This window comes from Lactuca saligna, chromosome 7 (genome assembly GCF_052625555.1).
Source record: "Lactuca saligna cultivar CGN05327 chromosome 7, ASM5262555v1, whole genome shotgun sequence".
Classification (NCBI taxonomy): Eukaryota; Viridiplantae; Streptophyta; class Magnoliopsida; order Asterales; family Asteraceae; genus Lactuca; species Lactuca saligna.
This window is the reverse complement of record NC_136423.1, coordinates 41,425,030-41,493,095: the sequence shown is the minus strand read 5'-3', so window position 1 is coordinate 41,493,095 and position 68,066 is coordinate 41,425,030. Positions and strand designations below refer to the sequence as shown.

At 38.6% G+C, this 68,066-nt stretch overlaps 2 protein-coding genes, 1 long non-coding RNA gene and 1 pseudogene across 4 annotated transcripts; 1 reads left to right on the top strand and 3 right to left on the bottom strand.

The window, feature by feature from the left end:
• Positions 1 to 18,040: 18,040 nt before the first annotated feature.
• On the bottom strand, positions 18,041 to 18,320 carry LOC145004321 (uncharacterized). Its single transcript, XR_013662349.1, has 3 exons — positions 18,289 to 18,320; positions 18,147 to 18,212; positions 18,041 to 18,066 (listed from the first exon to the last, which is right to left on the bottom strand). It is a non-coding gene; the product is annotated as an uncharacterized LOC145004321 (long non-coding RNA).
• Positions 18,321 to 47,507: 29,187 nt separating this feature from the next.
• Positions 47,508 to 48,681, top strand: LOC145006314 (large ribosomal subunit protein eL31). Its single transcript, XM_078965410.1, has 3 exons — positions 47,508 to 47,626; positions 47,786 to 47,896; positions 48,223 to 48,681. Exons 2-3 carry the CDS (start codon positions 47,814 to 47,816, stop codon positions 48,500 to 48,502), a joined length of 363 nt encoding a protein of 120 aa, XP_078821536.1. The 5' UTR covers positions 47,508 to 47,626; positions 47,786 to 47,813; the 3' UTR covers positions 48,503 to 48,681.
• A 1,599-nt stretch (positions 48,682 to 50,280) lies between these two features.
• Positions 50,281 to 52,771, bottom strand: LOC145003756 (histone-lysine N-methyltransferase). 2 transcript variants are annotated; one of them, XM_078962665.1, is made up of 7 exons: positions 52,597 to 52,771; positions 52,409 to 52,470; positions 51,968 to 52,051; positions 51,815 to 51,869; positions 51,584 to 51,719; positions 50,707 to 50,757; positions 50,281 to 50,568 (listed from the first exon to the last, which is right to left on the bottom strand). In XM_078962665.1, the coding sequence occupies exons 1-7, from the start codon at positions 52,706 to 52,708 to the stop codon at positions 50,469 to 50,471; spliced, it is 600 nt and encodes a 199-aa protein (XP_078818791.1). In that variant the 5' UTR covers positions 52,709 to 52,771; the 3' UTR covers positions 50,281 to 50,468. The 2 variants fall into 2 exon arrangements, with proteins under 2 accessions (XP_078818791.1, XP_078818792.1); XM_078962666.1 differs by having other exon boundaries at positions 52,409 to 52,465; positions 52,597 to 52,727.
• A 12,299-nt stretch (positions 52,772 to 65,070) lies between these two features.
• On the bottom strand, positions 65,071 to 66,807 carry LOC145006861 (F-box/LRR-repeat protein At4g29420 pseudogene; annotated as a pseudogene).
• Positions 66,808 to 68,066: the final 1,259 nt, after the last annotated feature.

Here is a 68,066-nt window from a genome sequence, read left to right as displayed (position 1 = left end):
GAAATTTTCAACCCATTTAGGTTAAATGGGTCAACCCGTTTAACCTATTTAATTAAATAGGTTGGGTTGGGTAAAAGTTATCAACCCGTTTTCAACCCACTAACCTATTTAACTTTAATATATATTTAACTTAATAATTATTTGAATATTACCATGTATTAATCTAAGTATTCATTTATTACTTACAATGTTCTATTGTTATTTATTTTTTTTAAAATGCAATCATATTCTTATTTTTTTTCTTTGCATCAACAACCCCAGTCAATCTTCAAAATTATTTCGGAATTACATATATTTAATGTTATTTGAACATTTTTTTTTTGTATTTGTGAATTAAGATTGTGCTTTTATTATACTTTCAAATTTTATTTAAGTTAGGAACTATTTTAAGTTGTGTAAGCTGTAGTTAATTTATTTACGTTTTTATTTTAAATGGATTAATCCAGGTTTAACCCATTGATTTAATAGGTTGGGTTAAGAATTACATAAAAGGTCTATCCGGTGACAACTCAAAGGTTGGGTTGGGTTCGAAATATTCACCAATTTAAATAAAAAAGGTTGGGTTTGGTTGAAATATTCAACACAATTAATAAATGGGTTGAACCCGAATCCAACCCAAGTCGGCCTATTGTCATCTCTAATCTTACGACACCACATTCGCCTCAGCAAAACAGAGTTGTTGAACGGAGAAATTGAACCTTTATTGACATTGCAAAGAGTCTTCTTAAAAGAAGAAATGTAACATAGGAGTTTTGTGGAGAAGTCGACATCCGATTTATCTTCTCAACCAATTACCAACGAAATCACTTCTGAAGATCAAACCATATAAAGCCTGGTTTGGGACAAAACTAAATCGTAAACATTTAAAGGTTTTTTGGTGTGTTGATTTTGTCAAAATTGTTGGTAGTTATTTGAAGAAACTTGAAGACTAAAGCAAAAAAAAATGGTGTATTTTAGTGTAAAAGATGTAACTAAAGGGAACCAAGTATTTGATCCAAAAAGCTAAAAATATGGGTTGATTACGATGTTGTTTTTGATGAAATAGAAGGATAAAATTGGAACAAAACAAAGAAGAAGAGACCGTGACTCCTAAAATGTAACGCCCGACAAATTAACACAAAACACACGTAATTTTTTTCACTTTTTATATTACAAACAATTGTTGTGCTTTCATATTAACTTGACAAAGTACAAGTAGTTATCATTACATACAATAAAAATACACCAAAGGATCAATCCGAATATTACAAAGTTTCTACAATCAAAATGCAAAATTTTATAGTCTCTCTCTCTCTCTCTCTCTCTCTCTCTCTCTCTCTCTCTCTCTCTCTCTCTCTCTCTCTCTCTCTCTCTCTCTCTCTCTCTCTCTCTCTCTCTCTCTCTCTCTCTCTCTCTCTGTGTGTGTGTTACAACTTTATGACGACATAACGCCCACTAAGGGGTCACTAACTACCTAAAATGCATATAAAAAAATAGCATATAAGATACAATAGCTTAGTGAGTAACCTTAACTTTAATGAAAATAAAAACATTGCAGCAATCACAATAATAAGGTATGAACAACAATAATTCACATTATAACTTTCAGGTAATACATACACCCACCTTTCTAAGTCACAGGTATTATAACCTATAAGGCTACCATTGACTTATAAATCCCTAGTGGTGGTATTACGGCCATAAAGGCCACCACCGTACCCGAATCATGTTTCCCTGTAATATTAAATCCATAAAGACTACCCTCGGAAACTAACATCACCTAAACCACAGCATCACGGCCACGAAGTCTACTAGGTTTCATTATCCCAATTTGTTGTTGCTCTCCCCATAGTTCATTTATATCCAGATAATAATATAGTTAACTACCAACTATCAAAATGGAAATAATATATAGTTACTTACCATGTAATAGTTTATATATAACAATCTCCAACTCTTATATCCTCGTTCTCATCCCTGGTTCCACAACTTCATAAAATATCAATTAATCATATACTTCTTAACTATTATAACTCGAGATAGAAATTACTTATACACAACTTAATCCAACATTTATATCAAGTTCATAACACTTAATTATATACCAACCAATTACATTCCATGAATTTGTTGTTCTTATGTCATAATTCATTAAGACATAAGCTAAATTTTATCTAAGTCACTATTTCATCTGCATGAGTATTGTAACTTAAGTTTAATATTTCCACCATATTCAAAAAAATAAACTCCATGGAAAAAACCAATTATACTCCATGAATATTTCATCTACATATCTTAATTCATCAAGACACATGGTCAATTTCACTTTACAAGCAGTTTCCAAAATTAGGGTTCATGTTCATCTTTCTCTCGTTTAAAAGATTGTCCATTATTTTGATATATAACCATAACATCATGAATTATCATTGAGCTTATTAAAACATATCATTAAATTTTCCTTCCATAAAAGCACAAAAAATTACCCTTTTTAAGTTTACCATTAAAACTCATCTAAGGTTTAAAAAAAAAGGAAGAGAATAATACATTTGATCCTAATGATAGATTAGGATTCTTGATTCTCTTGAGATTTAGTTGAATCAAGCTTCCTATCTTGGATTCAGCTCAAAATCACATATGAAGCTTTGGAAGGAGTTTTGTGTGAAAGTGAAGATAAAGTAGTAAATCCCTCATTTTTACTCGTTTTGTGACGTATGTCATTACGCGTCGTGTTACCAGGCCTTTATATGCCAGATTCTCACTAGGTTCCATCATGTAATTTAATTTTTATGCATTGCCTTCTACCTCTTTTCCATTTTGGCATCATACTTTCAAAGGCGTCGCGTAAGCTTTCTTATTTTAGCATCGTACTTCTACACAACTTGTCACATAACCTTACTTTCATCTGTCACATTATTTACATTATCCAATTTAATAATTTACTTCACCGTTTATGCGTCGCATAAATTCACCATGGTGTGTCACGTTTTATTGCTTGCATTTATCATACTTAACCAGATTTCTTGCTTTACCCTTGTAACCAATTAATACACCATTGAGTGATCTCGACTTAAGTCTCAAAGATCGAAATAACATGTACCAACATAATTACAAGATATAGTGTTAATATTTCATATTATTCCTAAATAGTAACCAAAATGCCCTTATGTTCAAAATAACTATGAAGCATGGTAAATTGAGCTTACAACCAATTTAAATTACAATAGTACTACACCTTCTCATTTATTATTAGCTACAGGTCAGGTGTTACATAAAACTTTTACAATAATCGAACTGGACAGCCCTGGAGGCAACCCGGAGCAATGGGAGCAACTATACAACCATGAAACTAATGTTGCTAAATCCATACAATATGCATCTATGTTTATTGTTTATTGATCATGTCATATGCAGGGGTAACCGATGACTATATTATATTTCATGTTTTACAAGTGAGTTTGATGTAACATGTATAATACAATTGCATCTCAAGAACTACCTCTCGTATATAAATCGGACAAGATCATTTGTGTCCTCTATTAAGATATTAAATGACATGATTAAGAGATTAAACAATATTTGATAGTTGAAAAATAGTATGGCCTAGCTGGTTAATGAAACCATGTTTCTAGCTTATTTGAACAAATAAAAATATTTTGAAATATTACACTAGTTATTTATAAGAAACCAATATAATTTTTAAGCGAATCATATGGTTGATGTTTGCAATATACATTCGAGTCATATTAAACAAAACACAAAATCTTACGGAAAACAATTACTATAAATCCTATATAACAAAACCATAAAAAATTATAATTTATGAAAATGTAAATTGTTTCATATAAAAAACATAAGAAAATACTAATCAACAGCAATATTATTAGGATAGCTACCATAGATATTCTTACCTAATGTTGTGACACGAATTAAAAACAAGTTTATCTAACTTCTTGGGTGTTATGGAGATGTACCTTTCCACATGTACGGATTTTACATGAAAATAAACATAATTTTTGTTATCTAACAAAAAATATGGATTTGTCATTTATGTTGATACAAAATGCAAAAATAATTGATAAGTACTTACTTTCCAACTAAGTTCATCCTAAATCAACCATTCATTTAATGAGATGATAGTTACACTACCAACCATCTTTTTGTTGGTTGCATTAAATTTAATTGCACATATATTAATTAAATAAAAACATGAGTCTAGACATTGCATCATACGATGAGAGATCATTAGAACACGATTCATCGGTCTGTTGCGGTAATTGAAGTAAATAACTTATCTTAAGTTAAGTCTGTTTACGATGGAGTGGGAGTCTCCAATAAGGATCGATTTTGTAACTTGAAAGTTACAATTGAAAGTGCAACATAGTATGAAGAGCGGTTGCAAGATTGAGCACCGCCAGCAGTCAAGGAGTCCAAGAGGACATAAGAGTAACGGTTATTACCTAGGATGAAAAGATAATGTATGGAGTCATTATACAACCCTTGTTTCATTGATGATTCTGGGACGTAATCATCCTAAGTGGAGATAATTGTAACGTCCGCAGATTCGGGCTAATCAATTTAGGGATAATAAGCGTTAAAAATAAATTTTTGATAGAATATTATTTATAATATTAACCAAAGTTATTGTATATGTCACAAAGATTCCGTACATATAAAGAACACTGAAATCCAACTTAAAACGAAGAAGTTATGACCCATCGAATTTTTGCGACAAAACCGGCACGGCGTCGTATATCGTAAAAAGCGAAATTTTGATAAACTACTTTTTAGCATTATTGATATAAAAAAAAAGTTGTAGTATACGCTAAACCGAGAACATACATAAAAAAGAATGTCCATATCTGACTTCATTAGAGGAAGTTATGATTCCTCTAAGATTTTGCATAATAGTATATAGCCCAGAAATCGAATTTGAGATCGATCGATTATTAGCCGACACAACCTAAAATAGAATTGAAGATTTCGTTAATAGGAGCTCAACAATATAAAGACAAACGAAAACGGACGTCGAATGACAAAGCTATGAATTTTTAACAAACTTTAACTTTCTAAGACTGTTAAAAATAACTTTAAAAATAAAGTCAAAATTAGCTAACGGAGTCTAAACAAAAGTTGTAGATCACGTCGCTACCAACGCATGGATATAAATAACGTCAATGATGAATCTAGACTAATAACTTAAAATGGTCCTATCTCCCAACTGTCCTACATGGATGATCCTTACTTAATAGATCATGAAAGTAGGCTTTGGGTTAATGATGCATCTAGACTAATAATTAGTCGCATTAAATATTATACTAAACTTAGCCATAATAATTCTAGGTTACGTCAAAGGAAAAGACAGTTGCTAGAAGCGAAATGTTGCCCGAATTTTGAGTCGTCACTTTAACAAGTGAGTGCATAGTCTCTTTCATGAACATGATTTTAATACAAGTATTAATTAAAGTATTAAAAATATGTTTACGAGTAAAATATTTGATATTGCCTGAAATACGTGTTAAGAGCATATCTGATAATATTTGATGATTTAGGGTACGGAGTAAGCCTAAATTAATAAAGATGAATATTGGGTAGTATCTTCTTATGAGTTTGGATACGATATACATGGAGGGTAGAACTTTAAAATATGTCATTAATCCGAGAGCATGGATTAGACATAGTCATCCGTCCCTAGTCCGAGAGTATGGATTGGGCATAGTCATTTGTCATTGATCCGAGAGCATGGATTAGACGTAGTCATTCATTTCTGATCCGGGAGTATGGATTAGGTAAAGTCATTCATTTCTGATCCAGGAGTATGGATTAGGTAAAGCGGTTAATTTTAGATCCGAGAGTATGGATCGTGTCGTTGTGAGGATCGACAGGGTGGGGTAAAATTGCTTATATGAGGTGAATTTGTATATTGCGAGTTCTACGATATATATGATATAACATTGTGGGATTGAAATCCCTATGTACTCACCAGGTTTCCCAACCTGGCCCACTCAGTTTATGTAACATTCGGATTTTTCAGGTATAGTGTAAGTTTAATTATGTTATTTTGTAAGAGGGACTCGGCGAGTCGGGGCTCAGACTCGCCGAGTAGAGACGCGGGATTGAGCGAAGGTGCGCGCTTGGACTCGGCGAGTCCAGGGTATGGACTCGGCGAGTCTGCGCTGTGTTATGAAACCCTAAATCCCCGGGTTTGTGGCCTATTTAAGGGGCCTTATGGCCGTCATTTGCGCTCATCCAACCCCCAGAGTGTGTCCCTAGAGTTCTTGAGCGTTTGGTGAAGGATTGAGAGCAAATCTTGACCTTGTGAGTGTTGTTTAGCAAGAAGAAGGAGGCTCTAGGCAAGAGGAAGCAAAGGAGGTTGCTATTTCGTGGATTTGGAGCTTGGATCATCACTCTAGAGGTATTATTTTCGGACCATTTCCTGTTTGATGAATCTTGATGCAAGTTAGGGCTTAATATGATCATTTTTGGGGTGATTTGGTGCCCTTTTCGTTCCCTCTTTGAGTTGAGACCATGGATCTGGATCCATAGAGGTCCAGAGGGCCTCACTCATCAAGCTTTATGGGTGAAAATGGAGTCCTTGGCCTTGTGTTGAAGTAATAGAGTCAAAATCATCATTTGTGATCATGAAGAGGATATTTATGCATCAAGATTGTGACTTTACGTGCTAAATAAGCATGGGGGGACTGGATCTATGGATTAGTGGACTGGATCTGGCCTTTTGAGCAAGATTGAGTCAGTGCATGGCACGGACTCGCCGAGTCCGAAGAACAGACTCGGCGAGTAGCTTGAATGTTGCACGACCACTCAGCGAGTGGCCTCGCCGAGTTGGGATGAGTGAACTCAGTGGGTCAAGGGGGAGTCAGGATGGACAGGTGGACCGAGTCAAACCGGACTCGCCGAGTCGTTCTTGAGACTCGGCGAGTTGAGTCGTGGTGGCCCCACAAATCGTGCCAGGTGGAGCTCGTCGAGTTGGGAAGGGATGCTCGACGTGTCAAGAGAGGGTTTCAGGGAAATTGGTGATTGCGCTCAGACTCGCCGAGTCGCTATAGTGCACTCGCCGAGTCCGGTCAAGTTGACCGTTGACCAGCGTTGACCTAGATTGTCCTGTTATGGTATGGTCAACCCTAGTTGAGAAAGTGTTAATTAGAGATATATTGTGCTATAGGGGGACTTCAGCTCGGCGGATCGAGTGTTTAGTGATTTCAGGGTTACGGTTTACCGAGACACACGAGGTGAGTCTTCTCACTATACTTTACCTTGAGTAGGTAACTAGAGTTATGTGTTAGAGTATTTGTATGCCATGTATATTATGTGTTGTACTGCATTACTTTTATGTGTTTGATGCTGTGCATGTTTACAGAGCTAGAACCGGAAGGTTCACAGAGTTAGAACCTGAGGGTTCACAGAGTTTGGGTGCACGGACCCACAGAGTTATAGCCTCGAGTGGCTAATATGTGTTATATGTAGTATTTTGGGAACTCACTAAGCCTTGTGCTTACAGTGTTGATGTTATTTGTTTCAGGTACTAGTGACGACCGTGGGAAGGCGCCGGCTTGATCCGTACACACACGTTTGGAGCTTGACATTTTGATCTTGGGATTTTGTAATATAATGTTGAACAATTAAAAAGGGGTTGTTTCTATGAATATTGATGGAATTATGCTTTTATAAAAAAAATCGAAAATTTTGTTTGAAAAATTCAGTGTTACAGTTTATTTGTATCACGGGTATCGATGCGAAGATACATTACACTAAGACATTAAAGGAGATTAATTCATTAGTGTAGATGAATGTAAGTTATGTTTATGCTTATGTTTCTGTATTGACGATGGCATCCCAATGTTTTAACATAAATAAAATGCATTTCTTTGGAAATACTTTGATAATATATTTATCATATATTTTGGAACAAATTCCGCAGTATTATTTTTCAAAAAGAATACTCTGGTTTTAAAATAAGCATAAATAATTTTTTTAAAATGATCGTGAACTTGGGGATGTCACATGTTCATTCAACTCCTTTTTAGTAATCATGATTTCTATCTTTTAGAATCTCAACGATCCTACGGTAATCCCACATAACATCAATCATTATCGCAAAAGGCTAAAAATCTAACTAAGTCTACAACAATTGCAGAGTAGGGGATAAAGGAACAACATGCTCACAACATTTCATAAGATCAATTAGAATGCAGGAGCGTAGAGCCTTTAAGGTGTAGTGGTGTGGGATCATAATACTTAATACTAAGGATTCCCCATAGGTTTTCATGGATATTTCAACTTATTAAGGGATCTCATTCTTATGATCATAGCTTGGGGCTCATTCATAACCGAGGCTAATGACTTTGAAATTGGATCAATTATGTTGTCGTTGGTTGGGGCTTCACATATCTTCATGCAGCCTCACTTCGTGATCTCACTTATGAGAAGATATTATGAGTATGTGTTTGTAAATCTAATGTGACATTGTTTATTTCACTTAAGCAATTGACATTATGATAATATTGTTGATCATATTCGTTATTTTGTTAACCTCCCTGAGATCCAAACTGAGTTTTATGATCTAAACACTTCTTTTATTTGCGTCACATGTTGCTAAATGATGTGTTTTATAGTGCAAATAATCAATTGCGATGTGCTTCAATTTCTTCCAATTAAGAACATCTTTGGTTAAATAAAACACAAAGCTTGACTCAGAAATGCAGTAACCTTTATTCCCTTGGTAACTCGTATCAATGTAACTTTTTATGTTGGGTCTTCATCAACAACTCCATATAGAATATACCTATCTTTAGTTCTTAGGTATTTAAGTATGTTCTTCATTATCATCCACTAACCCTCACAAATCATGCTTAAGGGCCTAAAGAGATTTTAGGTCTAGTATACTACATGGTATACATGATAATCTAATAGTCAAGATATGTGGGATTTTACTTATATTTTCACATGAAAATTTTTAACTAAGATGTATCCTATTCAATTTTAAGTCATGCGACATTAGAATGAATCTATGTTTGGAGTCATTCATTTCTAACATATTTAAAACTGTCTATATACGAACATTGACTTGCCAAATGAGTCATTTTGCTCTATCTTAACAGATCTTGACTCCAGGGATATAATTGGCATCTCTATAGTCTTTCTCATAGAAACACTTTCCAAGCTAATATTTAACACTCTCAAAGTTTCAAATGTCTGATCAGATTGTAGTATGTTATCTACATACAAATTGGAAGATAATTGCACTCTTGCTAAATTCTTGTAAACAAAAACTTAGTCTTTATCTTTTAGATAACCAAACTCTTTGGCATTTTCATCGAAATGAATATTATGACTCCAAGATCATTATTTTAATTCATATATAGATTTCTTAAGCATGCATACTTTCTAGGAATTTTCAAATCCTCAAAACCATCATATTAGGTCATATATATACATCATTTTCCAAGTTCATGTAAAGCAATGCAATTTTCACATTTTTTTCATATAAAATAATCATAATATGCAATTACAAATATTAAAGTGTTTCTCGAATCCAAGTTCATGTTAAAGAATGCCATTGTTGAAGAAACAAAGAGCCATTATACTTAAAGTAACTTCTAAATGGCCTTGGTTTGTCCAATATTTGCTACTGGTGAGTCGTATTAGGAAGAGCTCAATTCATGTGGTTAAAAATTTAAATTTCAGTTTATGGACAAAACACATTCATGTTTGAGAATATTTTTCGTGTGGATATCTACAAAGATGAGATGACTACATTATATAAGATTCACGTGGATGATAACACAAACATATGTGTTTACCAAGGCTCTCGTTGTAGAGAACTTCAAGCAAACAAAACATCATTTGTTTTCTCAACTATTAATGTCATCTCAACATTTTAAAGGAAATATCATTGTTAAATAATCTATTATAGTCTTACTATTCATATGGTATGATACATTCATTGACTTTGGTCATTTTAGGGATTTGGAAAAGTGATGGTAGTGATGGCCATGTTGAAGCTCATGTAACATTTTGTCATATCTTATATTGTTTAGGGATTTTTTTTCTACAAGTTGGTTGTAGTGACTTATCAAGGTGAGATTTTTATTTACCCTGGTACTTAACATTTTCCTACATAGTCATTTAAACAATGGAAGACAAAACATGGTCCATAGGAGGTCACCCCTGACATGAAACGCAACTTGCATGTCATAACTAATTGGTGAAACTAGAAGAATTTAGTGACTTCCTCAGTGAATTGAGGCATAGTTTGAAGGTGCATGGGTTGGGGAAGTTCCATTTCACAATGTCTTCAAGACTTTCTCTCCTTTTTACGTTTTGGAGTTTGTGATTAAATCATTTATGGAGGCTTTGGTTCCTAACTTGAAGTCATGTACAAGTCGTGATATACTTCTATTGACCGGAATTTGACGAATTAATGTAATCTTATGACTTATTTATTCCTACTATTCTCCATTGGTGTTTTGTGATTATTTTCGACTTTTGACCTTTGATTGTACACTTGCCACCGAAGATCCAAAATGTCAATGGAAATGCATGTGCCCATTTAGAGACAACGTGTTCTCTAAGCTTGCTTGCTTTTTTATTTCCTTAAAGAAAATATAAATCTTATGATTTTTTACCATGGATTTTTTAATTAAGGTACCATGAAGGTTATAGTTGTTGAATCAATGACATCAATCCATGTTAGATTTAAAACCACCTAGGAGTTCGAATGGTCCTCAAGAAGCTTTATGCCACATGTTCATATCAACCAAAATGATGCCCATTGTTTCTATTTCTTCTTCACTTGTTCTTCATTGTCCTTGAGGAGCTATTTGATATTAGCCAATTTGAGGAGGCTAGTCTGCCATAGAAGTTAACAGTAAGAACTAGAATTTGGGGCAATTTTTTATATATATTAAACAAAAATGCAATTACAATTTATAGAAATCATGGAACTAAGCTAACGCTAAAAACAGGGATCATGCATGCAATTACTAAACGTGCTTCCTAAAAACTGGTAATTAACTCTCTATTGATGAAATGCAATTAGACCAAGTCTTCTCCTGGTATCATGTAAAACACATGACACCTTGACTGCTTTAATTCTTGTAACGGGCTGGAATCCTACCTGGCTCGGGGATCGATTTTGTAGAATATGGTGGCACCATGTAATTCATCAAGGAGTTCATCCACCATGGGGATAAGGAAGCGATCTTTAATGGTGATTGAGTTGAGATCCTGATAGCCTACACAAAAGTGCCATGTATCGTATATTTTTAAGGTCACACCTTATGATCTGATGAGTCAAACACTCTATACGCTAATTGTCAGCGCCAACGCCAACATTAGCACTAGCGCTAGCGTATCAAAGCCTTATCAGCGTCAACATTTAGCTTGTAATCTAATGTAATTTTTGTATATTAGGTAATTATATGGATATGTATAAAATAGATAGAAAATCCGATATCTTAGTGATAAGGATCGATTCTTAGTATAAATTAGATACAATCCCTTGATTGAAGGGATATACTAGTACAATTTAGTATATATTCAATATTAGGGTGAAACCCTAATGTAGTCATCTTGGTGACCATTTTTGTGATAACCCGTTTTCTTGGTGAAAAAAACTCCTTTTTTGGTGAAATACAACTTTGTGATTACTTCGTTTTCTTATCTTTTTATGTTCTTTGTGCTGCTTAGTTAATTTGTTATTGTTTATTATACTTGAAGTGTATCCGATTGATACAAACCTTCAATTGGTATCAGATCGGGTTTTTTGATACACTCAAGTTATCGTGTTGACTTCCTACAATCCTAATTCCTTTGGTCTCATAAGGATTCCTCCTTTCAATGAGCAGAACTTCGACATGTGGAAAACTAAGGCCATGGTTGCTCTTGAAAACGATGGACTATAAGATGCTTAAAATTGTTGAAAAAGGTCCTCACATTCCTATGTATCAACCTATGGTCAACAATGCCATCATTGGTCCTTTGAAGCAAAAACCAAATACTAGTTGTGACGGTAATGAAAAGAAACTGATTAGTCTTGATGTGAAAGCTAGAGCAGCAATAGGAAACTCTCTTCCCTATCACATGTAGCATCTTGTATAGAATTATGGAAGTTCAATCCACTACCATCAACAACATCAATCAGAGATATAATCATTTATTCACTCAACAAGGTGACTAGGTCAGTCACTAACCCAAACTTTTAACAGGTTTAATTGTTTGGTAAATGATATGCATAGGTTGGGAACTGTTATACATTATTCTCAGTTAGTACTGAAGTTCTTGGAATCTCTTGGGAAAAGCTAGGAACATCACGCTGATAGAGTTAAAACTAACCTTCTAAAATTATCTAATCCCTACAACATGTAACCTAACATATTCGCTTAATAGTTAGTTGATATTATTGGAGGTCTTTAAAAACATAAAGCAAGCAGCATTTAAGCATCGAGTAATCTAAGACAATGCCTCACTTAATCAGGCCATTATATCTAATCAATCGGAAATCATTACTAGCATGCAGTTCCATAAGGTCAATCAGTAGACATATAAAGGCATCTCTCCTAGCATTCTATCATGCAAATCTTGACAAATCCTTAACCCTAGTCTAGCATTCAATCCTTATATTCTTATATCAAAACAATAAGCATAACATATGTATGTGTATTTTGGGAAATACTTACTTGAGCTCGGCTGATTTCATGCATCGTACCCCTTTCTATTAGAAAAACTCATTCTCTTTTAAAACATTTTATCAACTCCTCTATTTGATTTCAGACACACCCGATAATGTGTCCGAATCCCTCAAACCAAGGCTCTGATACCAACTTGTAACGTCCCTAAACTACCAAGTAAAATTTTCATTTTTAAATAATTCAAAACCATTCATTCATTATCTTAAATACGATCAAAATAAAAGTATTCAAAACATTGGAGTAATTCGCAAACATTTAGTGTATAATAAATCTTTAGGCGATGTAGTGCGATCAAGTCGGGCCCTTCATTTTGAAACCAGAGGTACCTAAAAACATTTTAAACATAAAAAGTACGCAAAAAGCTTAGTAAGTTCCCAAATACCACATACCATACAAGCAAAGGGCCCCGTCCAATGAGTATAACAGACCTCGCTCTAACTTACATAACGAGCCCTGCCCAATGAGTATAACGGGCCTCGCCCTAACTCGCATGACAAGCCTTGTCCAATGACTATAACGGGACTCACATAACGAGCCCTTCCCAATGAGTATAATTGGCCTCACATAACGAGCCCTTCCCAATGAGTATAACGGGCCTCGCATAACGAGCCCTTCCTAATGAGTTAACGGACTTCGCCCTAACTCGCATAATGGGTCCTGCCCAATGAGTATAACGGGCCTTACGCTAACTTGCATGATGTGTCCTGCCCAATGAGTATAACGGGCCTCGCCTTAACTCGCATAACAGGCCTCACCTAACATACAAAACATACAAGTATCACACAGACAATTAGAATCCTACAAACATAATCTAGTGGGTCGACATTGGTGTCTTCGACCCACGAGTACAGTGAAGAGACTCACCTCAATCCAAAGATAATTGAATCTCATAATCGCCACTATTATAAGAGCTCATCACACTAAACACATCCAAAACATCCCAAATTAATGATTAAGGTGATAACCTATGATCAAAAGTCTATTCCATACACTCTTAATAGGGTAAAAGACCATTCTACCATTTCCAAGATAACCCCAACCAATCATGGACAAAAGCCCAAAAATGGCCCAAGTACACCTCTCGGAGTACGCCATGCATACTCTCTTTTACGCTTTTCGTACCAAGCTCTCACATAAAGGAAACGGGCATTTCCCATTACGCGTAATGTACGGTTACGCTACGCCCCGCGTAATCTCGCTAATACCAAAACGACTTTTTAAGTTCTTAATATTTTAAGACATTCCACTCAAAGCTCAGGTCTAGTTCCTTATAGATATGTAATGGATAAAGTTTCTGAATTTATCCATTAAGATGGTCCAAACAACCAAGATCTAGTCTTTAAGTCTCAAAAGGACCAAAAATGCATTTTTCTTAACTTAATCCATTATGTCCAAGTCTCCAACCTTCAGAACCGAATCAATATGATGTTTAAATGGATCAAGTTTCCAACTTTATCCATAACAAGGTCATAAAACTTTTAAGATCTAAACTTTATGCACTAAAATGACCAAAAAGTGGCAAATATGACAAATGACTAGATCTATGAAACCAATGAGCAAGTTAGAAGCTTTTTACTCACAATGGTCCATGAACGATGTAATCTTGTTGGAGTTATATTTAAACTCTTCTCATATATACTTTTCCACCACCTTTCTCTTCAAGATTATACCTTCTAATGGAGAAATAAGCTCATAAATTGTGGAGTAAATTACTGAAATCGTCCCTGTGGTTTGGTTAAAATTGCATATTTGGTCCCTAACTTTTATTTTGCACTCGGATCGTCCCTGTGGTTTGATTTTGTTGCATTTTTCGTCCCTATGGTTTGGTCAAAATTACATGTTTGGTCCCTAACTTTATGTATGTAAGGAACGAAAAATGCAACAAAATCAAACCACAGGGACGAAAAATGCAACAAAATCAAACCACAGGGACGATCTGAATACAAAAGAAAAGTTTGGGACCAAACGTGCAATTTTAACCAAACCATAAGGACGATTTCAATAATTTACTCTAAATTGTGACAATACGAAATTTCTATCTTGTAAAGTCAGTTAGTTCAATCTAATGTCAGACTTGTTTTTGCTATCTTTCCAGCTTTGTTAAGGGTCTGTTTGAGTGCTCTATGTCTAGTACATTCAAGGATTGGGTGTTAGGAAGTATCTGCTAGAGTTCACTGTGCAACATTCAAGCTGGAAAACTCCATCATGTGGAGTTTACGGCCGTAAACTAGGGTTGACGGCCGTAAACTAGGGTTTACGGCCGTAAACCCTTGGCTGGCCGTGAAATCCTCCCTTATTCATGACATTCTTTCACTTTTCTTCATTTCTCACCCTTGCAACTCAATAACACTCACTTCTCTCTCAAGTATCATCAAGAACACTTCCATTTCTCGTCAAATTTTTAAGTGATTTTTCCCTTTATTAGTTGTTATCCTTCTTGATCTAGTAACACCCTTTGATTTCATCATTGAAATTCATCTTTTTGGGTTAGATCTTCAAGATCATCATCTTTCACCAAGAACACCCACTTGTTCTTGGTGGCCGTCAACCCCCTTCAAGCTTCCAAATTGTAAGTATCCTTTCCATATACTTGGTATTCATTAGAAGCTCTTGATTAACATCCTAGAAACAACCATTTTAGCAAGAACATTAATAGTTTACGGTCGTAAAACCTTGCATGGCCGTAAACCCTTGTGAGGTCGTGAACATCTTCAAGTCTTGGCCATAAACTCCTTGTTGTTTCTTGTGTTGGTCTTAAACTCATTGGCTGTAAATACCCTTGGCTGAAAACTCATTGGCCGTAAACACCCTTGTGTGGTCGTAAACCCCCTTAATACAATCACATGTGATTGTAACACTCCAATCCAAGTGTTTCTTAGTCCCTAAGGTGGTCCCCTATAATGATTAGTTGTTATATAGACTAATTATATACATATATGTGTCGTTATATGCTTAATAGGATCCGTTTGTGCTCGAGGCTTCCCTTAACACTTAGCATCCTATATTGATCTTACATTCGAATCACTCACTACAGGTGAGTTCATACCCCTAACTTACCTTTTAAATTATTTTAAATACTTTTATGAGGGGGGATACAAGTAGAAACATTATAGTTATTATATCAATCACATGTGATTAATAACTATCAAACAAATGGATTTCTTATACTTCAAACGGTGTTATCAAACAAACTACTTCAAAACATTTTATCAAACTCTTATATATGCTTAACTCTTAACAAACGCTTTTAAACTTATATTTTGTCAAAATCATGTCTATACAGATATAGTTATATAAATAAGTTTGAAAGGGCTTAGGACTGATAACTTGCTTTATTTCCTGTTCCTTGTTTGGTTGTGGACTTAGGGTATCGGTTGTTTGTCCGAATGTCGTTTGGATCTTATATATATATATATATATATATATATATATATATATATATATATATATATATATATATATATATATACACGCACACACACACACACACACATATATATATATATATATATATATATATATAAGTTCTTACATTAGTTCAATGCCTTTGGGTAACAAAGGTGTACAAACATACTCAGTCATTCAAAAAACATTACTAGTAAACAATAATCACTACTAGAAAAAAGGCCTTTTACGACGCTCATTGCGTGTCGTAAAACGCTCAGACGACGCGCAAATGCGTGTCGAAAAATCTCCTTTTCACTATAGTTGGAAAGTATATAATAAACAAAGACTTACTGCTACAATGACAATACAAAAATAGAAATCGGTTGTTGTTGCTATCATGCACCTGTGAGCATTTACAACTATGTATGAGCATTTACTATTACACTTTTTTACATAAATTAAATAAAAGGGAAATTTTAAATGGTAACTTGATAATACATTGGCATTGAATGTAGATCCATCAACGATAAGCACATAAATAAAAGTTCCCAGCATCAAGTAGCCTAGTGCAGAAATGATTATTTTTGCAATTAAAACAAAATGTCCCCTTTTGTATCCCATGGCATCCCTATATAAGCCAAATATATAATAAAATTACAAGCATTTTAGCAAACATTTTTACTTGATTTTAGTTTTTGTTATCGTTATTGGACATGTCCCTCAAAAGATATAATGGATCCTTTGATGATTCTTCTGGTGACAACTTAAAGAACTGCAGAGCCACGTATCATTTGTAATAGGGCTGTAGAGGGAATGAAAATTTACTTAAAACATGTTACACTTGTAATTAATAGTAATAATAATAATAATAAAGTTTAATTACCTTCTTGTAAAAAGTACAACAGGTATCAATACAACTGCCTTGATCCAGCATGATTCCTTGTAGACTATCCAAGCCTAAGATTGCAAGTATATACACAACCACATATAACTCCATTTGATTCAACAAGCTTGTAACACCATGGTCAAGATCAGTTCCAAAATCTCCAGTAAACACGCCACCTGAATAGATCTGGAAACCCATGCCACTGGCATCAATGGCAACTGATATGGGTTGATTAGCGACTGTCTGTAACAATGCGGATTCAGTGTTGGCTGGCACTTTTTCATACCCAGTAATGGTGGCAGCATGGACAACTTCTTCCTTGGTGTTGCAGGTTCCATCTGTTGCCTGATATGGGTAAGCCACCTCAGTGTTGATGCCTTTGTTTTTAACGATAAACTCAAAGCCATCTTCCATCTCGCCACCATCACATCCTCCGTTTTGTTTTTGGGGGGTTTTGATTGGTGTTTGTTCCTTTAGGGTTCCGTTTTCAGAATGGATTCCTGTAATCAAAGATTTTGATATTAGTATGGAATTGAGTTCCAAATATTCAAATTGCAGTAAAAGAAATGATCTTACTGTTACCGTTTTCCGTAGAGCGACCATTTAAAGGAGGGGAAGAAGCAAACCCAGTGTAATCACCTGAATTTAAATAAAAAAAAATGAGATAAAAAATGATTATTTTTATTTTTAAGGTAGCAGCAGAAAATTAGTTTACCGTTTGTTTGTGCTGGAGAAGATGCGTTTTTTAATTTTTCAGCAGATGATTTGCCAGGCCATTGTTTAAGAGGGCGAATAACCAGAGCTCTTGGATTCTCCCTTGGAATAAAAAGAGCATCTGCTTTTGGTGTGCTGGTAGTCTCTTCATCATCACTAAAAAACGAAACCTGTAATTGTAAAAAAAATAAATCAGATCCATAAAAAGCAATAAGGGCAAAATAGTCAATATAACAACAGATATTACCTTTGGCCCATCGTTTTTCGGGTGATACTTTCTAGCACCCCACGAATTTTTTACCAACCAGTACTTCATGCCAAAGCTGTGTATATGATGTATTCACCATCACCACAGACAACAACATACCTCCTATTTGGGTTGTGCTTCAAGCTCTGTGGAAAAATAGAAAAGTCAAAGTCCATATGGTTGACTATTTTTAGTTTAAAGGAAGGTAGGAACAAGCATAACTCACTTGTGGATAAAGATCACATGTTCCCAGTTCTTTAACTGCTAAAGGCAGCCTCTCTCCATCAGAAACCTGAATAAAAAATAGATTTTTTTCCCATTTCATTGTTAACATAACATAACATGTATATGGGCTTTAAAGTCCAAACCTCATGATCAGCTCCCACACTCTTGATGTTAATAGTTTGAATTTCATTATGTTTAGCCCATATAATTTTTCCACTATTGTCCATGCTGGCTACAGGTTCTTCACGTCCAATTTTCACCATTATGGTTCCTTCATCATAGCCAATAACAATCCTGTAAAAACAGTAATTAAAATTAATCCAGATGAATGAAGAAGCATCAAGATTCAAGACCCACAAAACAAAAAACAAAAAGTGCTATACAAACTTACCGACGTGAACCTTTCATGTATCCAACAGCCCAAACCCTTTCAAGTCCATAGTTCAAGGTGTTCTCAAGTCTGAATAAAAAAAAAGAGTGGCATAAAGTCAAAAAGTTTACATTTTTAACATATGTATAACGAGGGTATTTTGGTCTTTTGATAGGAAATGAAGAAAGAAATTGAATTCCTTCCATCTATCAAACATGGAATTTGAAGGAATCCAACAAAAATTGAATTCCATCCATTTGGAAACCAAACACACCATGGAATGGAATCTAGCATTCCGATTCTTTTAGAATCTACAAAACAAACACACCCTTAAAGGTAAAAAAACAAGAGCTCACTTGTAAGTGGTTGAATGCCATATACGGACAGTACCATCTTCTGAACCTGTCATTATTATTGGAACCTCGGGATGGAAACATACATTAGAAACATTGTGTGTGTGACCTTCAAGAGTTTGGACACAGGTTTTAGTTAGCAACTCTACAGTAACAGATCACAGTTGTGACCGTATTGCTGGATTCTCATATTGAGATAGTAAAGGGAATCAAATCAGTTTAGAAATTGTAAGTAAATGAGATTCAATTCCTATTACATAAATTAAATTCCAAATCCTAAACACTAAATTGATTTTTTTATCATTATCAAAACACAATTGGCTGATTACTACTCATGTATATGTATAATAATAGTAAATTGAATCTAATAGGAATACATAAATTTTTATTTACCTGTGAGGTTGTCCTGTGGCAGGTTGCTTTGAACCTTGTTCATTAATCTTTGGACAATCCCCTTTTGGTTCAAACATTTAGTCAAACACCTAGTGTGCATAAAAAAATCAGGTACTTATATCATAAAATATTAACAATTCCATGAAAATATATAAGAGAGGGTAAAAAGGCACAAAAGATCGTCCAAAAAGAAGGACCAGTAGGACATGAAACAGGTAACTATGGTTGAAAAAGGAAGAATTACCTTTGAAATAGGCCTACTACACAGATGAAATAGGCAACAGTGGTGGTATAGTGGTGGTTCTGGGCTGTTGCGAAGGCAGTGTGGTGGTGGCTCAGGGCTGGTGTTGTGGTGCGATGTTGTAACGGTGGAGTCTAAAAGCAAACACAAATTGTGATGGAAGCTATTGTTGTTGGTGATGTCCGATTCATCAAAAGAAAATCATTCTTCGATCAATCTTCTATTTTATGAAAGAAGATATTACTATTTCAAATGTGTTATGTTTGATTAGGGTTTGCACATAGAAGGAAGTGAAAGTCGATCGGAGAGGAAGGGGTTTGCAGAGAGAAAGAAGGGAGAGAATGAAGTCGATTTTGGCGGGTGTAGAGAGTAGAGAGGAAGAGGAAGCGGGTGTTCAAAATTTTGGGGGATGTAGTTTCCCCCCTTACCTATCAAGGAGTCCCAGAAACGCGCGTTTATTAAAATTATAAAGCGACGTTTGTAGAGGACGCCCGTTTTATTATAGGTGCCCTCTGTGTTTTTAATATTTTTACATGAGACACTAATTTAAGGGCACTCAGTAATGCGCGACCTAAATCCTTAAAATTTTTGAAGAGATGACACTTTTTTAATGTTGCTCTCTAATGCGTAACATAAATCAAAGAGCATCGTGTTTTGCGCGTCGTAAAAGGCCTTTTTTCTAGTAGTGAATATGTATAGTTTAGGGGACTACTACTCACTATTTCTAGTACAATGAAACATACAAGAGTCAGTTCATACTTACTATAACGAGAAACATAATTAACATACTATAACGAGAAACAGAAAGAACATCCTATAAGGAGAAACAGGGAGGAACATACTATACAAAGAGAACATACAATACACTAGAACAGATAGAGCATACTATAAAAATACAAGAATACTGTAACATTAATCCGAGCCACTACTTCATGGCATGGCAATATACTATTGTGTCACATTTTGTAACCAGAGTCTCCTGGAGGGATAGCATGAATTTTGTGTATAGATCTATACTGGATTGACCATCCTACACCTTGTTGATAGCTACAGTGGGACCTGCAGGTCTACGGGCGACGAAAGTTATACCATTTCGACGTCTTTGAGCGTCGTGTTTTACTTTTCGATCAAGCATGGTTACAACCATATCACATTTTAACTTAATTAACAATTGGTTTAAGGTAGTTAGTACAATAGTAGTTACTATATAAAATACTACGATACATCATTATTTTTCCCATTGCATTCACATTGTGATCTTCTCACATAAACGATAATGTAAACTACATTTCGGTAATGATAGTCATACTTGGGAAAAACACTCACTTTTACAAACAAACAACATTCAGAACATTTGGGTCTTGGTAGAAGGCTACATTTCAAGTAGAAAATATAGGATTTTCTAGGAGATACAAATATTTACAACAAACATTTACTACAAACGCTTACAAACATTTACAACAAACATTTACAAACACTTTCATCAAACTTATACAAACTTTTGACACTGAATACTTATGAACTCACCAACTTAAATATTGATCCTCTCTTTCAAAACAACTTGTATTCTCAGGTCACCAGTAGACAGGTTTTGAGAAGACGGAGCACTTTCAAGCTCGTCTTTTATTTTTTATATATATATTTTGGTGGATTGCAAATACATTCAGAACACACATGTATAAATTATACTATTAATGAAATGGATGATGTTGTTGCTTGTTTTACTATTATTCATTGTTATGATGTTGTACATGATGTCCTCCACCCCGAATGTTTCCGCCAATTCAGTTTGGGGGTGTGGCATAAATGATGCCAATGCTCAAAGTAAAGAGAGATGAGGTTAGGGTTTCTCAAGAAATGATCTTAGGTGATAGAGGTTGGTAATGAGAGGGTTTCCAATAAGTTAGACCCCTTAAATAGGGTCAAAACCGAAGATTTAGGGTATTGATCTACCCAGATTACATCATTCATAACTCGTTAAACCCCGTTATGCCCTATGTAATCCAAAATCCCCAATTTCCACTTCAACTTCAAACATCTATAACTTTTTCATTTCAACTCCATTTTCAGTGTTCTTTATATGCACAAAAAGGTATTGAAGAGCCCCATAATCTTGTCTAATTACTTTTGACTTAAAACATATCGAGTTAAAATCCTTAATTCATGAAAGAAGTCTAAAAAATTTCCTATTTTACCCTTTGACTTAAAAACACAAGCCAAGAGCTTGGATCACATAACCAATACTATCCACATCCAATATGGTCCAAACCCTATTCCCTTAAAGCCTAAGGCCTTTACTTGATTCATCTTTTATCCATAATCCCAAAATAAGAAACTTCTTGAAACAGGATGTTACACACACCTAATGTATTCATCAAATAATTTATTAGCATCAACATAAATCCTAAAGTATTTCACTATCCAGATATAACAAACATACAAGGCATCTCTCCTAAATAGGTATTTTAACATGCAACCCTAAGCATATCCTAATCCTAACACTAATATGCAGCTTATATCATATCATGAGAAAACATAACATTCATGTATGGGTATTCTGGGAATTACTTACTTGAGCCCAACTGATTGCATGCAACGCACCCCCTTTTCTATAAGAAACCCTTTTTAGAAAACATTTTATTGTAAAAAGATTTTAATATTTCCTCATTTTGAGTCCAGACGCACCCCGTGCTAGCCTGAATCCCTCAAACAAAAGCTTTGATACCAAATTGTAACATTCCGAAAATACTAGGGAAAAATTTTCATTTTTAAAATAAATAAAACCATTATCCAAAACATGATTATATTGTTTTTATAAAAATATCATAGTAATCCCAAAATCTCATAGCGTGTAAGTCATCAGGGGATGCAATGTAATTAAGCTGACTCCTTTCCCTTGCTACTAGAAGTACCTAAAACATTTAAACGTAAATCGTTAGCACAAAGCTTAGTGAATAACCCAAAATATCATATACCATACATTATAGTGGGCCCCACCATAAAGGTATATTTCAACCCAAGTGCTTGTTATGATTCCACCATTGTCTTACAATCATTTCCATTGCTACAACCTCGTTGAAGTCTTTTTCGCCATGGTCACACTATGGTCTTCCATGCAAGTGTTATGATCCAACCACCGTCTTGCATACAAGTGTTGTGATACCACCAAAATCGTTCATGCAAAAGTCACACAGACAATCTAGCATACGTGGCACCTAATGTCCTATATAGTATAGTGAGAAAACTTATATGATTAAAAGAGTTGTAATCGTTTACTCGAAAATCCCATTGAATCAGCTACATGAACCTCCTAACCAATCACAAACCAAACCTCAAGCTACCATTCGAAACCTCTTCAAGTTTGACTAAAAGTCAATCTAGTCAAAAGTCATCGGTCAAGGTCAAAGTCAACTCAACAGTTTACCACGTTGTGGTTGTTCTACGACAAAAGAGTCACGAAAAGTCTCTCCACTACATTGTGGTATGCATGCCACCACGTCCTATGATCCGTTCAGCACAACTTAATTGATTAAGCCCTTAATCCATTAAGCTACATACTCATATATTCCAAAAAGCTTCCTTAGACTCATATGCATAAAAAAATCCTTATTTTGTGGACATGCACATCGAATGCATGTCATGCACTCAAGTTAGGTCAAAATGAGAAGTGTAACACCCACTTATTTATTAAATAAATAAATAAATAAATGAGGGACTCATAGCCCTAAAATAAACAATTATGTATAAAAGGATGGTCTCGAGGAGCTAATTGTAAATATGTTAGAAGATGGAGGTTGTTAGGTAAAAGATGGGACTTAATTTGAAAGGGATTTTCGAGGTCAGGGTTTAAATGGTAACTATGGGGGTTTATTTTGAAAGAAAAGGGAAAAAAGGGACTAAAGATGGTATTATGGAAAGTAGTTAAGGGGACTGGGTATATAAACCCGTCACCCATTCTTGAAACCTAACCCTAGCGGCCTTTATCAGCCGCCATCCTCTCTTTGACCATCTCCAGCCGCCACTGCATAGTTAAGTTCCATCACCACCTAGTACTTCGCAGCTAGAGCGCCACCACCACTGTTGTACCTCCCTCTACCGACGACAACGAGAACCATGTTTCTGAGACCGTTCCACAGCAACCGAACCGCCGAGACCAGCTGCCGTCCTTGTTTCTACAACAAGTGAAGAAGAAGGCTGTCAATGGAAGCTGTGACAGCAAGCTACCGGAAGAAACAAGCTAAGGGTTGTCGTGGTCGCTGCTCTCGGTGGCATATTGAGTCATTTTTCCCTCTTCGTTCTTCTTCTGTTGCGATGGTCACAGGTCCTCTGTCGCCGCATGTGCAATATGTTGTTGCTCCAGTCATCGTTTGCCACCTAAGAGGCGGTCGAGTTCATGTCTCACGTGGGTTCAAGGGCGTTGTTGTTTTAGATTCACGGGGTGTGTTGCTGCTTGACGAGAAATTGAGAGAAACCACCGACACCACCATGAGGTGGTGGCTGTCATCACCAAACCTCTGTTGTCAGCCGCTATACGCCACCAAGAAGGTGGTTGGGTCCTTTTGCAACCAGAGCATGTGTATGTGGTTGTGTTTTTCCACTGTTGGCGTGTGTGTGTAGTTGAAGTTCTCGGAAATGGCATCACCACCACCATAGGGTGGTGGCTGCCGCCGCCATGAACCACCATTGTGTGTGTTTAATGTAGTTAGTGTATGTTTATGTTTGGTTAAGGCATTGTAAAGTGTAATTAGCTTGGTATAATAAAAGAAATCGAAAACCACCACCTTAGCGTGGTGGCTGCCGCCACCAGCCGCCGTGTCGCGTGGCGGTGTGCTTAGTTGTGTTGGGATTGCCAGTTTAGGGATGTTTGGTCAAGGGGCTAAAACCCTAATGGGCCTTGAAACCCTAAAGGGCCCAATGAGGCTTAATGGACATAAAAGCCCAAACATGTGGCTAATGGGCTTAATGGACCCTAATGGATCCAAGGACTTAGCTAATGGGCCTATTGGGCTAAGATGGATTGGAAACCCTAATTAGGGTTTGGAAAACCCTAATTCCATGAAACCTAATCAGGGATTTATCGGGATCGCATCGGGATTAATTAATGAACTTAGAATATTAATTAATAATCATTTGCAATCAAACTAAGTCAACATTGGACTTAATGGATTAAGTCCTTAAGGGGTTAAGTAGGAACACTAAACCCTATTTGTCATTTTATGTGAAACCCTAATTTCACTTGGGTTTATTATTGGGCCTTTCAATTGGCCCTGATGATTGGGTTATTAAATGGGCCATCCAAAATCAATCAAATGGACTAGAATAATTAATGGGTTTTGGGGTAAGGACCATGTAAGGGGTTTGGGCCCAATTTGGAAAATTAGGCCATAGTTTGGACCTTAATGATTATATGATGTTGGGCCTTAGAGTAAGACCATGTATATGTTTGGGCCCAATTTGGAAAATTGGGCCATATGTTGGGCTTTGATTCTCAGTTGACTTTGGGCCTATGGATTGGGCCTTGGGCTTAAATAAGCCAAGCTTGGGGGTAATGTAGTTGTAGCGACCCAAAATTTAAGACCAAAAATTTCTTTTAATAAATCATTACTTAAAGTAAAGTCATCATTCCAAAACATAATACGAGTATAAGTTTTCAAAACACATGTTCATTATCAGAGTAAACATTCCCAGGCTGTCTAATCTATGGTGTGTGTCATGCGATCACCCCGAGCTCTTCCCTCCGCTACCGGAAGTACCTGAAACCAAAACTGAAAACCGTAAGCACAAAGCTTAGTGAGTTCCCCACCCTACCACATACCATACATAACCACATATCGCACATACTGGGCCACGCCTGCTATCTTGGGCCTCGCCCCCTACCTCGGGCCTCTCCCGCTACAACGACCCCGCCGCTCCAGGCCCCGCCTGGCTTCGAGCCCCGCTCGGATACAAATCTGTTTTACTTAGGCCTCGCCTGTCACAGAGCCTCGCCCGCCAACAAATAATAACACATAAACATTTCACAACACATAACTAACACATGCAACTGGTTCTGTCCTAAGGCCTCACCTATCCTGGGCCTCGCCCGTGTCCTGCTACTGATGAGTCATGGGACCCCGTCCATGCTCCTAATGGTAGTGAGGTACGGGCCTAGCCCACTCTCACTCTTGTTCTAGTTTGGGCCTCGCCCCTATTCTGCTACTAATGAGATATGGAACCCCATCCACACTCTGCTATTGGTGAGATACGGGACCTCGCCCACACTCACCTCCCTACCAGGCACATACATGTATCACACAGACAACAAGTATTAACTATCATATAAACAATTCTTTGGGCACCCGCCTGCTATTACTGGACCTCGTCCTGAAAATCATACTAGCATATTGTGCCTAGGGCTAACCCCCGGGTCTTCTACTCATAACTACATGGGCCGACATTGTGGCCTTAGACCCATTCACACAAAGGGAAACTCACCTGCACTGGCTGAATTTGCTGATGATCTCACTAGTTGCTGCCCGACAACTCCCGGAACTCCTGCTTCCCCTTGCTCCTCGAACTATCAATATCAATGCAACACTGAGTTTAACTGTCCCCCGAAAGACAACCAAGTCAACCCTGGTCCAAGTCAAAGTCCTGGTCAAGGTCAACCTTCCAGGTCAACCCTACTCGCCGAGTCACCCTACTGACTCGCCGAGTTCATAATGTTCAGATTCCTTCCATACGCGACTCGACTCACCGAGTCAGTCCATGACTCGCCGAGTCTACCGATTTCTGAGTCCAGACCTGTCCAACTCACTGAGTCTCCACCCGACTCACTGATTCGAGTCTCAACTCGAAAGGTTTGGGGTTTCACGACCTGACTCGCCGAGTCCAAGAACAGACTCGTCGAGTACAAGGCAATCTTCATCCGACTCGACGAGTTGTTCATCCCACTCGTCGAGTTTCTCCACAACTTCATGCTACTCGCCGAGTCCACTCAAAGGACTCGCCGAGTCCCTTCATATCTCCTTACATGCAGAGGACATTTGAGTCATGCATGAACTCCAAACTGTAGATCCACCCTTCCCAATCCTTTTCCCCACGTAAAGTTGCAAACTTTACGTGTAGAGAAGGAGATCTAGGCAAAATATGCTATAAACTAGGGCTTAAGGCATAAAGGCTCCATGATCCACTTAAGGGCTGATACTTTACGGAATTCCAGACCAAAATAAGCATGGATCTGAGGTAGCAACCTCAGATCTGAACCTCTAGCTCAAAGGTTACACTTAAGCCAAGAATGCCCAAAACACACACAAAGATCTAGGTGCAAATGAGGGGAGATAGCAGCTTGTTACCTCCAAGATGAACACCACTGAAGTAGATCTCGGATCTACACCTCCTCCTTGAAGCAACCTACTTGCCCTTCAAGTTCCTTTCCCCAAAGTTCCTTCCTCCAAGCTTTAACTCTCAAAATGATGGAAGCTCTCACGAAATCAAGGGTGCACTGGCTCTCTAGGGTGATATGGGGGCTAAGGGAGGGACATAACACCCTTTAAATAGGATACAACTCCCGGGATTAGGGTTTTCCTCGTTCACACCAGACTCACCGAGTCACCTTGGCCGACTCGCCGAGTCGGTCGCTTACTCCTCGACTCGGACCCCGCTCGGACTCGTCGAGTCCCTCCTTCGACTCGCCGAGTCTACCCTTAAATTAGGGTTTTTCCTTCCTTTCTTGGCCTTCAAAACTTTGGTTGTTACAGTAGTAATTATCCAAAGTAGGTACTTATGGTTATGTAGTGGAGCCCAATTGTTAATTGGGTATTGTTTGATGTTGACAGTTCGGGAATCTGTCATCCAATAGTTGGGGTTGAGTCTGCGGGACTTCAGTAGTGTGAGATTGGGTCTGCAGGACTTCAGCAGTTCTAGGTGAGTCTTCTCACCATACCCATGGATCTAAGGCACCAAGGTCGGCCCATTATGTGATTATGATATATGTGTTAGTCATTATGTGTTTTGATATGATATGTGATTATGTTTTTTGCATAATGATCCCGGGGGGATCCCGTGGCATTGGATGTAAGACCATGTGGGGTAACCCATGGCAATCCTAGGTAAAGATCATGTGGGGTGGCCCATGACATTGGATGTAAGACCATGTGGGGTAGCCCATGGCAGTCCTAGGTAAAGACCATGTGGGGTAGCCCATGGCATTATTACAGGTTTTATGTATGCATGGCTTATGTGATATGTGTGTAGCTTTTATAGGTAGCAGGTTATGTGATATGTGTGTAGCTTTTATAGCTAACATGTTATGTGATATGTGTGTAACTTTTATAGCTAACAGGATATGTGATATGTGTGTAGCTTTTATAGCTAACAAGATATGTGATATGTGTGTAGCTTTTACAGCTAATAGGATATATGATATGTGTGTAGCTTTTATAGGTAATAGGATATGTGATATGTGGATTGTGTGTGTGGTATGCTCTGGGAAACTCACTAAGCTTCGTGCTTACAGGCTTTGTTTACGATTTCAGGTACATTATTTTCAAAGGAAAGGAGTCGGCTCGATCGCAGCTTATCACACTATGTTTTCCGCACATAAGATATTTGGGATTACACTCTGATATCATTTTATGATGACATGCTTGATTATTCACACTGGTTTGACATGAGATATTATTATGACTTTTATACTCATGGTTTTATGAAATGACAACTTAAATAAAACAAAATTTTTGGTCTTGAATTTTGGGTCGTTACAAGAATAATAGGGTTAAATCCCATGCACCAAACCATAACTTCATAAAACCTTAGATCTGGAGTATATGACCTCATTAGGACCTGAAGGATCAATAAAGTTGCCAAATTTATTGGATCATTCTATTCAAATTAACCTAAACATAAAGAAGTATGGGTTGATGTATGGTCTTTGGGGAGTGAGGGAGATTGAGGGTAGAGAAACCTCGTCGTCACATCCTTTAAATAGGGTCCAAGGCCCAAAATCTAGGGTTTTGAGCCCTAGTCATCACCACGTCATGGCCACTTACAAAGAATTCAACTCATTAGACGTTGTCACACTTTAGTAATCCTCCTCCACCATGTTGTGGCCACCAATAATTCACAAAATAAAGCATAAAACTCATACCTAAAAACAGGGTGTTACATTTAAAAAAATTAAGAGACAAGAATCATAAAATGATTCATATTTATAAAAATGATACAAGTCCAAATCATTATGAAACACATAACAAAAGGATGTTATTACATGTATCCTTTCACTAGCATAAATTGTAACGCCCTGGTTCTCAGGTATTGTTCAAATTATAGTTTCTTGTTTTTGGCCCTATTCGATGAGTCGGTTACCTTACTCGTCGAGTAGCAGCGGGATTGGATCGCAACTTAAGTGACTGACTCGGCGAGTCCACTAGTGGGACTCGATGAGTAGGATCTAGCTAATGAAACCCTAATTCCCGGGGTTTGTGTCCCTATTTAAAGGAGCCTTAGCCTCCCTTGGGTCTCTTTACAGTCTTAGAGAGTCCCTGATTCGAGTGTGTGTGCTTATTGATTGTGTGAAGCTTAATTTGAAGAATTTGAAGGAGAAGGCTTGAAGGAAGAGGGGGTTGAAGCAAGTTAGGTGGGGATATTACCACTATTTTCAGTTGTCATCTTCCAGAGGTATCCTAAATTACCATCTCTTCTGTGAATTTTACTTTTATTGAAGTTCTAGGGTTTTCTATGGACCTTAAAGGTTGATAAGTTGAACACTGAGTTGGATCTGAAGTTGTAACATCAGATCTGAATCCTCTCTAAGCTCTAGAAACATAAAGTCTCATAATTGATCATGTATGACGTCCCTCTTGGGCATGAAGCCCCATTAAGAGCTTAGACTTGGCATTTAGAGCCTTAAATGCAATGCATGTACGTAAAGTTTGTGACTTTACGTAATAAGTATACCATAGAAGCCTAGATCTATGAATTGGAGCCACGGCATGGCTTAGACTAAGTTTGTATGGAAAAAGACCAAACGGACTCGTCGAGTCACAAGTATGACTTGGCGAGTCTGATGAAGGAAGCCGTGAAACTCGACGAGTTGGATGAATAACTCGGCGAGTCCGATGAAGAAAGCTGTGAACTCGATGAGTTGGATGAACAACTCGGCGAGTCCAATGAAGATCGTCATGAAACTCGGTGAGTTGATGAACAACTCGGCAAGTCAGATGAACTTCCCCAAGGATATGCCCACGTATGCACCCGTCGAGTTTCTCTTAGGAAACCCGACGAGTAGCCGAAGGAACTCGGTGAATCAGGTCAACATGGACTGTTAACTTTGACTGTTGACTTTGACCATTGACCTAAGTTGATATGTCGACTTTTGAGGAAAGTTCTAGAAGGATCAAAATCTTATGCATGCAATTCGTGATAAATATAGGTGGTGGGATTCATGACAGTAACCCGAAGGTTGGAACTAATTTCCGTGAGTCGACGTTTCGAGGTGAGTTATCCTCACTGTACTAAGGGGTCTAAGGCACCAAGGCCGACCCAATGGATTTGATATCCTAGTAGTCATTGATATGTTGAGTTGAGTTAGTAATGTATGCCAGCTGATATGCTAGTCGGGTAGATCTGTAGGACTGCCTCTGATACTGATTGATTACCTGTATGTGCATTTATCTATTACATCTCGACATGTTAGGTGGGGTGGGTTGAGGTTGTACTGCTCCGTGCGGTAGCCAGCAAACCCGGGAGTATTCCAGATATGAGCTGAGGGCCCGGTAGGCATTCCAGACTTATATTGAGGACTTGAAAGCATTCCAGATACGAGCTGAGGGCCCGGTAGGCATTCCAGACTCGTACTGAGGGCTCGATGGCATTCCAGATACGTGTTGAGGGCCCGGTAGGCATTCTAGACTCGTATTAAGGGCCTGGGGGTAGTCCAGCTTGTAAAGTTGGGGACCCAGTGTATGCTATTATGTTTTGATTGATATGATATGCTAATGTTAATATTGCTATGTGGAATTTATGTGTATCGGTATTTTGGGGTGACTCACTAAGCTTTCAGGCTTACATTTTCAGTTTATGGTTTCAGGTACCTCAGGGGATCGCGGCAAGGCCAAGGCGTGATCGTACAGCTCCTCCTACTATGTTATGTTTCTGGGAAAAGACTCTGATAATCAATGTTTTGAAAACTAAATTTGTAATGTTTTGATGAACATGACATGTTTTTAAAAGTTTAAATTTGCTTGAAATTTTGGATGTGACAAGTTGGTATTAGAGCCTTGGTTTGAGTGAATTGGAGGAACATTCGTGTGAATCCAGTCTCAAATCAAGGAAAGATTTTCAAAATAATTTTTAAATGGTTTTCAAAATAAGTAAAGGAGGATGCAGGGTGTACGATTAGCCGGAGCCAGTAAGTAGACCCCAAAATACCATATAGTTATTTGATATTTTGATATGTTAGAACAACATGCTAGTACTAGGCTAGGGAACTTGGGGAATTGCATGATAAAATTTCCTGATTACGTGGTGCCTGCTAGCCTAGGGTTTCCTTTACATGAAATTGACATCATTACTGTAGTGATTTAGTGTATGCATCACAGTTGTACATAATTAAGACCTTATAGCCCGAGAATGTCTGATTTAGCCTTATGTTCTGTTCTTGTTTGATTGGGAGCTTAGGGTAGAATTGAATATTCAAAAGTCTATCGGGTCCAGCGTTATGTGTGGCTAGCATGCACTAGTGTTGCAGGGTTGGTGGAAGTTTTATGAGTGGGAAGGTTGTTGGGATAAGTCCGCCGATTTCGAGTCGTCTAGCATCCTTCTAGGAACCAGACTTGCGTGCTCGATGTGATTATATGTATTGTTACGGCGTTGTGGTGATACTTGGAACAAATATGGGTAGGTGTGGAAGGTAGTATGGGCCCGTACTACTGAAAGCACAGGACCCATACGCTTGACAAGGAAGTCACAACTCCCAGGGTTTTGTTGGGGGTTGGTCCCTAGTTGTTGTGTATGAAGTTAACTAATACGTTGTGTTGTGTTTCATAATGGTGATGACTAGGTGCTTTGTGACTAGATCAGGGTCGGGATCAGGAGAGGGCGGACAGGGGGAGCTGCCAGCACCCGAGACGATCGGCCAAATAAGGCCGGATGAGATGGACGACAGGATTCGAGCAATCCTGCATGACGAGGTTGTTGCGTTGTTCTGGGCCGAATTGCCAGAAATGTTCGGGTCAATTATGACCGCCATGGTGGAGTATTTCGATGAGCATTATGCAGCCCTCATAGAGACAGCAGCTGCATCAGCTGTAACTATGGCAGGAGGAGGAGTTGGTAGGGGTTTTCAGTACCAAGACTTCGACAACACGAAGCCCCTTACTTTTGATGGGACATAGGATCCCATCAAGGCTATGAGATGGATTTCAGATGTGGATGGGTGTTTCTTCACCTGCTCGTGTCCTACCAACCAAAAGGTCAGGTGTGCTCTTAACCTGCTTATGTCCGGAGCCAAGGATTGGTGGAGACTTATGACTGGGGCTTATATTGATGATCAGAGAGTTGCTATTACTTGGGAGCAGTTCATGGATATGTTATGCGCTCGTTACATCCTGAGGGTTGAGCGGGAACATTTGGCACAGGAGTTTCTGAGTCTGAAACAGGATGGAGAGTCGGTGACGGAGATCACCCGTATGTTCACTGAGAGGGCAATGTTCTGCCCAGAGTTTGCTTCCGAGCAGTCTCAGATGACCTGATATTTGAGTATGCTCAAGACTGATATCCTACAGTTCGTATCCACCCAGCAATGTGATACTCTTCTAGAGTTACAGGAGGCCGCCAGGCGGTGGGAGTTGGAGATTGAGCTGCAGATGAGGGAGCAGCGGCCGACCCTGGTACTGTCATAGCTGGCGCCTAAGCGGCCTAAGACTGCCGATGCTAGGACCGAGGGTCAGCAGGGCCGCACTTGTGGGAAGTGGGGCAAGGGTCATTCTAGGGTATGTCGGGCTGGTAGTGGGTGCCACAAATGTGGCAAGGAGGGGCAGTACGCGAAGGATTGTCGCCAGGATGCCACAATTTAGGGTTTGAGGTTATGTTATCACTGAAACCAGGTTGGCCACATGAGGGCCAACTGTCCACTACTTACCGCCAGGCCGGTGCAGGCTACAACACCGGTTACCTTGAGGATCACAAATGGGAGATCAGACAGGACAGAGCCTCCGAAGGCTCAAGGTCGTGCTTTTCAGCTTACAACGGAGGAGGCCAGAGCAGCACCAGATGTGGTTGTTGGTATGTTTCTATCCTCACCTTGTTTTATTTATCTGTTATATGCTTATCTGTTGTACCTGTAATTAGGTACGTTTTGGTAAATTCTTTGCCTTCTTTGGTCTTATTTGACTCGGGGGTGAGTCGGTCTTTCGTGGCTCAGTCTTTTAGTGGGGAGTTCAGTAAGCCTATGGGCAAGTTAGAGTGTCCGTTGCGATTGTCCATCGCTAACGAAAAAGGGGTTTTTGCTTCTTCAGTTTATCGAGGATGTGACTTGGAGATTTTCGAGGTGTATTTCCAATAGACTTGATTTCGATTCCCATGGGGGAGGTGTACATGCGTGATTGTGGGCATGGATTGGCTCAGTAGGTTCAGTGCTATGATCTATTGCAAGGGTTAGCAAGTGGTGGTTCGATCCCCAAGTGGGGGAGAACTGGTGATATATGGTGAGGGCTCCAGAGTAGGTCCAGGTTTTTGCTCAGCTACCAGGGCTCGGCAGTACATTCAGCATGGGTGTATGGGTTACCTAGCGTACGTGGTAGATACGCGAGTCAGGGACCAGATTTCGGTCTCCGATGTACCAGTGGTCAGGGAGTTTGCAGATGTGTTTTTGGAGGAGTTTCCAGGGATACCTCCGGAGAGGCAGGTCGAGTTCAAGATCGACCCGGTGCCAGGTGTGGCCCCTATCGCTAAGGCACCATACCGATTGGCGCTGCCTGAGATGCAAGAACTGTTGGGCAAGCAGTTCATTCGACCTAGCAGCTCTCCATGGGGAGCGCCGATTCTTTTCATCTGGAAGAAGGACAGCTCACACTGAATGTGCATTGATTACCGGGAATTAAACAAGCTAACGGTGAAGAACCGTTATCCACTCCCAAGGATAGACGACCTCTTTGATCAGCTGCAGGGCACATCTTGGTTTTCCAAGATCGATTTGAGGTCCGGATACCACCAGGTTAGGGTCAGGGAGGAGGACGTGGAGAAGACCGCATTCTGAACTCGTTATCGACATTACAAGTTCGTGGTGATGCCGTTTGGGCTCACCAACGCGCCAGCAGTATTTATGGACCTGATAAATCGGGTCTACAGACCAATGCTCGACCGCTCTGTCATAGTGTTTATAAATGATATCTTGGTGTATTCCAAGACCCGAGAGCAGCATGAGGAGCATCCGCGAGAGATGTTGGGGGTCATAAGGCGGGAATGGATGTACGCCAAGTTCTTAAAGTGTGAGTTTTGGTTGCGAGAGGTCCAGTTCCTCGGACATCTCGTTAACCAAGAGGGGATTTTGTTCGATCCGGCCAAGATCGAGGCGGTTATGCAGTGGGAGGTCCCGAAATCCCCCTCGGATATTAGGAGCTTTTTGGGACTGGCAGGATACTACCAGAGATTTATATGGGATTTCTCTAAGATTGCAGTACCCCTCACTCGCCTCACGAGGAAAGGGGTGAATTTTCGGTGGGGTCCCGAACAGCAGGGAGCGTTTGAGACCCTCCGCCAACGTTTGTGTAAGGCGCCAGTCCTGACACTCCCAGAGGGAGTTGAGGATTTTGTGGTGTTTTGTGATGCCTCCATCACAGGGTTAGGGGCGGTTCTCATGCAGAGGGGACATGTGATAGCCTACGCATCGCAGCAGCTGAAACCGCATGAGACCCAATACCTACGCACGATTTGGACCTGGGGGCGGTGGTGTTCGCCCTCAAGATAGGGAGACATTACCTTCATGGGGTCCGTTGTACCATTTACATGGATCATAAGAGCTTGAGACACATCATGGATCAGGTGAACCTAAACATGAGGCAGCACAGGTGGCTCGATATAGTCAAAGACTACGATTGCGAGATCCTTTACCACCTTGGTAAGGCGAATGTGGTTGCGGATGCTTTGAGCCGCAAGTCGGCGGGGTCTTCCACTCCCGCAATATGTATTAAAATAGATGTGGACTCCCCGCTTGTGAGCTTGATTAGGGATGCACATATAGAGGGCATGCGACCGGAAAATTTGAAGAGGGAAAGGATCAAGGGTGAAAACACCATGTTTGTGCAGGATAGTCGGGGATTACTGACCAGGTATAGTCAGGTTTGGGTTCCGATGTCTGGTGGGATCAGGCAGATGGTTATGGAAGAGGCTCATAAGTCTCACTTCTCCATCCACCCAGGGGCCACCAAGATGTACTGGGATTTGAATTTAAGCTATTGGTGGTCGGGCATGAAGCGCGAGATCGCTTGGTATGTCGAGAGATGCTTGACCTGCAGGATGGTCAAGGTGGTACATCAGAGGCCGCATGGCAAGATGCAGCTCCTGGAGATTCCCATGTGGAAGTGGGAGCAGATCACGATGGACTTTATCACCAAGCCGCCAAAGACGGTGAAGGGGTTCGATGCCATTTGTGTAACGTCCCAAAATTCAATGCCGATTTTTATTTTGTTATTTAAGTATTGCATAAAACCGATCAATATAAAAACTTTCATAATAATATCTCATGTCAAAACCAAAGTGTCAATAATCAAAACATAGTATCATAAAACAATATCAGAGTGAAATCCCAAAGATCCCGTGTGCGGAAAACATAGTGTGACGCATTGCGACCAAGCCGACTCCCCTCCTTGCAACAAAGTACCTGAAACACATAACACATAACACGATAAGCACGCATGATTAGTGTGTTCCCACAAAATACCACACACATATAATTAGCCACTCGAGGCTAAAACTTAACGAGACCTTCCGGCCAATGTGTCTCAGTGGGACCTTCCGGTCCCACAACTCCGGTAGACCTTTCGGTCCTATTCTGTTAACCTTCAGGTCCATACTCTGATGACCTTCCGGTCCAAACCCTGCAAGCTCATAGCATCTACATATCACATAGATAAGAACATATATCACATAAACAAAATGCATAATATCACATAGACAAAATGCATAATATATCATAAACAAATTGCATAATATTACATAACTCATGTAACCACATAAGACCCTCTGGTCCTTACTCTGTAGACCTTCCGGTCCTACTCTGTTGACCTTCTGACCGAACTCTGTTGACCTTCCGGTCCAAACCCTATCGACCTTCCGGTCTGAACCAGGCAAACTTAACATAAAACATATATCACATATCACGTATAAGCATACCAAGATAATTATCACCAATAGAATTATCTACCAATTACTCATGTCGGTGGGCCGACATTGTGGCCTTAGACCCACCCTTACTGGAAGGTAACTCACCTCACATTGTTGAAGTCCCGTAGACACAACCCCAGCTGTTGGATGACAGATTCCTGAACTGTTAACACCAAATAAGACCCAATTAATAATGGGGTTCCACTACATAACCATAAGTACATACATTGGGTAATTACTACATTACCCCCTTGCTTGGCTTTATTCAAGCCCAAGACCGAAACCATAGGCCCAAAGTCAAACTAGGAATCAAGGCCCAACATATGGCCCAATTTTCCAAATTGGGCCCATAACCCCATATGGTCTTATTCTAAGGCCCAACCAAAAAGCCCAGGCCAACCGTTGTTATTCTAATGGCCCACTACCACATAATCATAAAGGCCCAAACTATGGCCCATTTATGCCCCAATTTTCCAAATTGGGCCCAACTCCTCATATGGGCCTTACATCAAAGCCTATTAAATTACTCTAGACCATTTGCTTGATCTTGGATAGCCTATTTAATAACCCAATCATCAAGGCCCAATAGAAAGGCCCAACAATAAACCCAAGTGAAATTAGGGTTTCACATAAAATGATGATTAGGGTTAAGTTTCATACTTAACCCATTAATGACTTAATCCATTAAGGACTTAATCCATAAAGTCCAATATTGCTTAAATTAATCTTTGTCAATGATTATTATTTGATATCTAAAGTTATTAAATAATTCTCGTGTGTCTGACCCGATTTATTTTTAAAGTTAGGTTTTCATTGGCATTAGGGTGTTCAAATCCAAATATTAGCCCATTTATCAATTTGTTGGCCTTTTATGACAATTAGGGCTTTATTGGGCCTAATAAGCCCACTAAAATCTTATTAAGCCCATATAGGTTTTATTGGGTCCATTAGAGTCCATTAAGCTTCATTGGGCCCATTAGAGCTCCTTTAAGCCCGTTAGGATTTCTAGCACCTCAAACGAATCTATCACAAGAGGCAAAGCGCACTGCCACCCGACACGGTGGCCGGTGGCGGCAGGAGGCGGCAGCCACCACCCTAAGGTGGTGGTTTTCAAGTTCTTTTCATTATTCCCCTTTTTTTTTTACAATTACAATGTGAAATACCGAATTTATCCACACACACATACACTAAAATACACACACTAAAAACATAAACACACACAATGGTGGTTCATGGCGGCAGCCACCATGGCTGGCGGCCATGGTGGTTCTCTTCTCCATTCTCCAACTACACAACCCATAAAACATGAATACTCGTCCCTTGCTTGAAAAACGAATCCAAATCACCCACCTATGGTGACTAGCGATGGCAACAGCACCCAAAACGGCGGTGGTTGCGGTGATAGCCACCACCTCACAGTGGTGACGGCTGTTCTCTTGATTATCAGTCGTGCGACCACACCCGAAACATGATCTGAAGGCTACAACTCTCCCAACTCCGCCACTATACATGGCTCACGATGACTGGAAACCCTAAAAAAAATGGCGGCCAAAGCCTACCTTCGATCCCAGTCAACACAAACGACATCAAGTTACATAACGAACGAAGAAGAAGATGTAGATGGTAGCGGTAGTCCTTACCATGAGCTCCCTATGATCTCACGTCCGAGACAGCGATGAATGCAACTTGCTCCTTTGGTCTCGGTGGTTCTCCGGTGCACACAATGCCCCCGTCAGCCGAGCAATGGTGGTGACGTTTCATCGACGAGTCAGCAGGCATGACGGTGGCTGTCGGATTTTGATGATGCAAACGACAACTTAGGAGGTTCGCATGGTGGCGGCTACTGGAATGAAGTAAGAGGGTGACGACTGAATAATAAGCTAGGGTTAGGGTTAAAACCGGGGGTGACGGGTTTACATACCCCAATCCCCCAAACTTGTTTCCATAATGGCAAGTTCAGCCCCTCCTTTCCATTTTCTTTAAAAAATGTGATCCAATATTTACACTTTCAACCTAATCCATGGAGATCCCTTACAATTTAAGTCCCATAAATTATCAAACACCCCCAATATCTTAATTATGACTTAATCATCCTTTCCACCTCATTTCCTTTTAAATTAAATTAAATAATTACCACGGAGCCCCTGTCTTCATAAATATTTATAAAATGAGTCCCAAACTTACGCTTTTAACCCCCTACTTCTAAAATTATGACAATTAGCCCTTCGAGACCATCCTTTTATATGTAATTATTTATTTTAGGGATACTATTCGTTCATTAATTTATTTATTTATATAATAAATAAACGGGGTGTTACAACTCTCCCCCACTTAAATTAGACTTCGTCCTTGAAATCATTCTTTACCATTTCTTATGCACCTAACCACTTAAGTAACATGGTCACCATCCTGGGCACACCATAGCCTTCCCAGGGTAGTCGTTACCAGTGTTCACAAATCCCTAAAATCCGCAGATGAACGAATTCCTTACAACAAGTTCACATCTACTTCGTCTGAAATCTACTGTCTTGAGATAGTCTGATTCTCTGACAGACCACCGATACTGAATCATTATCGTTGAATCCAGTCCATTCATCCCACAACTAACTATTCAACTTCTGATCACTCGCGGTTCCCACTATAAGGCAGGGTTACATACCCATATATACTTTCATACCACTTATACTTGACCGAGGCTCAGATACTCCTACTGTGAGTGACTTGTCACTCCCCATATCATCTAGCTATTCCGCCCATACTCGCATCCTGAAACACAATGCTAACACTTACCAATGTTGAAACTGCTTGAACATTGAACTGCCTGAAGCAGTATGCTGCTACATAGCTGCTTCCCAAAATCTATCGAGACCTTACAGGCCTCAATTCATCCATCAGTCATCTGAGTTTACTGGGTTTCGGCCCAGTTGCGGAGTCCAAGGGCTCCCTACTTAGTCGACTCGCACGACTTTTGAACGAAATCCTTCTCTGGACTAGTTGCCACTATTTATCACGCCACTGTGGTGCTAACAGCCTTCCAATCCAACCGATCGGGTCCATACGTCAAATCCCGTAGTCTTACAGCGCTTTCCAAACCGGTCGAACACGCACTCGACCTAACACGCACTGAACTTGAGTCCTAACTGGAGCTCTAACCTAGTTCCCAAAACCTGCTATCTGATGCCAACGAAAAACATGAACCAAACATTGGAACGTTTTCTAAACTTCCAACTCACCCAATCCTCAACCTAGACGGCCACTCGACCGTCATTCCCCTTGACGGGGATGTGAAACTCATCCTAGTTTCACACCTACTTCTACTCTTGGGCACATGCTCGATTCTCCCCCACTTAGCTTCGATTAAGTCTTCACGATTCGTCAGAATTGAAGGACTCCCAATCCTCCTCGCTTCCTAGTATCCCACTGATGACACCCTGTGCTTACTTACGTTAGCAATCAATCACCGTTACATCCTACGATTGCCCATCCTTTGCAATCTTGAAGAGTACTAATGAAATCTGGTCCAGCCTGATACCTCAATCCACTTCGCATGTTGACAACTAGAGACCTTAATCTTCACTCTGGCTGACGAATCCTTGTTCTCACTTTCATTCTCGCAGCATTACTAAACACTGACCGAGCACAACCCATGCAAAAATGCAATTCTTCTCAGTCATTCAATGATTGGAAACCCATATATTTAACACTCGCAACTGAGCCACTGTCTTCATGTTATCGGTCCTTTCCTAACAATAGTAGTGCCTTGAACTCCAAAGTTCTTCCGTAGGCAACTAATGACAATATCCAAAAATGAAAGAACCACTAATCTCTGACTTCACTGGAGAACCATCGCTCTAATCCTGACCCAATGTTCTCTGAATAATACTCTTGCACCGATCTCGTCAAAGATTCAGAATGATAATGGTACACATGGAACCCACACCGCAAGGTACGTCCCTCTGTGGGTTCATCAAGGACCTTTCGGCTTGCAGGATGGCATATATGATCCTTGATAACCCAAACACTAACAGAAAACTGACATGAGATTTGTCCTGTCCAAGCTCACTCACAATTCCAATGCGATACAGATTCCCAAAATCCACCATGAAGTGGCAAAAGATAACATATCTGTGAACATCTGGGGGAATGTTGATCACCTTCAGCTGGCATTACCAACCCTGCCACACCTGTAGCAGTCTATACCCTTGGAGTAACAGACTCCCTTGTGCACTTTCTTGTACGTGCTACACTGTCTCAGGCTGTGCTGGCATTTCACCCGATGATCAGAAGTCATGCGTATATTCCCGGGACCCTCTACTATACTTACTTAGCATGAACCTCGCTACTCAAAGTGCTCCAAGTCGATCTCACATTTGCAACCTCTTGAAAATCATATCCTTCAGGGCCTGACACCCTGCCACGCATACTAACTCACTTGCCAATGACTAAGCTGCGACAACTGGGACATCCTCTATCCTCCACACCGGTTCACAAACTTCTCCCCGAAGCTTCTCAGATTCTCCAAGACTCTCACCGATTCGAGTATGGATCCTGTTCTTTCAGTAGTACGCGCCCAATACTACCTTCCACACCTATCCATACTTTACTCAGCAATCTTCCTGAATCCTCCAAGTCACTTCCTCAAACTAGTACCCAAGTCTCTCTAAGCCTCGCTACTAACCCACTGAAACATATGCTAGGCTTTCCTAGGTTCCCGAATTTACCCCGTCCTCAGCTACTGAAAGATTCCCAGTAATGTCAACTAGTTACCTCATGAATATAGCTAGCTCACATTACTAAGAGTCTTACAAAGCACAAAGCAAATAGCATTCAGATAATGGAAAATCTAACCATCTTATTCCAATCAAACCTTTCTATCCTCTACTCAGGGATCGGTACATGCAATTCAAAGGCTCATACAATCAGGCATAACCTAAACAGGCTATCGTATTGCTAACTGATCAGTATTATCATGCAGCTCAACAAGCAAATACAACAGGCACATAAGGCATCTCCCTAGATCCTTAGCCCTAATCTAGCATGCAAATCTCATACACATACAACAAGCATATAAGGCACCCTCCCTAGATCCTTAGCCTAATCTAGCATGCAGTTCTCACAATCATATCATATCATGTATGGGTATCTTGGGGAAGACTTACTTGAGCTCGGCTGATTGCACACATCACACACCTTGTTCTTTTCAAAGTTCTTTTCTCTTTTCAAACTTATTTTATAAATTTTTTTTTTGAAAATTTTACCAAATCCTTAGTTTGAGTTTAGACACACCCGAGAGTGTGCCTGAATCCCTCAAACCAAGGCTCTGATACCAACTTGTAACATCCCAAAATTCAACGCTGATTTTTTTTTGTTAATTAAGTATTGCATAAAACCGATCAATATAAAAACTTTCATAATAATATATCATGTCAAAACCAAAGTGTCAATAATCAAAACATAGTATCATAAAACCATATCAGAGTGAAATCCCAAAGATCCCGTTTGCGGAAAACATAGTGTGATGCGCTGCGACCAAGACGACTCCCCTCCTTACAACAAAGTACCTGAAACACATAACACATAACACGATAAGCACGCATGCTTAGTGAGTTCCCCCAAAATACCACACACATATAATTAGCCACTCGAGGCTAAAACTTAACGAGACCTTCCGGCCAATGTGTCTCAATGGGACTTTTCGGTCCTACTCTGTTGACCTTCAGGTCCATACTCTGATGACCTTCCGGTCCAAACCCTGCAAGCTCATAGCATCTACATATCACATAGATAAGAACATATATCACATAAACAAAATGCATAATACCACATAGATAAATGTATAATATCACATAGACAAAATGCATAATATCTCATAAACAAATTGCATAATATCACATAACTCATGTAAGCACATAAGACCTTCCGGTCCTGACTCTGTAAACCTTCCGGTCCTACTCTGTTGACCTTCCGGCCCAACTCTGTTGACCTTCCGGTCCTGCTCTGTTGTCCTTCCGGCCCAACTCTGTTGACCTTCCGGTCCAAACCCTGTCGACCTTCCGGTTCGAACTAGGCAAACTTAACATAAAACATATATCACATATCACGTATAAGCATACTAAGATAATTATCACCAATACAATTATCTACCAATTACTCCTGTCGGTGGGTCGACATTGTGGCCTTAGACCCACCCCTACTAGAAGGTAACTCACCTTACATTGTTGAAGTCCCGTAGACACAACCCCATACTACTAAAGTCCCGCTGACTCAACCCCAACTGTTGGATGACAGATTCCTGAACTGTCAACACCAAAATAAGACCCAATTAATAATGGGGTTCCACTACATAACCATAAGTACATACTTTGGGTAATTACTACATTACCCCTTGCTTGGCTTTGTTCAAGCCCAAAGTCAAACTAGGAATCAAGGCCCAACATATGGCCCAATTTTCCAAATTGGGCCCATACCCCCATATGGTCTTATTCTAAGGCCCAACCAAAAAGTCGAGTCCAACCGTTGTTATTCTAATGGCCCAATACCACATAATCATAATGGACCAAACTATGGCCCATTTATGGCCCAATTTTCCAAATTGGGCCCAACTCCTCATATGGGCCTTACATCAAAGCCCATTAAATTACTCTAGACCATTTGCTTGATCTTGGATAGCCTATTTAATAACCCAATCATCAAGGCCCAATAGAAAGGCCCAAAAATAAACCCAAGTTGAATTAGGGTTTCACATAAAATGATGATTAGGGTTAAGTTTCATACTTAACCCATTAATGACTTAATCCATTAAGGACTTAATCCATAAAGTCCAATATTACTTAAATTAATCTATATCAATGATTATTATTTGATATCTCAAGTTATTAAATAATTCTCGTGTGTCTGACCCGATTAAGTTTTAAAGTTAGGTTTTCATTGGCATTAGGGTGTTCAAATCCAAATATTAGCCCATTTATCAATTTGTTGGCCTTTTATGACAATTAGGGCTTTATTGGGCCCAATAAGCCCACTAAAATCTTGTTAAGCCCATATAGGTTTTATTGGGTCCATTAGAGTCCATTAAGCTTCGTTGGGCCCATTAGAGCTCCTTTAAGCCCATTAGGGTTTCTAGCACCTCAAACGAATCTATCACAAGAGGCAAAGCGCACTGCCACCCGACACGGTGGCCGATGGCGGCAGCCACCACCCTAAGGTGGTGGTTTTCAAGTTCTTTTCATTATTCCCCTTTTTTTACAATTACAATGTGAAATACCGAATTTATCCACACACACATACACTAAAATACACACACTATAAACATAAACACACACAATCGGGGTTCATAGCAGCAGCCACCATGGCTGGCGACCATGGTGGTTCTCTTCTCCATTCTCCAACTACACAACCCATAAAACACGAATACTCGTCCCTTGCTTGAAAAACGAATCCAAATCACCCACCTATGGTGACTAGCGACGGTAGCAGCACCCAAAACGGCGGTGGTTGCGGTGATAGCCACCACCTCACAGTGGTGGTGGCTGTTCTCTTGATTATCAGTCGTGCGACCACACCCGAAACATGATCTGAAGGCTACAACTCTCCCAACTCCGCCACTATACGTGGCCCACAATGACTGGAAACCCTAAAAAAAATGGCGGCCAAAGCCTATCGTCGATCCCAGTCAACACAAACGACATCAAGTTACATAACGAACGAAGAAGAAGAAGATGTAGATGGTAGTGGTGGTCCTTACCGTGAGCTCCCTATGCTCTCACGTCCGAGACAGCGAAGAACGCAACTTGCTCCTTCGGTCTCGGTGGCTCTCCGGTGCACACAACGCCCCCGTCAGCCGAGCAATGGTGGTGGCGTTTCATCGACGAGTCAGCAGGCATGACGGTGGCTGTCGAATTTTGATGATGCAAACGGCAACTGAGGAGGTTCGCATGGTGGCGGCTACTGGAATGAAGTAAGAGGGTGACGGCTGAATAATAAGCTAGAGTTAGGGTTAAAACCGGGGGTGACGGGTTTATATACCCCGATCCCCCAAACTTGTTTCCATAATGGCAAGTTCAACCCCTCCTTTCCATTTTCTTTAAAAAATGTGATCCAATATTTACACTTTCAACCCAATCCATGGAGATCCCTTACAATTTAAGTCCTATAAATTATCAAACAACCCCCAATATCTTAATTATGACATAATCAACCCTTCCACCTCATTTCCTTTTAAATTAAATTAAATAATTACCACGGAGCCCCTGTCTTCATAAATATTTATAAAATGAGTCCCAAACTTACGCTTTTAATCCCCTACTTGTAAAATTATGACAATTAGCCCTTCGAGACCATCCTTTGATATGTAATTATTTATTTTAGGGATACTATTCGTTCATTAATTTATTTATTTATCTAATAAATAAATGGGGTGTTACAACTTGGGTCATCGTGCACCAATTGGCCAAAAGTGTCCATTTCTTAGCCATACGGGAGAGTTCGTCGGTCGAGAAGTTGGCCGAGGTGTATGTTCGCGAGATCGTGTCTCACTATGGGATTCCCGTTTCCATTGTATCGGATCGGGATGTCAGGTTTACCTCTCGTTTTTGGCAGAAGTTTCACAGGGAGTTGGGTACGCGGTTGCACTTCAGCACAACATTCTACCCTCAGACAGACGACCAAAGCGAGCGGATTATTCAGACCCTCAAGGACATGCTGAGGGCGTGTGCCATCGACTTCGGGGGGAGCTGGGATTCTCACTTACCGCTTGCAAAGTTCGCCTACAATAACAACTATCATTCTAGCCTTGGCGCCCCGCCATTCGAGCTGTTGTACGGGCGGAGATGTTGCACCCCGATTTGTTGGGGGGAGGTGGGTCACAGGGTAATGGGCCGGATAGAGGTGGTTTTTGCAGACGACCGAGAAGATTCAACAGATCAGACAGAGATTGCAAACAACTCAGAGTCGGTAAAAAAGTTACACCGACAGACGCTGATCTGAATTGGAATTCCGGACCGGTGACATGGTACTTCTGAAGGTCTCGCCCTGGAAGGGTGTGATCCGTTTCAGGAAAAGGGGAAAATTGGTCCCTCGATACATTGGACCATTCAGGATCATCGCAAGGGTTGGCAAGGTGGCTTATAGACTAGAGCTTCCGGAAGAGCTTAGTCGAATCCACAATACCTTCCACGTATTGCAATTGCGAAAGTGCACTACGGACCAGGAGGTTGTGGTATCATTGGATGATGTTTAGATCGACGAGCGCCTGAACTATGTGGAGAGGCCTGTGGCCATTTTGGAAAGAAAGACGAAGATTCTGCGGAACAAGGAAATACCTTTAGTAAAGGTACAGTGGGAACATCGGAGGGGATTCGAGAGGACATGGGAGCCGGAGGCGGAGATGCGCGAGCACTATCCGACATTGTTTAGTCCAGCGGACTTCGAGGACGAAGTCTAGTTCAAGTGGGGGAAAGTTGTAATGCCCTGATTCTCAGGTATTGTTCAAATTATAGTTTGTTGGTTTTGGACCTACTCGACGAGTCAGTTACCCTACTCGTCGAGTAGCAGCGGGATTGGATCGCAACTTAAGTGACTGACTCGGCGAGTCCACTAGTGGGACTCGACGAGTAGGATCTGGCAAGTGAAACCCTAATTCCCCGGGTTTGTGTCCCTATTTAAAGTATCCTTAGCCTCCCTTGGGTCTCTTTACAGTCTTAGAGAGTCCCTGATTCGAGTGTGTGTGCTTGTTGAGTGTGTGAAGCTTGATATGAAGATTTTGAAGGAGAAGGCTTGAAGGAAGAGGAGGTTGGAGCAAGTTAGGTGGGGAAATCAGCACTATTTTCGGTTGTCATCTTCCAAAGGTATCCTAAATTACCATCTCTTCTGTGAGTTTTCCTTTTATTGAAGTTCTAGGGTTTTCTATGGACCTTAAAGGTTGATAAGTTGAACAATGAGTTGGATCTGAAGTTGTAACTTCACATATGAACCCTCTCTAAGCTCTAGAAACATAAAGTCTGAGAATTGATCATGTATGAGGTCCCTCTTGGGCATGAAGCCCTATTAAGAGCTTAGACTTGGTATTTAGAGCCTTAAATGCAATGCATGTACGTAAAGTTTGTGACTTTACGTAATAAGTATACCATAGAAGCCTAGATCTATGAATTAGAGCCACGACATGGATCAGAATAAGTCTGTATGGAAAAAGACCAAACAGACTCGTCGAGTCACAAGGATGACTCAGCGAGTCTGATGAAGGAAGCCGTGAAACTCGACGAGTTGGATGAACAACTCGGCGAGTCCGATGAAGAAAGCTGTGAACTCGACGAGTTGGATGAACAACTCGGCGAGTCCGATGAAGATCGTCATGAAACTCGGTGAGTTGATGAACAACTTGGCAAGTCAGATGAACTTTCCCAAGGATATGCCCACGTATGCACCCGTCGAGTTTCGCTTAGGAAACCCGACGAGTAGCCGAGGGAACTCGGCGAGTCAGGTCAACATGGGCTGTTAACCTTGACTGTTGACTTTGACCATTGACCTAAGTTGATCTGTTGACTTTTGAGGAAAGTTCTAGAAGGATCAAAATCTTATGCATGCAATTCATGATAAATATAGGTGGTGGGATTCGTGACAGTAACCCGAAGGTTGGAACTAATTTCTGTGAGTCGACGTTTCGAGGTGAGTTATCCTCACTATACTAAGGGGTCTAAGGCACCAAGGCCGACCCATTGGATTTGATATCCTAGTAGTCATTGATATGTTGAGTTGAGTTAGTAATGTATGCCAGATGATATGCTAGTCGGGTAGATCTGTAGGACTGCCTGTGATACTGATTGATTACCTGTATGTGCATTTATCTGTTACATCTCGACATGTTAGGTGGGGTGGGTTGAGGTTGTACTGCTCCGTGCGGTAGCCAGCAAACCCGAGAGTATTCCAGATATGAGCTGAGGGCCCGATAGGCATTCCAGACTCATACTGAGGACTTGAGAGCATTCCAGATATGAACTGAGGGCCCGGTAGGCATTTCAGACTCGTACTGAGGGCTCGATGGCATTCCAGATACGAGCTGAGGGCCCGGTAGGCATTCTAGACTCGTACTAAGGGCCTGGGGGTAGTCCAGCTTGTAAAGCTAGGGACCCAGTGTATGTTGTTCTGTTTTGATTGATATGATATGCTAATGTTAATATTGCTATGTGGAATGTATGTGTATCGGTATTTTGGGGTGACTCACTAAGCTTTCGGGCTTACATTTTCAGTTTATAGTTTCGGGTACCTCAGGGGATCGCGGCAAGGTCAAGGCGTGATCGCACAACTCCTCCTACTATGTTATGTTTTTGGGAAAAAACTCTGATAATCAATGTTTTGAAAACTAAATTTGTAACGTTTTGATGAAATGATGTCTTTAAAAGTTTAAATTTGCTTGAAATTTTGAATGTTACGTAAATAATCAAATAATAGAGGGTACATATTATTCTAATCACATGAAATGCGAAACAATTTAAAGGGTAAATATAGATTAGCCCAAAAAAAATACCTTTAACATTTTTGCAATTTCTTTTTTATTTTTTTTATTTTTTTTATCGACACATCCATTTCTATATTCTTTTGTCGAATCTACATTTGATTTGGATCGGACCATATCGGATAAAGGCCCACAAAAAGTCGAAAACCCGGTTACCCGAAAAGCATTCTATTAGGGTTTTTATAGCCTTGGCCTGGTACTTCTCTTTTAGCGCCTCCGTCTTCCTCCTCTGCAACAGATTTCAAAACCCTAGGTCTCTCTCCCTCCTCTTTCTTTATCAAACACGCACTCACATCTATGGATTTACGATTTAACATTGCAATCTCACAATTTTCTATTCGCCATCTTTCTTATTTTCCTTTTTGCCTGTAAAATCGATCAAAGATTATTAATTTCTGTAACTGTTTTTCAGGTAAGGCGTAAGCGAGAGACGCATAAAAATGGTCGACAAGACTAAAGGAAGAAAGGAAGAAGTGGTGACCAGGGAGTACACCATTAACCTCCACAAACGTCTCCATGGATGGTACGTATACATTGTAATTCGTATGCTTTTACTAGTTTTTTGCAGTGAACTTTTGATATTATGACGCTCGATTCCCTTTTTTTCTCTCTTCGACTGTGTCTCCCAAGTTTCCAAATCCCCTTCATTATCTTCGTCGAGTAATTTGAAGTTTCCATCGTTATTGACTTATGTGCTCGAATAGCTATTGCTATAGGAGTGTTGATTTGGATAATTGGATGCCATTGATTGTTTCTTTATACATTCAATATGGCTAAATTCAAGAGACGAATTAGTTTAAAGGAAGTAGTAGATTGTTGTTGATTGAAGTTTGTTGTTATTTTAACCAGCACTTTTAAGAAGAAGGCTCCAAAGGCAATCAAGGAGATCAGGAAGTTTGCACAGAAAGCCATGGGGACAACTGATGTGAGAGTGGATGTGAAGCTTAACAAATACGTATGGAGTAGGGGAATCAGAAGTGTTCCCAGAAGAGTTAGGGTTAGAATTGCTCGCAAGAGGAATGATGATGAAGATGCAAAAGAAGAACTTTACTCACTTGTTACTGTTGCTGAGATCCCTGCTGAAGGGTTGAAGGGTCTTGGCACCAAGGTTATTGATGATGAAGATTGATTTATTCATCTTGGAATATGTGATTTTTGATATTTGGTACTTTTGTTATGATTTTAGTGTTTTGTGTTTTGTTGAGGATTACAAGTTTTTATGTGATGGAAGATTTTCATACTTTGTTTCTTTTGATTTATCTTTAAACCTTTTGAATTCTGTCTTATATTATGGTTAAAAATTTGTTATATCGTTTGTTTATTGGGTTTGGGTTTGTTATTTGTTGGATGGTAATGATGCGGTTTATTATTTTTATATATGTAGGCAATGATACTTTATTTTATTAGGGAAAATATCTTATTATCCCAATGAATTTGTCATTTTTGTTTTAAAATGTCATCCAATTTATTTTTTTGTAATTAAAGGGAATGAAGGACATTATCAATGGTTTAAATCTTGCCTAAAGTAATTGATGAATGATTTTAAGAAGAAGTTGAATAACTAAGTATGGAAAGATATGGTATCCACCAATTGTTGTAGTTCCAACAAAAAGAAATTTGAAAAGCCATCCGATTTTTTTTTCTGCTTCCTCCACCATGGCTCGTTCGTATGGAAACCCTAGAACAAGGGCACACCATTAAATTGTTAGAAGCATTTAAAAGGGAGTTTGGCATATGAGTAATCTGAAGCATTTAGGTCGATTCTAGGTGTTTTGAGAAAAACTATTAGGTGGATTTAACTTCAAAACAATTAAAACAACTAAATAATGACGACATCATGATATGATGATGAATATTGGAGTGATCGAACATTTACTTGTCTACTCCACAAATACTGCAATTAAGCAAAAAATAATGGAATTACAAATCAGTTCACGTAACTTAGAATTCAAACGGGACCTTAATACAACCAAGGTTCTAAATGGTGGTCATAACGTTTTCAAGTCATAACTTAAGATGTAAACTTTTATACATCAAAAAAGGAAAACCACATAATTATAGATTTATATAAAATATCATGTTTTTAGAAAAGTTATATTGATACTTAATAACAAAAAGTTATATTGGTACTTAGTAACAAGCAGTTATCAAATACTCCATGGTTTTTAGAAGAGTTATATTGGCATTTAATAACAAAAAGTTAACAAATACTCGATGATTTCATTATCTATTTGAGATAAAGAAAAAGAAAAAAAAAATTGCCTTAAAAAACACTCAAGTGTTTGACTTGCTTTGGCACACGATATGCCTAACATTGCTGCCAGGAAAGTTTTCGAGACGACATAGCCACATATCATCTTAGTGCTCCTTTTAGAGCCATGATAATAGCAATTTGAAAGAAATAACATTTAATGCTTATATAGGTATAAAAATGAAGGTACATTGCTATAATAGGTGGAGAAAGCTACATTGCTATTATCAGTAAAGAAATGTAAATATGTTGCTATTATGTGTAAAAAATAAAGTACATTAACCATTGGTAGGTTTATAAATCTAAATATTCGACTTTTAGACAATTAACCGGTCTCTAAATGACTATTGTGAAAGCTTAGATTTTTTTTTTCTTCTGAAATAAATGATATGTTAACATGACAAAACCATATACAATGGTTAAATATACAACTTGCTGTCTTCCTTTTTTTTTTTTTTTAAATGTTATTTGAACATGCCAAAACCAAATATAATGGTTAGATATATAACTTATTCTTCAGGAAAAAATTACCATTTTTAACTTGTGGTAACTAGGTTTTATATTCAGCTAATGATTTCAAATGTACGTTTCCTAGATAAAATTTTGACTGAAAACTATCATAACATGCAAAAAACATATATTGACTATCAAAAAGAAAAGAAAAAAAAAAGTCAACTGTTTATTTTATGCAAAATATCTTCTTCACCTCAATCTAATGTACAAAATTTTGTTGCTCTTTAAACCTTAACCTTGATGCAAAATCTTTACACCTTCATACAGAATTGAGCTTCCGATCAAACAAATTTGACAAATCACAGTTTGACACCTGGCGAAAGTTGACAAGTCAACGGGACTTGTAAGAGTACATGTAGTTTCGAAGTTTTTTCACTTCTTCAGATGATTCATTCATAAGATGATCCACATAGAGACTAAATCCAGCTCCACTGAAACAAGAATAAACAATTTTTTGTTAAGGTTTTAAAATCAGATAAAACACCAATTTATTTCACAAAAATATTTTATTAAAAATGTTTTACTTTGAAAAATTACCCAATTAAAACAGTAAATATTTTTTAGAGTACCTCAATGGACCAAGAGGAAGCCAGATAATATCCCAACGGAATTTGGCCAACCTACAAACAAGTAAATTTACATTTATACCCTTTTTTTTGCTTGTTCTTAAGTTGGAAAGAAAGGAAAAAAAAAAGTCATATTTTAACTGTTTTTCGTGATATCCAGTTTGAGGAAAGAGAAAAAGAAGTTGAGGAATTTATCATTATACTGTTCCCATTAAAATAGGGTTCAATTAAGGGTATTTTGGTAATTATATAAAAGAGAGCATGGAAGTGAAAAGGTTATGAAGGGGAAAAATGGTTAAAATATTTACATGATTACACCCTTCCCATGTACAGTATTTGATGTTAGATCAGGGAGGGGTATTTTGGTAATTATATAAAGAGTGAGAGTATGTGAAAAAAGTTTTGAAAGGGAAAATGGTTGACAAATTTACAATTATAACCTTCCCATGTAAAATAGCTATGGGCATTTTGGTAATCATATGAAGAGTGCAAATCATGCAAGTTTTTCAGGGGAAAAATCAAAATGGGTTTACAAATTTACAATTATACCCTTCCCTTGTAAAGTAGCTACGGTTATATCAGGGGCATCTTTGGTAATCATATGGAGAATGCAAATCATGCATTGAAGTGAAAAAAGTTTTTGCAGGGAAAAATGGGTTGACAAATTTACGATTATACCCTTCTCATGTAAAAATAGTTAAGGTTAGATCAGGGTTATTTTGGTCATCATAATCATGAATGGAAGGAAAAAAAGCTTTTCAGAAGAAAAACAGGTTGATGAATTTATATTTATACATTTATACCCTTCCCAAGTAAAATAAAACGGTTAAGGTTAAATGAGGGCATTTTGGTATATATAAAAAAAAAAGTGCATCCATACTTGAGCATATTATATAACCAGAAAACCGCTAGCAAAACACCAGAGTAGCAAGAGAACCAAAGCCACCACCTATGAGACCGTGAGCAATGAAGCAGGCCAGCAATGGCCATAGCACACACAAAAACCCCAGCCCAGTCTGTCAAAAAGTGGTGAAATGTCTATAATACCCTCACATAACAATCCATAGTTGCAATTTATAATAAAATTTAATATACAAGTAGAGAATATAACCTGCAGCAATCACAATCCATGATTCAATCTCATACATGAAGTAAGCATGGTAACGCTGTAATAAGAAAAAAAAATTCATTATTGAATTAAAAAGGTATTAAATGTTACAAAGTTTCTTGGGAAAAATAAAAAATATCCATATATATAACATACCAATTCCCATGGCATTGTTGTTTGTTCATGAATTGAGAAAATAAGAAACGCCATGAAGCAACAAAGTAATCCAGAAAACACACGCTGCAAGAAAAGCACTTTAAGATAGAAGTTTGGGAATTCAAAAATAATTGCTTCGAATTGGCATCAAAGAAATTTCAATCAACAAACCAAAACTATGTCGACGAATTTCAATTTGAGCTAAACAAGTTCAAATTTGGAACTGGTAGCGACCAATTCCAGGTTTCTATCAATCGGATTCCATAAAGTATGAACTAAAACTATGTTGAAGTGTTCCAAATCGAGTTATGAGCAAAAGGAGTTCAAATTTTGCCCTAAACACGCTCCATTATCAATTTTCATGTAAAAAGCCACTCATCTATATAGTTATGCTTCAGAGTCAACACAATACGATCGTTTTCATGTGGATGTGTAAATTACCCTCCAAAATCGAGATTGTTGAGCTTGAGATCTTTCGAGTGATCTAACCAGCTCCTCCTGCTCTGTGGCATGTTTCTCAATGTAAACAATCAGTAATTCAAAACGAAAAAAAAAGGAAAATTTATGCCTTCATAAACCCTATTTAACAAAATTAGGGAAACCAAAGCGCGATAAAGAGAAAAACTCACCTTCGGTATCGATGGGATGGAAATCGGAGGTCGTCGGAAGGGAGAAATTATCTTCGCTGTCGTCTTCTCCATCAGAACTAACATTCTTCCATCTCCTCGCCAGTCTCTTCATCGTCGACTAAGAAAAGCCTGGCAACTCCAATCCTTCATGTCTCTTTGGTCACAACTCTGCTCACAAGTACTAAATTGATATATTTCAAAAAAAATCCTCGTACTTTTGTTTGTTACACTTGGGCCATAATTTTTCTGGAGATGTTCACTATATTTTTTAGAGTAAATTACTAGGATAGTCCCGATGGTTTGGGGTTACCTTCACGTTTAGTCCCTAACTTTCATTTTTAACTCGTTCTAGTATTGAAATATGTGACTCACCTACAATAACTCACCTACTCCCTTATTTAACTTTCCATATGTTTTGTGGTTAGAAACAATGTTTTAAAAACCGGTTTTTTAGTTGAACCGCTATGTTTTGTGATGGGTTTCCGACTCAACCTGTTCGACCGTCGGTTCAATCGGTTTCTATAATTTTCATCTTTTGTTCTATTTTCCAATAAACACATAGACATCCATAAGTTTAAACACAAAAATAAACTTAAATACAAGTTGAAGATCAATCCAAATACATTAATAATATATAATCATAAGTTTTACATCAATCAATGTAGACAAAAAAAATAAAATAAAGTATAATAAGGAAATAAAAATATAATTTTAGATAAATACAAACGCATTAAAAAACTTTAAAACATTTATCATGTGTTTTTATTCAAAAAAATCTAAATAGATGTGAAAAACTAAAGTTTGTTATGAAAATGATTCATTTTCATGTGTTTTTATTTTATTTTACCGATTTAATTTAATCGGTTTGACCGGATTTTTGTAAAAATCGACCGGTTTATTCTGGTTCGAAAATAAACATAAAATCGGTGCTATTTGAACCGCTCCCTTCTCTGGTTCCTGATCCAATTGGTTGTATCGGCTAGTTCAAACCAGTTTTTAAAACATTTGTTAGAAACCCCCACGTGACTATTATGTTGGGGGTAATTTTGTCCTTTCACAATTCACATTATTAGTGCTAATTAGAAGTTGAAGAGTTTACGATCGTCCCACTCTCACCACATATCCAACACTAGAAAACACACACACACACACACAAATTGATTAGAGAAAAAAACCCTCTCGTCATTTACTCACAAAAACCCTAATCATCGTCAAAAGCCTTCTCTGCAACGACAATCAACGATGACGACTTGGAATTTAGTTGATACAATGGATGAAACAAAGGTTTGACGTCAATATGGTAAGCACCCATACACTATACCTATTTTGTAATCGTTGACAATGACTTTAGTTTTTATAGTTTTATATGTTCAACAACAGATCATCCTACAACTTTTTGTATCATATTGTACCATGGTGGAAAGTTTACCGATTTCCCAGGAAGAAAGTATCGCAGGGGAAAAGCAACATTATGTTGGTTTACTGGATATTGAAACCTTCTTTGTGCACGGTATTGAAGAGGTGATGCATCGTCTTCTATACATTGATAATGATGTGCAACATGAGCTCTACTATCATTTTCAGAGACCAAATGGTGATTTAGATTTTGATCTATTGGCTTTAGCTTGTGATGATGATGTTTGGCATCTAGCTACATATGTTGGTCAACATAAGGTAATAGAGGTGTATATAGCGCATGAGCTATTAACAACATTTTTGTTGGTTGACATATATACTTAATATTACAACTTATAAACAATTATCCCAAAAAACAAAACCCAACTAACTATTAACAACATTTTTAGGTTCTGATTTTCGATTCGAAGTTCACATTCTAGATTTCAACCTCATGCTCATGATTTTCTTCATCTACCCATGAATAAAGCCACGCGCTAGCCCCTGAAGTTTTCAATAGCATCAATTAGCACAAACTAAGGATATAACAAAAAATCACCACAAAAGGTTGATAATTTAATACATATAAAGGGTTAGCGTAAAATAGTCTACTAGGGTTTCTCTTTATCATTGAAGTTAGTATAATACCTACAGCACCACAATTGCATTTCACCATAATTAATTTTGTGGATCTTTAATTTTCACGCAGTAAGAATAATGGAGGAGAATAGGAGAATGAGAAAAAAATGATTGAAGAAAGAAGGGAGGATAAAGATTTTCAAGTCCGTTGAATTGTGAAAGGACAAAATTACCCCCAACGTTCTAGTCACATGGGGGGTTTCTAAGCACAAACAGGTGGAAAATTAAATGAGGGACTAGGCGGGTTGCACATTTCAATACTAGGGACATTCTGAGTTAAAAATAAAAGTTAGGGACCACGAGTGAAGGTAACCTCAAACCACAGGGACTGTCCGTGTAATTTACTCTTTTTTTAGGACAACTAGATATTTTATAAAAATATAATTACTGAGCAAGGAACTAGCAATAAATTAATTACAAGACTAATTAAAAATCATATGCTACCTAGTAGTATAACACCCCAAAAAGATAAAGGACCAATGACCGAACAACAGTCTGACCAATGTATATCCATAGCTAAGACGAGCGTTGATATGGCAATAACTAAAAGAAAAGATGGAACCAAGTCAAGATGTGCTTGAGCCAAAAGTAATGTCAAAGTAACAAAAGTACCTTGCCTAATTCCGATAGGAGATCATCTGTCACTTACAGTTACATGGAAACACACGATAGAGGCACATAAATGGTATAAGGCGAAAAAGTTTGTCCCCTCATCAAGACTATAAATACCTTATTAATAGGAGGTATCTCCAAGTAACAATTCATTCCCAGTCTAGCTCTTATACACTCTCCTGAGTAAAACACCCTTAACTTAGGCATTAGAGCGAAATCTCACACCACACCCTTGAATTACATATGACCATAACTCTTTGTAACGATGAGATTTTCAAAACAAAATTTTCATTTTTCAACAACCAACTTATATAAAATATTCTCAAAAGTATTCAACAATAGTTATCAAAACATAACATATCCCAAGATCATAAAATCAAATCCCTTCTCTGATGTGTACGGGTCACGCCGGCGCCTTCCCACGGTCCTCGCTAGTACCTGAAACACATAACACAACAACTGTAAGCATAAATGCTTAGTGAGTTCCCCAAAATACCACATACAACACATACGCCACTCGAGGCTATTGTACGACCCTCCGGTCGATATGTCTCAGCGGGACCCTCCGGTCCCGTAGCTCATTGGACCCTCTGGTCCGATCATAGCTCGTTGGGCCCTCCGGCTTGGTCTGAATCGTTGGACCCTCCGGTCCGGTATATACAATTATATATCATACATACATCACATAAAACATAATCTCATACATGGCACACAATCTCATACATAGCACATAAGACCTTCCGGTCAACTCATAATACCAGTCTAGGTAACGTATAATGAGAAGACTCACCTCGCGTAACTCGGTAACTCGGAAATCTCAGACTCTGTGGAAATGGGATCTAGCCTCCGCCTAATCATACGAAATAAACACTCGACATCAACTCATTTCCCAAGGCTAGACCATTCCCTCTCTTAGCACTCTCAGGAGGGTAAAAGACCATTTTACCCCTCTCAAGGCTCAAATACTCTAAAATTGAACAAACCCTAAAAGTCAACAAAAGTCAACCTTCTGGGGTACACGGCGTGTACCAGATCTTTACGCTAAGCGTACCCGTTGGCTTCACAGAATCGGGGTACGCGGCCCCTTACGTCGCGCGTACTGGGATTACGCCCATCGTAACTACCAATTTTCTCCTCCTCTTCATTCAAGTCTTAATCAGTTAAGTCTTGCATCCAAAATCCAGATCTGACTCCTCTAACATGACTTAATCCATAAAAGTTGGTGACTTTAAACCTTTGCATGGCTGTGGAAGTCACAAACACCCAAAGCACTCTATATCCAACCTTAAAAGGTTCACATCTCATGCATGAACAACTTTTAACAACCAAGACTGAATTTTTATCACATAACAACACTAAATGAGCTAGTATGGGATAGATCTCAGCTTCTAAGAGCTCAACCACTCAAAAAGCTATGAACTTGGGGACCAAAAAACCCTAAAACTTCTCTCTACAAAGCATGAATAGAAAAGATGTAAAGATTGAAGTTTTTTACCTCAAAAGGGGTCTCCAACTAGGGATGTCAAAAACCCCCGTGGAACCCTGCTCCCGTGGGACCCCGATCCCGTATGGGACTAAATTTAAAAAAAAAAAACGGGAGCGGGAGTGGGAGTGGGGGCAAAATTAAACCCCGCTTATTTTCGGGACCGGGAGCGGGAGTTGGTATTCCCGTCCCGTACTCCCGCGGGGCTCCGGTTGTACATTTATGTAAAAAATATATATTTAATATAAAATACATATACAAAATAGATTTTCTAATTTTAAGTGTAGGTTAGGTTTCACTTTCCCGTTTTCAATTAATAGATATTGAAGAGGTAGTGAATTGATCATATATTTTTGGATATGTAAGTATTTTATATTTGTAATATTGGATTTTTCATATTTTATATTTTTAAGATTAATGGAATTGTTGTTTTGTAATATTGAATTCGTAATGTTGAATTTTTAATTGTTTAGTTTCTAAAAGATTATGTTTTAAACTTTTAAAGTTATTAAAAACAAGCTTTTTAGCCTAACACAAAATAGTCATTTAGCAAAAAAAACGAATTTTAAGCGGGGGAACCGGGGGAACGGGGGCGGGACCGGGGGTGATGGAGGTAACCGGGAGCAGGACCGGGGGCTATGTAAACGGGGAAGCTGGGGGCGGGACCGGGAGCGGGGGTAACAATTGATTTCGGGGGCGGGAGCGGGGGCAGCTATTCCCGCTCCCGTTTGGTCCCGTTGACATCCCTATCTCCAACCAGTGTAGAACTCAGATCTACTCTTGCTCTTCCACCTCTAGCTCCAACAATGGCTTCCTCTTCTCCTTCTTCACCTCAAAAAGGTACCTTAAAGCTCAAGAACACACACACAAGCTTATACACAGATTTATGCACTCTAAGGGCTCACTCAAGGGGGTATGGTGGCTGGGGCAAGGGACTAAGCATTCATTTTATAATGCACAAGCCAGAATTTAGGGTTTCCACCTGGACACATTACACCCAGCGTACCCGAGCGAGTCCGCATCCAAATTAAGCACGTGAGTACGCGTAGGGTACGCTTCTTTACACCCAGCGTACTCACATATCCACATATAACTTAAGGGACTCAACTTGCCATCTCTCAAAGTAGAAGGGTTATAAGGCTTACCTGAGTTTCGGGTTGTTACAATTCTCCCCTACAAGAACTAGACTTCGCCCTCGAAGTCTCATGCTGCGAACAACTCCGGATGCTGTTCCCACATCTCCGACTCCGGCTCCCAGGTCATCTCGGTCCCTTTCTGATGTTGCCACTGGACCTACACCAGGGGTACTTCCTTACTCCTCAGAACCTTGATCTTCCGATCCAAGATCGCGATCAGCTTCTCAACATAATTTAGACCCGCATCCACCTGGATATCCTCTAATGGTATCACTGCCGACTCGTTGGCACTTCACTTCCTCAGCTACGATACGTGGAAAGTATCATGAATCTGGTCTAACTCCGAAGGTAGCTCTAACCGATACGCTACCTTTCCCACCCTCGCGATCACTCTAAACGGCCCAATATACCGGGGTCCCAACTTGACCCTTTTCCTGAAACGGATCACTCCTTTCCAAGGAGATACCTTCAGGAGCACGAAATCACCGACCTGGAACTCGAGTTCGGATCGTCGCTTATCCGGATAACTCTTCTGGTGACTCTGAGTGATCAATAACCTCTGTCTAACCTGTCGTATCTGCTCTAACGTCTGAAGCACTATCTCCGTACTACCCATCACACGTTGCCCTACCTCGCCCCAAAAAATGGGGGTATGAAACTTCCTTCCATACAACAGCTCAAAGGGTGGCATACCAATGCTCAAGTGATGGCTATTGTTATTATAAAACTCAGCCAAGGGAAAATACGTGTCCTAACTCCCACCTAAATCCACTACACATGCCTGAAGCATGTCCTCGAGCGTCTGAATCGTCCCCTCGCTCTGCCCGTCGGTCTGTGGGTGGTATGCAGTACTAAAAGGCAACCTCGTACCCAATTCCTCATGAAATTTCTTCCAGATCTGGAAGTGAAATGCACATCTCGATCTGAGACGATCGAGATCGGTATTCCATGCCGCGATACCACCTCCCTAACGTATAACTCTGCCAGCCTATCCACGGAAGAGCTCTCACTGATGGCAAGGAAGTGAGCGCTCTTCGCCAACCTGCCCATAATTACCCAAATTGCATCGACACCCGTAGCAGTCCTCGACAATTTGGTGATAAAATCCATGGTGATCTGCTCCCACTTCCACTTAGGAATCTCTAACGGCTGCAACTTACCATGCAGACGCTGATGCTCGGCCTTAACCTTGCGACATGTCAAGCACCTCTCTACGAACCATGCAACATCCCTTTTCATACAGGGCCACCAATACTCCTTCTTCAGGTCCAAATACATCTTAGTGGCCCCGGGGTGGATCAAGAACTTCGATCTATGCACCTCCTCCATCAAGACGGTACGCGTTCCGCCCATAAACAGTACCCAAACCCGACCCTAAAAGGTCATAAGTCCTCGACTATCGTTAACAAACTCGGATACCTACCTGATCACTTGCTCCCTCTTGCGGTTCTCCGGTCTCACGGCCTCCGCCTGGGCCCCTTGTCACACCCCCGAACTAGACGGCGGAAACGTTTGAGGGCTCTTGTGACTTAAATTGAATACCATCACAATGAATATACATGAATCATAACATAAATCATCACCATGCATTGAATAGTACGTTTGATATTCTTTACATCCAGTATTTTGTTTTAAACATTACAATTTCATAACATAATTGTCTGATGGATATCATAAGCAAAACACCCTGACATTACTTGGTACTTATTCTTCGGTTTACCTGTTACCTAAGAATTCAAAGAGCTTTAAGGATTATTGAGGCCGGAACAATTGTATAGAGGTCCAGTTCTCAGGACATCTCGTTAACCAAGAGGGGATTTTTGTCAATCCAGCCAAGATCAAGGTCGTGATGCGGTGGGAGGTTCCGAAATCTCCCTCAGAGATCAGGAGTTTCTTGGGTTTGATAGGATATTATCGGAGATTTATCTGGGATTTCTCCATGATCGTTGTATCCCCACTCGTCTAACGAGGAAGGGAGTGAATTTCCGATGGGTCCCTAAGCAGCAGGTTGCTTTTGAGATGTTGCGATAGAGGTTATGTGAGGCCTCAGTGTACGGAGGGTGTTGAGGATTTCATGGTGTTTTATGATGTATCCATCATTTGTTTAGGAGCGGTTCTTATGCAGAGAGGGCGAGTTATTGCATATGCTTCACGGAAGTTGAAGCTACATGAGGCGTGGTATCCTACTCATGACCTGGAGTTGGGGGAAGTGGCGTTTGCCCTCATGATTTGGAGACATTATCTATACGGGGTCCGTTTTACCGTCTACATGGATCACAATAGTTTGCGGTATCTTATGGACTAGTCGAACCTGACCATGAGGTAGTGCATGTGGCTGGACATGGTCAAGGATTATGATTGCAAGATCCTTTACCATCATTGTAAAGCGAATGTGGTAGCAGCTACCTTGAGCCACAAGTCAGTTAGATCTTCAGCGGGAGAGATGTGTACGAGGATATCCATGATTCCCCACTTTTATATTTGATCATGTTTGTTACCGATAACCCGGGGTTATTGACCCGGTGTGGTTGGGTTTGGGTTCCAGTTTCGGGTGGGATCAGGTAGATAGTGGTAAAGGAGGCTCATAATTATCGCTTTTCTATACACCCAAAATGTTGGTCAATGTGTATGTTCGGGAGATTGTTGCTCGTCACAGGGTTCCGGTCTCCATTGTATCAAACCGAGATGTTTGATTCACTTCCCGATTCTGGAATAAATTCCACAAGGAACTGGGTAGGAGACTACATTTCAACACTGTTTATCATCCGTAGACCGACGTATAAAGTGAGCGGACCATCTAGACACTTGAAGACATGTTCCAGGCGTGTATCATAGATTTTGGTGGGAGTTGGGATTCCTACCTACCCCTTGCAGAGTTTTCCTACTACAACAATTATCACTCCAGAATTGGTGCACCACCTTATGAGCTTTTATATGGTCGGAGATGGCATACCCCAGTTTGTTAGGGCGAGGTTAGTCACTGAGTCATGGGAAGGACTGAAGTAGTCCTTCATACCATGGAGCTTATTCGGCAGATCAGGCAGAGACTGCAGACAACTCAGAGTCGGCATAATAGTTATGTCGACCTTCACCGATCGGAGTTGGAGTTTCAGGTTGGCGGTATGGTGATACTAAATGTCTCACCCTGTAAGGGTGTGATACGCTTCAAGAAGAGGGGGAAATTGGCTCCCCGGACCTTTCCGTGTGATCGCTAGGGTATGCACGGTAGCCTACCAGTTGGATTCGCCGAGTGATCTCAGTTAGATCCACAACACCTTCCATGTTTTGCAGTTATGTAAGTGCATGTTGGACAATGAGGTGGTGGTCCCATTGGATGTTATTCATGTCGATGAATGTCTGAATTATATTGAGAGGCCGGTTGTGATAGTAAAGAGGAAGATGAAGATTATGCGCAACAAGGAGATACCTTTGGTAAAGGTTCAGTGACAACATCGTAAAGGCTTCGAGTGGACCTGCAAGCCGTAGGTAGAGATGCAGGAGCAATATCCTGAGTTTTTTTGCGACGATCGACTTTGAGGACAAAGTCTAGTTAAAGTAGGGGAGATTTTTAACATTTCAATGTTAAGGTATTTTCAATTTTAACATTGAATGAATAAATATTGAACTTTAGTCCCTGAGTATTAAAAAGAGTGCAAAATGGCTCATAGTGTCATTTTGGTAATTTTGGACATTTTGGTAGTACGCTGGGCGTACACCTCGTACGCGGGGCGTATGTGAAGGAAGTGAAAACCCTAAATTTTAGGTTTTGGTCCATATATTTACACCATAGCCTCATTTCTCATTACTTTATCAGCCTCCCTTTGTGAAAAACGACCCCAAGCAACCCCTAAGTGAGAAGAGTGCATTTTGAGCCATTGGAGTGTTTTGGAGGTGTTCTGGAAGAAGAAGAAGAAGGTAGTAGGAAGAGCTTTGAGATTGGAAGCATTTTGGATATGATATTATCTTCCTGTTAGTAACCTTTAGGTGGTATAAAGTTCACAACGTGATCACTACATATTGTAGATCTAGACATTCCTTCCTTTAAGAATCTTTTTGTCCCAAATATGGTGATTCTTGAGCATAACATGTTCCTGACCTAAAAAGTTGTCCTTTCAAACCTTAGGAGGGGTCTTAAGTCATAAAAATGTGGTCTTGATGGTTAGTTTTGCTCCATGCATGTTATAGAAGATCTTAAGGCATTTAGATATTAAGATTTTGTGTATCAAGCACTTAATGATCATGTAAAGTCATAAACGGTCTTCTTCTCGTTCCAAACATTTTTCTCTTCTATCTCCTTCCAAAAATGCACTAGAACAAAAGATCTTTAGCCTCTCTCTCTCTCTCTCTCTATATATATATATATATATATATATATATATATATATATATATATATATATATATATATATATATATATATATCTCACAACGACTACAACTCGTCTAGGGTTTCTCTTAGTGTGTCTAAATGATCATGAAGGAGGAAATGAGGGCTTAAGGTCCTTTAAATATGACACAAACCCGAAAAATTAGGGTTTCACTACATATACTCAACTCGTCGAATCCATCCCTTCGACTCGACGAGTAGGCTTCATATCCCGAGTGGCCAGCTCAACTGCTACACGACGAGTCAGGACCAACCAACTCGTCGAGTAGGTGCTACAATGTGCATTATAACTCTCAAGTTTCACATCTAGGATTCAGGGTGTTACAAATGCCAACCCATGGTTTCTTATTTAGGGTGCTAGATGTCCGCGTGACTCTTGCATGTGTATGTGCTTGTATGCTTACTAGGCAGGGACCAATGGTTATTCTGTATGCTAGTATCTGACTATGTGTATATGATTTGTATGTGGGCAGGGCCCGTTATACTCATTGGGTGGGGCCCGTTATGCGAAGTAGGGCGGGGCCTGTGATACTCATTGGGCTGGGCCCGTTATGCGAGTTAGAGCGGGGCCCGTTATGTGTTATATATATATATATATATATATATATATATATATATATATATATATATATATATATATATATATATAAGTTTTATGGTTATTTTGAATTATTTTTTTCCACTTGTCATTTTATGAGTTTTTCTATTTTATTAAATTTCACATAATATTTTAAGGTAATAATTGCAATTAATGTAGTAATAAAATGATATTAGTTTCAATAATGAACTTACCTTTTAAATTCAAAATTATCAAAATTAAAACTCATTAGTTTATTTTATTTATTTAAATTATTTTTTTTAATTTAAAAAATAAAAAAACATTTCTGTTATAATAACTTATTGTTTTTTATTCTTTTCTTATAAATTTAAAGTTGTTAAATATTTCGATATTTATTTTTTATTTTAATTTTTTTAAATTAACTCATGTAATACAGTGTTTTGTATCATGACATAGTATTTTTCAAAAGTATTTACAAATCTATTGTAGTTTCAAACATAATTACTAAAATATGGTATTTTGGTATTTATCGCTATTTAATTTAGGTGAAATGTAAGTATATATCGTATGTCTTTCTATAATTAAATTACTTACAATTTAGAATATTTTAGAATAAAAAATTGCAATAGATAATATCTATCGACAATTAATTTTACATATTAATTATTTTAATTTATTTTTATTATATAAATTAGAAAGAAAAATCATATCCTTATTAGATTATTTTTTGTTGTTTAAACCGTTCATAGGTTTGCTCGAGTAAAAAAAAATCACATAAAGTTGTTAAAAACATTTTTAAAGCTAAATCAAGTTACAAATATTAAAGAGATTATTTTTTTAATCATTTTACTATAAATCATACATTATATTTTTTGACAAAATAACATCTGGTTTCTATTTACACCATAATCATATTTTCCTTTGCCATTGTAATCTTATTTCAAATTTAGTTTTTTGTTTACAATTTTGTTTGTATTTCCATCACTAATGGTTGCAAAACAAGTAACGTCAATAGCAAAAGCTAGTGTAACTACCCTCAAATCTTACATCAAAAAATTGATGGAAAAGAATATTGGAGATGGTTACTTCAAAAGACAAAAATATGCAAGTAGTTGAATTGAAGAAAAAAAACTTACATGCATAGTAAGTGAGATGTGTATAAATGGTTGTCCATAATACACACATAAAAAATAACATCTTTTAAACCTAAATCAAAAAGTTAAAGTTTGTTGGATTTTAATGACATTAACACTTGATCACTATTTTAGTTTTGTTATTTTTTTATATATGCTTTTATTCAAAAATGTTAGAAAACAAAAAATCAGATGTTATTTTATCAAAAATTAATTGGACGTTTACAATAAAATGATTAAGAAAAAATAACAACTTTAGTATTTATAACTTGATTTAAGTTTAAAATTATTTTTATTAATTACTCGAGTAAACCTGCTCCTAGTTAAAAAAGATTAAAATAAAGATATGATATTTTTTTCTTTCAATTTTATGTTATAATTATAAAATAAAAATAAAAATAATTAATATATAAAAGTTATGGTAGATGGATCATGGGTATTAATTATTTGGATCATGGATCTTATCTACAGTTTACATTGTAAGTAAATTCATTATAAAAAATCATGTGATATTTACTTATATATCACTTAAATTAAACGGCACAAGTGGTGAATACCAAAATACCATATTTTGGTACTTATATTTGAAACTACTATATATTTGTAAATACTTCAAAAAAAAAAAAAATACTATGGTTTAGTATAAAACTCTCTACATAGATCTCAAAACTAGTAATAATAACATTTAACAAAACTATAAACTAGTAATAATAACATTTAACAAAACTACACACATCCGCATAAACATAAACATCTGCATCTGATTCATAACATTATATTTAAACCCTATATATCTATATAAGCATAAAACCATAATTAACAAGCAACATCATTCTAAAAGACGCAACACCATAAAAGCTTTTTATATAATAACTTAAACTCAATAAAAACTCTTTTATAGAGACCATGGCTCCTCTTGAAGCCACTTTCACTTCATTAGGATCCATATCAAGCTTTCCTTCATAATGACTTCGGAAACCACTCGTCGCTTTCCTACCCCTTAATAGATGTATATCTGATCGGCCATACATTCACCTCTCTACAAATCTTGGTTCTTCTACTTACTCCTCTATATACTTTCGGGATCTTTGTTTCTTTATGTAAAGAATCCGAGCCTTCCCCAACTGCTTCTTAATTGATTTGTGCAACGGGTATACCATTGGTTATCCATGTATCTTCGGTTCCTTCCTCCCACGTCCCCCATCTCCACTTCAGCCTAGGCCACCGAGCAACGCACCAATCCATAAAATGTCTCGATATATGAGCAGCAGCATGATCACGATGGATGAGAAAAGAAACATCTACCAAGTTTTTGCATTGGTCTAACACACAAGCAACCAAGGAGAAAGTCAATGCAGGGTCAACCCTCAACAGATACCCACGAAAGGTTGTCAATCCTAACCTCCCGTCCAAACAAACCCGGTCAAATGATTCATAAAGCACCTCAAATGACAACCAAGCGCTTGTCTTAAAACATACAGAAGTGACGGTAGGGAAATAAGTCAACATTTTCTTTAGGGTAAATTTAGAATCATCAACTGCTCCTACAGCCAAATCTCCCGAATTCAACGTTAGATTTTCTATAGTTTTTAAATGCGGAAACTTTTGAATTAAGGAACAAATATAAGAAGACTTGAGGGATAATGATTTCAGATTTTCAAAAGTTTTAACTGAGACTGCGCCCAAATGGTCAATGGCAAGATGTAAATCACTCAACAAAGGAGCTTCAATATAGAGTGCAACAACCTTTCTACACTCGAGGCTGAGTGTGGTGAGGTTGGGTGTGATTAGAATCAAACATGATTGTGCATCGGTTATGGTCCACTGAAAGGTTTTTAGGTGGAGAAGGTGGATTGTGGGTAGTTTAAGTCCTCTAACATCTATCAAGTTAAGAACTTGAAGATTAGGGAAGCTTTTGTTCAACTCGGTTAGGTTCTTGTCTTCTAATCGTATGAACTCCAGTGTCAAACTTGTTAGCATTGGCATTGGATTCATATTCTTGACAGAAAGCCATGCATGCTTCAGCTCTAATTCCAGCAAATTGTGACCTGAATCAACCAAAACAACCAAGTTAAAGCAAACTCAACTACTAACAATAGAGAAAATAACTAAAACGGAACAGCAATTTTATCCATTTTAATTTATCCCATCATGATTATTGCCAAAGGACATATCACTAGCAAATAGATCAATGGTTTATAATTAATTAGCAATTGATTAATAAACCATAATTTGATAAGTAACACCAGGTGAAATTAATTAAGAATCCTCGAAAGATACATGATTTCCGTCATAGGACATTAGATCAATGGCATAGATCTTATCATTTCACAAAATATATAGCAACAACATCACTAGCAAATATAGAAATGAACAATTTCAGCATATAATGAACTTACAGCATGCGGAGACGAGGGGTAAAACTTCTGATCGACGCCAACCTGAATGGACCCAAAAATCTGATATAGAAAGGGATTTCAATGTTCCTGAAACCCTAGGGAGCCACTCCTTGACGAAAGCCCCATCTGTGAGGTACATATCATCGCCATAATCTTCAACGTCAGCGTGAGACACGTCTAGGGGCAGATTCTCGGCGCCGATATGCACCGATTCGAGAGATCTTGAGTTGGATATAAGATGGAGGATTATTGTCTTGAGAGGGGAAGGTAATGAGGAAGAACTAGAAGAATCTGAACCCCTAGACCTTAATTCGATGTACCTTTTTAATGGGTACTGGAGATTGATCCATGGAAGGTCTGGAGCGACAGTATCAAAAGTCTTCCACGCTGCTCGGCAGCGCGCAACGTCCGCCGAGTCATCGAGTCGACTCAGTATTTGGAACACTAGAGTTGCAGGAAGGTTGTCCATGCAAGCGCCAAGCGGTGAATTAATGAAGTACAAAGGAGACTGGAGTTGATGGGAGTTGATGTAGATATTTATGCCTGTATAGTTTATGTTTACCCCTTCATAGTTTGTCTGGTGTTTATTATTGCCCCGTTAAGTACTACCATTTACATAAAAACACTCTTTAACTTTATTTTTTCTTCTTTTGTGATTTTAATTTTAAAAAGTTAAGATCCATTATTTTTTTGCCAAGATGGTTCAGCATTATACAATATTAAGTGTTTTGATATTTCCTTCTGTTGAAGTCTTTCTAAATTTATTTTTTGTTTTAAAAGTATCATAAAGTCAACTCGATGTATATACCTCAACGGTTAACAATCTTAAGTGTTTCGATATTTTACTTTCATGAAAGTTTTAGCAAATATGGTTTTTTTTTTTTTTTTTTTTTTTGTTTTCTAAAGAAATAATAAAGTCAAATCGATTCAGTTTTTTTAAAGATGTCAAACACACGTACCCTTTACCTTATTCATAAATCTATACATTTTGTTTCAGTAAGACTAGAATCCTCAAATTTTGAGGACACATTTTCGTCGACTTCTGATACCACTACGCTATAAACTCTTTGATAAAAGATATTTGATAATCTTTTATTATTTTTGTCAAGTATTTCGAACTTTTATTTTTATTCCATAAATCTAAGGATATGGACTAGTTTCATGCGACTAGGTTCTAAAGCCATTACCAAAAAGTAGGTTCCTATAAAAGAGCAATATGTCATTTCTTTACATTATGAATGTTTTTGTTATAACTAGATTGTAATGGATTATATCAAACTCACATGCCCATTAATGCATGCTATTATAAAAAACTTGGCATTGACGTTGACAAAAATATATGTCGTCACTGACGAAATATAGTTCTTGAAAGACGACAAATAAAACTATGGAAAATTTTGAATTTTTAACAAAAGTATATCGTCACTATAGGGTTCGCCATAAATTTACCATAAAAAACATTTAGTCGTTGAATTCAAACTAACATCAATGATAATCTGTCTCTAAAAGTTAATTTTTGTTATAACAATAATCAACTAAATAATTTTTTACAGAAATTACATTTTGATTGTCACAAGTTATCATTAGGTATCACTTGTACGAAACTAGTTAGTGGTGACATGTCATCAAAAAGGTTACGCTCGATCTAAATTAGGTTATATATTTGCGCTTGATCCCCATTATCTCACAAACGGAAACAAATCAAGTGTAACCCTCTACGGTGCATGA

What these genes read in the sequence shown, in the direction of transcription:
- LOC145006314 (XM_078965410.1), top strand. Translation starts at nt 47,814, where the DNA reads ATGGTCGACAAGACTAAAGGAAGAAAGGAAGAAGTGGTGACCAGGGAG. An exon ending in CACAAACGTCTCCATGGATG is followed by an intron (nt 47,897 to 48,222) that starts GTACGTATACAT and finishes TATTTTAACCAG; the next exon opens with CACTTTTAAGAAGAAGGCTC.
- LOC145003756 (XM_078962665.1), bottom strand. Translation starts at nt 52,708, where the DNA reads ATGAAGAGACTGGCGAGGAGATGGAAGAATGTTAGTTCTGATGGAGAA. An exon ending in ATGGATTGTGATTGCTGCAG is followed by an intron (nt 51,720 to 51,814) that starts GTTATATTCTCT and finishes ACTTTTTGACAG; the next exon opens with ACTGGGCTGGGGTTTTTGTG. An exon ending in TGGTTATATAATATGCTCAA is followed by an intron (nt 50,758 to 51,583) that starts GTATGGATGCAC and finishes ACTTGTTTGTAG; the next exon opens with GTTGGCCAAATTCCGTTGGG.